Genomic DNA, 72,089 nt, shown 5'->3' with positions numbered 1-72,089 from the left:
ACTTCCCATGAGGTCGAGCTGTGTGGACCCCACCGTGATGCTTGTCGAACATCTACCCCATCAGTCAGATGCACCATTCCATGGTGGGCCTAGGTTTCAAAAATCAAGTCAACCCGTGACTTGTGTGGGCCACACCACATATAGAAGTTGAGAGGGGCTACCCTTCATTAAAAATTCATAATCATTTCTTGGGCCCACCGAGATGTAGTTTGCAAATACAGCCCATACATTATGTGTGTCCCACTTGGATGAGGGTTAAGACCAAGTTTCAGACCCATCCAAATTTCAGATAGGCCCCACCAAGTGATTTTATATGTTTTAGGCATGTCTTCACATGCTTTTAGATGATATAGCCCACTTGAGTTCTTTATACGGCTGATTTTTGGGATATCCCATAATTTAAAGGGGACCCATCAAATGCACGGTGTTGATGGTCAACAAGCATCACAATGGTGCCCACACAACTCGACCTCATGGAAAGTTCACATGAGCACGAACCGCATAGTACCTTTTCCATATATATATATATGGAAAAGGTACTATGCACTCGAGAGCTGACAAGACCGTCCCATGAGGTCGAGCTATGTGGGCCCCACTGTGATGCGTTTCGAACATCTACCCCATCTGTCAGATGCACCGTTCCATCATGGGCCTAGGTCTCAAAAATCAAGTCAATCCGTTACTTGTGTGGGCGACACCACATACAGAAGTGGGGAGGGTCCATGCACCATTAAAACATTCATAATCATTTTTTGGGCCCACTGAGATGTGGTTTGCAAATCCAGCCCATCCATTATGTGTGTCCCACTTGGATGAGGGTTCAAACCAAGTTTCAGCAGCATTCAAAACTCAGGTGGGCCCCACCAAGCGCTTTTATATGTTTTAACAGTGTTTTCACATGATTTTAGATGGTATGGCCCACTTGAGTTCTATATACGGCTGATTTTTAAGATATCCCATAATTTAGAGGGGACCCATCAAATGCACGATGTTGATGGTCGACACGCATCACGGTCGGGCCCACACAGCTCAACCTCACGGGAGCTTATCGTGAGGTCGAGCACATAGTACCTTTTCCATATATATATATGCTAGGACCAGGAGCCAGTGATGTGTGTGAGACCGACCTTATGAGTCCACCTCAATATATGTATTGCATATCTACCCCCATTTATCTATTTTTTCAGCTTATTTGAGGCCATGGTCCCACTTTGTTTATCTACTTTCCACCTTATTTTAGGTCATGGTCTCAAAATTAAAGTAGATACAAAATTCAGGTGAACCACACCAAAAGAATCAGTGGTTATTGACCACTAAAGGCTTTTTATCAGCAGGTTGGTTAGTCAATAAAAATTACCGTGGATGCTAGAAGTTTCCTGTGATGTGGTTCACCTAAAATTGATATCTTGTTCATTTTTTTGGGACACCAGTACATCAAGTTGGGCTCTACGGACTACGGTCAGGGTCTGTCGTATACTTGGTTACAGGATCAAAACCAAGTCACCTCTCAAAATACACACATCAAGGTAGGCCCCACGGTCAGTGCCGCACCAATCCGGCTCTTGGGACGGGCATGATTGACACGTGTATGGATGACAGATACGTGCTAGTATCTATCAAAGGGTGAATAAGAAGTCATGGAAAGGAATCCATCGACTGGCCAGAGATCTGCACTGGCCTGACTAGGCGCAATCGTAGGAAGGACGTGCCTACCACTAATCAAGCACTGTACGGGGGAAATTTGCATCAGATCCAAACCGTTCATTAGGTTAAGAATCGTATTTTCAACATATATTCTAAAAATAATTCTAATATAAGACTTAAATAAACCAAAACATATAAAATATTGTAAAATCATGCCTAAAAACTATATATTTACATGTTGTGGCTCATATGAGTCTTTAAATATCGTTATTTTGGGTAAATACATTCATCCTAGATTTAAACGTAATATTATCGCAGTGGATGGATATTAAAACTACGGTGGACCCCAAAACAAATATGGACGATTTTAATGGCGCAACTTCCTATCTCAACTGTTCCCATTGATGTAGGCCCACCAAAGCTTTTAGTCAGCCTGAATTTTTTATAAACCGTCCAATCACAGAGTGTCTCAGCCTATGGATGGGGTGGATCACTTGAATTTTTCTGTCCACATCATAAAATAGTGAGGCCCCCACATGACTCCGTAGTCACGCAATCTTTTTGGTGGACTAAACGGTCACAACGTTGTCACCAGATGCTAATCTTATGGAACTGGTCCCGCTTTTGTCCTTTCAGGTACACTTGAAATGACCAAAATGCCCTTTTAATTTTTATTTTAATTTTTCTAAAATAAGTATATGGTAATTGTTCTTGGCTCTAATCCAAAACGCAAAAATAAAAACAAGAGAAAAAAACAGAAAACAAAATATTTCAGATGAGCTGGGCTGGGCTAGATGGGCCACGGTACTTATAGCTTTGGGCTGAGTCTCAGCGTAGCTTAGTGGACCATGGGTTTCGACCTTTTTGGGTAGGAGCCGGGCTTCATGCTTCTAAAGACCCAACGAGTCAACCGGGCCTTGATATGCTGGATTCTTTGGCTTACAGACCGCAACTTTGATAGACTTCGATCCAGCAATGTCTGGCCCATTAATACATGCCGCGAGCATAGGTCACTCAGTTATCAGAGCAAAGATTTGGATCTCGTATATCAATTAATATATCGGGTTTTTTTTTAGTATACCCATTGTCATTTCACACCTCACTGCTAGCCACCCCCTCTGGGGAACCGATGCCAAGACCTCAGTGTTGAAATGAGGTATCTTTCACTTAGTCCACTACTTGAGCTATGGATCTGGGTGTCAATTAATATATCGGTTGGCATATGTTCATAATAGAAATCCCAGAGGTAACTAAGGTGACCGGTGGCAGGCGAAGCTGCAAGGAGATGGTGCGGTTTTCGTTTGTTCTCATGGTAGAGTGAGGGGCGCTATCCATGTACACCAGATCTCAAGTATTGATCAAGAAGGATCGATGTGGATAGGAACCAACCCAAAAACCGCAACAGGAGAATGGTTTAATTGTCCAATGGGAGAACTTATGGATGGCAGATGGATGGTTAAAATCATTTTAGCTAATTAATAAACCAAAATGAACTGCAAAAATGATCCTAGCCTTTTGACTTGTGCATGTTATTCTTTTGTATCTTTTCATTCTTAGAAATTGTCTGTCAGTTTCATTTTGGGCCGATATTCTTGCACCAATATAATTTTGACTAGTATCATTTGTATCCCGCTACTTGGCTCGGTGATAGATAGACTTTCTTTCAACACTAAAAAGGATTTTTGTTTTAACCCACAACCACATTCCACACACTCACCAACACCACCTGCGCACTTTATCCCATGATCTCAATGTTAAAACCGAGGCTATCTACCATTGAGCTATGGAGCGGGACCTGAGATAAGGAGATGGAGTGTCCATATGGTGTGGTTGTGTGTTTTTTTATTTTTTTTATTTTTTAAAAGACCATCGATTCATTTAATTCTTCAGATGTCCTTGACTTCTTGGATTAATTTCAATTCACTGCCATGGGAATTCGATTTTCCAGTGAGAAGCAATGGCGGTCGCTTCAAAATGCCATGATCTCAGGAGATGCGGTCGCTTCAAAATGCAAACTTAAATTTGAGTCTACATCTAAACAAGGTCCAACCTTCATTTAACAAAGAAAATGTCAGGACGCGTGATCGACGGTCAGAAGAACCACAGAAGCGAACGGAAAGTAGGCTATTTTGAAATGTCAAGCAAGCAAATTTTGAATTAGAAACGGTCAAGAGCGGAAACGGACTGGCTACTCCCCCTGCCAGCAGCCCGTTGGCTGATTGTCGGTGCTCTGTGGGCCCCACCATGATGTATGTGTATCATCCATTACGTTCATCCACTTTTACAGATCATTTTATAACTTCAACCCAAAAACGAGAAGGATATACATCTCAGGTGGACCACACCACAGGAAAACAATAGCGATTGGATATCCACCATTAAAATCCTCATAAGGCCCACTGCACTGTTTATTTGACATCCAATCTGTTGATTAGGTCATACAGACCCAGATGAAGGTAAAAAAACAAATATCAGCTTGTAATGTGGTCCACTTGAGATTGGGATATACCTCATTTTTGTCTCATACTATAAAATTATCTAGAAAAAATAGATGGACGGCATGGATGAAACACATACATCATGGTGGGTCCCACAGAGCACCGACCATCAGCCCATTGGCTGATGACAGGGGAGTGGCCAATCCGTTTCCGTCAAAAGCATCTAAATAAAAGAGGCCTAAAGATATAATAAATAACAAAATATGCCATCATTATCCATTGCTGGACTCTAATTACATTGACTAAAGCCCATGGTTTATCCTGTCTTTTCTCAAAAAAGAGTAATGATGATAACAAGTCGCTTGTGGCGGTCGTTCTAAAAAGAGGGGCTGTCCTGGCAATGTACGAGAGCAAAACTAACTAATCCAAACCATTCAAAAGTTGGGTCATCCCTAGATGAGGTGTGGGCCCCAAAATCAGGTTGATTTGATCATAACGACGTAGTTGACCGATTTTCATTTTAACGGTCCATTAGATGTGAACTAATCAGCTAGTTAGGTTCATTTCTGTCTCAACTGGGTTATGATCATGATTTGGAAGGTCTAATTTGAGGTAGATTAATATGTGCATGTGTAGGGATTATCAAACTCAGTCAAAGTACCGAATTCTCTCTCTTCCTAATAAGGAGCGGACGCGGATTGCTGTGGCCCTGGAAAGTGGAACTTCCTGTGGTCGGAATCTGTGTGGGGCTCAAAGAGATTTCCTCTAAAAATCCACTCCGTCCATTAGTTTTTAAAGACCACGATAGACAGGAATTTAAAAATCAGGTAGATACAAAACTCTTGTGGGCCACACCAAACGAAACAGTGGGAATGGAAACATTCACTGTTGAAACCTTCCTGGAGCTGACCATGATGTGGATGTGACATCCAAACCGTTCACAAAGTTATTACTAATCAGATAAACTGTATGCACAAATATCATCCTGATATAAAACTTCCATCGCCCCAGAAAGTTTTCAATGGTGGGCGTTCTGTTATGGCCCACGTAAGTTTTAATCAGCCTGAGTTTTAGGCTCCTGTTCTATTGTGGTCTTTTCAAACTGATGGACGGTGTAGATTTGTCACGGAAATTTATGTGGGCCCTACACAGCTTCTGACCAGAGGAACTTCTTGTGGCTGGGGCAGAGGTAATCCGCGTCTGCAAGGAGCAGACTCGAATTGCGTACTGTAGTAACACGCATCACCACCGTTTTTCCTGTGCTACAGGAAAAGCTTTTTGGGCGCCGCCATGATGTATGTGTTTTATCCACGTCAATCTATTTTTTCAGCTCCTCCAAGGCTGAGGTAGATCCAAATCTCAGCTACACCACACCATCGGAAACAGTGGTCATTGAACGCATACCACTGAGAACTTATCAGTTACTATAATAGTTTTGGATGAAGCTGACATGTGTTTTTACCTCATTTAGGTATGTGTGATATAATTAACAGGTTGGATGGCAAATAATTATTACTGGGGCATAAGAATTTTTTAATAGTAAGTGTTTAATGACCACTGTTTTATATGATATTGTCCACCTGAGATTTGGATCTGCCTCATTTTTTAGGATTATGCCTTAAAAATGAACTGCTGTGTGAATAAAATACATGTGGGTCCACATAGCTTTTCCAATAGCAGACGATACCGACCTCAGTGCCGTGTGCTTCACCACTCAATCCAAATTCATTAAGAAGATAATGTAAACATCCGAATGATTTGACTATCCTTCTAGCGCCTAGAAATCATGTTTTCTGGAATGTATCTTTTTGCTCTCCAAAGCTAGCCTTTTCCTCATCCAGAAGAAAGGACTGTTAGACAATACCATGAAGATGGAGGAAATTTTAAAACAACCCTCACATCAGGTGGGCCACACACTCATCAGCTGTCCATTGATTTCCACATTGTAGCGGCCTGAAGAATGGACCATCCTGGCTTTATTTCCAAGCAATCTTAAGCATACAACCAGTCTTTTAAATTGCTCACACAACTATATAGAAACGATGTCTAAGGGGAAAATAATAATATTGTACATTTGAGATCACCCCATTATCGATGCACCATAAATTGCACATGGGAGAATATATTAAGGAGGCATATTTGTTGTTATTAAAATTCAAACAACTATTGTCTTTGAAAGCTTGAGCGGTTAGAGGATGGTAAATCAATATATACATCAATGGGCTTTAGTATAAAAAAATGGACAATATTTGATGGTTAGAATCTTCCGCCCTAGGATATTTTATTATTATTATTATTGTCAAATGACTTTGGATAAACTAATTATGAGCCCCATATGTGAGAGGGATTAGGCGTTGCTTACCGTGGGACCCACCTTAATGACATGTTGTATATCCATGCCATCCATTCGTTTTTCCAACTCATTTAGGATGTGTACCCAAAAATTAATTAGATCCAAATCTCAAGTGGACCACACCATGGGAAAATAATTGTGGTTGAACACCAACCATTATAAACTTCCTACGGCCCACAATAATACCCACCTTAATATTTCTTTTCCATCAAATGAGTTGATAAGGTCAACCTAACCGGATGAAGGAAACATATAAAGATCATCTTGATCTGTTGGGGACTTATGCTGCGGAATCACACAGATCTAGATCTAGGATAGCAATCCAATGGCACCAAGCACACACAAGAGAACACAAAGATTTAATGTGAAAAACCCTTGTGGAAAAAAACCACAGCATAAAGCGACAGAAATTCACTATGAAAGCATAAATTACAAAGAGAGAGGACTTACCCGATTCAAACAACTTCGAATCTTATCATTGCTACACCCTTTGATAACTGTAGAACCTTTTAGAATACCTTTAGGAAGCTTTAAAATATCTTAGAATAGTCCTAGGGACCCCTATTTATAGTTTAGGGAACTTTACTTACGCATCTCCTTTAAAAAAGTTTGGAAACCGCCTCAAATTTACGCAGCCCGCACACCGGCTGCGTAACCCTCGATTAGTCGAGCCGAGGCCTCGACCGGTCGAAGGACCCCCTTGACCGATCTAGTCATCCCCTCGACTGGTCGAGCAGTCCGGACACCAAAAAACATAGGTCGCTGGACTTTGAGTTGAGCAGGCCTCGACTAGTCGAGTAGCCCACTCGACCGGTCGAGCCAAGCCCTTAACCAGTCAAGCAGCCTAAAATCTTGTTAGATTTAAGGCATCTAACAACATGATCAAAAACTTTTGTAGCCCATAAAAGTTTTCAATGACCATTTACCACTGTTTCCAGTGGTATGGTTCACTTGAGATTTGGATCTGCTTAAGTTTTGGGATCATGTCCTAAAATGGCATAGGAAAATAGATGAATGTGAGTGTACAAAAAACTTATCGCGGTGGGTCCCACATGATAAAGATAAACCCAAAATAAACTGTTTGAATTGTGGTTCCAATTTAAATGAAACTTAATACATAAATTATATCTAGGGTTCGATCACCCATAGGTGGTGAAATTCCACTAAGCGTGAGTGTATGTGCATGTGTAAAAAAAAAAAGAAAAAGTGAGCAATTAATGGACAATAAAAAGTATTTCTTTTTTTTTTTAAGCCAACAATTTAAATTTGACAAACAAATGTCTACTAACCAGATATTAGGAAAGCTAAATCAATCTAAATTGTAAGTGAAGACCTATGTAAAACAGGCTCCATGACTTAACAATCTCTTGAGTTGATATATGCTCTGTGTACAATTCCAAAGTGCTTGAGCATCGATCACCATACTTCGGGGAAGTGTAAAATAACTCCACTTTTTCCACCACTTCTTTTCTCCTCTCAACACTTCTCGCAGGCCACTTTGTTTTTGGAGTGCGCTAGAAGTATCATGTACTGTATTTTTAAATGTTTTGCTTTTATTTTGTTTGATTCAAAATTTTCCATCATCATTTTCCTTTAAAAAATTTACTAAATCATCTAGTCCCCTTGTTGTTTTGTTGTCATTTTAGTCCCATGTTGGAAATCTTAAAATTTCCAAATTGTTTAAAAGTGGAGATTGGAGTAGAGGCTTGGGCCTCCAAGGAGGAAATGGGAATTTGGAGTTGAACGTTGGGCGCATGTGTGTGCGCCTGTATGTATACGCACCGAAGGGTTATATCCCTTCTTTTATTTTACCTTGTCCGGACCCAATGGTTTGGATTTAAACATAAGGGATCATTTAGCATCATGGATTGGGGGGATTGGAGGGGATTTCAAATCCCCTAGTTGTTTGGGAGGATAAAGTAATTGGGGGTTTCAAATTCCCGTAAAGAGAGGTTTGAAAGAACTTGGATTACACCTAAAATCCTTTCAATAGTTGTATGTGTAACATGTGTGTCACCAAATTATTATTTTATTGGGCACATGGCCCAGTAATGATATCTAAAAACAATTAGATTATCAATTGCATCACTATAATTACTTTAATATGATGATCAACGCCGTCCAAACATTGTCCATGTAAATCAACGACTAAAAATCATTAGTTAGTCACTCGGACATGATCTTATGTTGTAGCCCATCCGAGACATGGAATTTCATCATTTTCAAGCCAAAGCGTATATTTCAACAGACTTATTACAACCATTGTGTCAAACATTACATGCATCTCTAATTAAAGATATTAAAGTTGACTTAGTAATTAAATTCAAACACTCATAAACATACCATGCATAGCTACTTTTAGATTAAAGTTGGTTCCCAATCTAGGGTGCCAAACACAATAGAAGGATTTCAAATCCAGGAGGTTTGAATCCAACAATAGCCGTTTTATTTTAGATGTTGATTATCAAAGAATCTTTTACACTAAGAGCCTGCTTGGATACCATCAAATAAATTACTTTTTTCTACTCACAACGGTAGAATATTGGGCCACACTATGGTAGAGATGGACCATCTTGGAGGCCCATCTAATTGATAGTCTGCCAGCTCAAGCTTAGTTCCTGGCCCACTGTATCCTATGGTTGTATCTCCCTGCAAAAACTATTCTATAATAAACGAGAAGGCTGGAAGCGTACACCTTGGGAGCACCCAAAATTGAATACCTCTCAAGAAGCATCTTCAATCATACGGTCGTACCCATCGAGAAGTGGGGGCCCTAGTGGGTAGGGATGGCTGTGGGCATCACGCCTCAATCAGAAAGCATGAAAATTGACAGGCCTGCCCGACCGAGTACTACTACCACTACGGCATGAGATCCTGACCGTTCATGTGCCCCCCATCACGCCTGACCGTTCATCACGCCTCAATCAGAAAGCAAGAAAAAAAGCGCACTAGGTCTTTGATTCTAGCCGCTGATTGGAGGATTATGGGGATTATAATTGGGCTGTTGGAAAAAATTAAAAAAATCACATCAGTGGTCAGCAGTCGATGGATACGAGTCTTCCAAATCACATGGTCCTTCCACCGTAGGAGCCAAAAGATGAATGGTTGAAATTCTTACACATCCACAATCTATCAAGATTTGAGTTCTAGACCACTAACTTTAATATGATGTGAAAATGTCATGGATACGCTGCCAGAGTGTGATGAATGATACGCAGCACTTAGAAATTTCTTAGAAACTGCACACGTGAGATACAAAACCATCCAAATCATGGGTCCCAGCTTAGGTGTATGATGAACTAAATTACGCTAATTTGATGATCTGACCATCTGATTGGTGGAAATATATTGGACGTTTAAAAATGAGAAAATATCCAATGGTTCTAAAAACATGTCAAAGAATCATGGTCTAGGAATGTTCAACCAATCCGATTTTGCCACGCTTACCGTTTCGAAGTTCCTGAGTATCAAGCGTCACGATCTACCAGCTTATCAAATAACTCTTCTTGGATATACCGTTGAGCGGTGGATATTCGCCGCTGCAATATACCAAAATAGCGTAAGCGAGACGCACGCGGTTGGACTTAGAAATTCCGTACATGGGGCTTCATGCGAAATGACCTGGTGTGGACTGTGGACCACACACAATACAACGCCGTTGAATCAATCAATATCGGATGATGACCTCGATCGGACGGTGACAAGAGCCACGCAATGTTCACTGGATGGAAGGGAATGATTACGTGTGTTGGCACAGAAGCTAATTACAATATGTTGGAGCTGTGTGGAGCCCACCGTTACCCAGCTGTGAAAGTGCCATCTAACCCGTTCGTTACATGTGGCCCCACATGTTACACCAGATGCACGGTTTGTGTTACACATGATGACCATTCCTCCTGGATATATGTGTTTTGGCACCAGTGCATGGATCCACAGTTATGGCTGCAGGTGAGACATGAATCATGCCAATCGCTTCAACACTAGGGAAGCGGATTGGCTGGTGTACCACACACCAGCGATATAGCTGGTGTGTTGACGTCAGCAAATTCTGTGGGTCCCATCATGAGTATGTGTTATATCCAAACCGTGTATCCATTTTTTGAGCTCATTTCAAGGCTTGAGACTAAAAATAAGGCAGATCTAAATATTAAATGGACTACAATGCAAAAGGCAGCGGGGGTTGAATGTATACCATTGAAACCCTTTTGGGTCACAGAAGTTTTGGATCTCTTTATGACCTTATGAACAGATTAAATGGAAAATAAATGCTATGGCGGGCCCTACGAATATTTTAACGGTGAAAATCATTATCCCGCTGCTATTTGTCCTGTGGTCAAGTTGAGATTTCAAAATGTTTCATTTTTTAGCTCATGTCCTGGAATGTAGGCGTGGATATAAATACATCATTTTGAGGCCACGTAACTTAGACCTCCTTTGAACCGTTTGTACAACTTGGAGCTCCCGGTGCTCCTCTTTCCACGACACGTGCCCACACCAGCTATATTGCTGTGTCTTACAACAGCCAATCCGCTTCCCAAAACTAGAGGATGTGGGTCCCATATCACATCACCCTGCGGTCAATTAGCTATAATCACCCTTCGATTGAAAGACAATTAGTACCATTTCATTTGCCTGTCCCATCAAATTGGCTATAATCACCCTTCAATTGCAGCAATGATCGTTTTAGCATTTGAAGTTGGGTCCTTACTCTTGCTAGGGTGGTAGACTCTCAGGAGTTTCAACTCCTGATCAAGGGTTTGAGTACCCATAGGTGGTGAAATTCCACTAGCGTTAAAAAAAGAAAAAAAAAGAAGAAGAAAAAAAAAAGATCATTTGAAGCTATAAAATGTTAAATAAGCCTAATTACATCCATAGATGTAATCTCAGTTGGTTTATGATGAGGATCTAGGTGGGGCCTACTTGGGTTCGAGTCCTTACCTTAGTGGTAGATTCCGCGGAGTTTCAACATGAGGTCTTAGATTCGGTACCCATAGGTGGTGAAATCCCACCATGGCGTGTATGCGTGTGTCAAAAAAAGAAAAAGAAAAAGCAAGGCTTATCATGCTGTTTGTGAAAAATTGGTCCCTTTTTTTTTCCTGTTATTTTTGCTTTGGTTAAGAGTTAAGACATGAGCCAAAAAATAAGGTATATATACATACAAAAATTTACTGCCCACAAGTCGAAAGCTTTTCATTGAAATATTTAGAGTTTATGGACTATTGAAACATTCATAAGGTCTAGTAGGATGTTTATTTTGCCATCTATTCAAAATTTTTATAGACCCTCTAATGTTCCAATGGTAGATGATCAATCCCTACTATCGCACAACCTACATGAGTTTTGGGCTCTTGTTCTAACATGTGCCAGCAAATAGATTTACCACAAACATCATGGTAGCCCACTTACATCAAGGTCCCTATTATACCTAGAAAATGATACGAGTTACGGAGATAGATTTGAAAACATTTCATCATTACCATATAAGAATATAACATATAATATCTCTTTCACCTAGTGTCCAACCACGTGTCAAAAGTAATAACTGTAGCGCTATGATTTTAGACAGTAGTGATAATCACTGGGGCCCGCATTCGCATTTTGGAGTCGGTATAGCCGTGCATGAGTACTCCATAATTTTGTTTATTGACTAGCATGGAGAGCCTCTGGTTGCTTGACAATCCCATCACACGTGTATAAGCAGCCCATTTACATGCCACCACACGTGCCTTGGTGGCATAAGATTGCATGATATCTAATCTGTCTATCAGGTGGGTCCAATAGTATAGCTGCTATGGGCAAAAAATTATGTTGGTCCATTCATCAAATGGATAACAATGTTAGAAAATGATTGTTAGTTCAGAAGAACTTGACTCCATTCGTTTCATGTAGTGTAGCCCACCCAATCATCAGACTACTAAGTTAGCTAAATGACACGACCGTAAGGACCGGATTTCGTAGAGCAGACTTAGATTCGGTAGTGACCCCTCTTCTATCGAGATCGGTACTGGTCAGTGTTCTACCATGATGTATGTGTTTTATCCACACTGACCATCCATTTTGGCACCTAATTTAAGGGTTTGAGCCCAAAGGATGAGTCTAATCCAAATCTCAAGAAAGATTACACCGTGATTGAATGCCTTATGTTAAAAACCTCCCCAGGGTCATGGAAGTCTTGGATCAAGTTGATGTTTGTGTTTTCCATTCATTGATTAGGTTCAAATAAAGAAGTTTTTAACTTTGGTTGTCATTATGTAATAATTCCTTCTTATGGTGTGGCCTATCTATGATTTCTGCATGCCTCATTTTTTAGCTCATGCCTTAAAATAAGTGGACGAAACGTAGGATGTAGATTGCAATATTATATTAAAGGTTAAAAAAATAGACAAATTCAAAACTAAAGAGCCCCCACGAAAAGAAAAAGTGGGTACAGAAATCCTTGCTGTTGAAACCTCCATAGTCCACATTTATATTTATATGTCATCCATTTCATTCATGAGGTGGCAGTTGGAAGATGATGACACAAATATTAGCTTATCCAAAACTTTCGTAGCCCTACGAATATTTTAAAGGTAGAGTTTCAATTTCACTTTTTTCAATCCACTTGAGTTTTGGATCAGCTTAAAAAATGATCTGAGAAAAATGGACGGATAAGATAAATTTCTCACAAACAATGGGCCCACGTAGCTTCTCGTAGCAGTAGCGCAAGTCTTTTGAAGGTAAAGGCAATCCTCATCCTAAAATACATAACCGGCGTCGATCCAATTCGGAACAGGAGGGGTAGGACCCAATTCGCGTCCTGTCTCCACAGGACAGGTTGCGGTGCGATTTATACGCCTACTGTCAGTAGTATTATTAATGGGTGGCTTATGTTTTAAAAATAAAACCCTATGAGACCATCCTATCCATTACTTTGCAACACTTTATCTCTCTATATTTTCCGCCGTTTGTTTTGTTTCCCACCGAAATATTACTGGTAATGGATTAAATGGATCAGATCATTTTCTGATTTTTCAAAAATAAGCCATCCATTCTAGGGCCCTGCAAATGAACGGACTCGATTTCCACGTTACCAGCCACGTGTATTGTAGAGAGATAAGTATACCATATTCCGGTTCTTATTGATCCAATGTATAATCTCCGTGGCTTTTTTTCACTTTGGGCAACCGATATCCCCCTTGTGCTTGGACACGCTCAAAATGAAAATTATATTGGGACTTTAAATCCCTGGGACTCCGGCAGACTGAAAAGGAAACGGATTGGCTACTCCCCCTGCCACCACCCCGTGGCTGGTGGTCAGTGCTCCGTGGGCCCCTCCATTATGTATGTGTTTCATCTATTCCTTTCATCCATTTTTACAGATCATTTTAGGGCTTGATCCCAAAAATAAGAGGGATATAAATCTTATGTGGACCACACCACAGGAAAACAATAGCGATTGAATATCCACCATTAAAATCCTCCTAAGGCCCACTGTACTGTTTATTTGACATCCAATCTGTTGATTAGGTCATACAGACCCAGATGAAGGGAAAAAACAAAGATCAGATTGATCCAAAACTTTTATGGCCCCCAAAAGGTTTTTAATGGTCAACGCTCATTCAACACTTTTTCCTATAATGTGGTTCACTTGAGATTGGGATATAACTCATTTTTGGTATTATATCATAAAATTACCTATAAAAATAGATGGACAGAATGGATGAAACTCATACATCATGGTGGGGCCCACAGAGCAACAACCATCAGCCATTGGCCGGTGGCAGGGGGAGTAGCCAATCCGTTCCCGACTGAAAATTCCATACACGTGCGAAGTGTATCCACATGTGGAATATATGAACTTCAATCCAAACCATCTAAATCATGATCCATAGGTGAAAGTTTCGGAATATAATCTCAAAATCCAGATTTGTTGGAAAATAATCTCTGTTTAACAGACGCATGTTTATCGAATCTGGTCCATGGATGATCTTAATCCAACTTTTTCAACGGTCAAAAATCATAATTTTAGGATTATCCTGATCTTATGGTAGTCTATAATATACTTTTGGACCATTTTATTACAGTATGCACTGATGGATTCTATGCATACATACGGATTTTCGTACTCTACCAGCGTATCAAATAACTCCTTTCTAGAGTAAGAAAATAAAAGATCGGGCATTAACGAGGAAGGCAAAGACCATTTCGGTCTTTCAGCTAACTTTTAAAAAGAGAAATTTACGACTGTGGACCCCACCTATTATCCATTGGATATTCTTAAAGCCATACAAACTTAACATACGCACTTAGACCTCCTCATCCGGACGATGAATTCCAAGACGAAAATACCCCTCCTTTTCATGGAAACGGATTGGGTACTCCTGCCACCCGCTAATGGCGTATCGTCGGTGGTCTGTGGGACCTACAATGATGTATTCTTTTCATCCATGCCATCCATATATTTTTCCAGATCATTTTACGGTATGAGACCAAAAATGAGGTATATCCAAATCTCAAGTGTACCACATTACATGAAACAGTGTTGAATGAGCGTCAACCATTAGAAACTCAGGTAGAGCCCACTCTGATATTTGTGAGAAATCCTCCCCGTCTAAGTTCATTCATAGGGTTACAAAGACCTAGATGAAGAGGAAAAACAAATTTCATAATGATCCAAAACTGTAACCCGTAAAAGGGTTTCAATGGTAGACGTTCAATTCCCCACTGCCTTTTACAGTGTGATCCACTTAATAGTTAGAACTATCTTATTTTTCGTCTCAAGCCTTAATATGAGCTCACCAAATAGATGGACAGTTTGGATATAACAAAAACCTCATGATGGGACCCATAAAAGCAATATAGTATAAAAAAAAAAAAAAAATTTACGGACTGCCGCGGCACTACCACCGGTTCAGCGGCAGTGCCGCGGCTGTCTGTACAATTTATTTTTTTATTTTTTTATTATTATTTTTTTTTACAGGAGAACTTTTTCTCCCTTACATTTTTCTCTAATACATAATTATGTAAATATGTATATATAAGTATATAAAAATAATTTCCTATCTTTTAATTCATTTTTTTGTCTATATATTTAACAAGCACATCTCATAAACTAGAATGATTATTTTTTTTTTACACAAGCACACACACCCCCACACACTCACACTAGTGAAATTTCACCACCTATGGATACTCGAACGCTTGACCGAGTGTTGAAACTCCTAATAGTCTACCACCCGAGCAAGGCAAACATGAAAATGAGCGGGGCAAATTGAAATATGAGCGAGGCAAACTAGAAAAATAACAGAGCAAACTAAAATATGAGCAAGGCAGACAAGAAAAACAGCGGGGCAAACTGAAATATAAGCGGAGCAAACAAGGAAAACAGCGAGGCAAACTAGAAAAATAGCGAGGCAAACAAGAAAAACAGCGGGGCAAATTGAAATATGAGTAGGGCAAACAAGAAAAACAACGGGACAAACTGAAATATGAGCGAGCCAAATTAGAAATACAGCAGGACAAACTGAAATATGAGCGGGGCAAACTAGAAAAATAGCGGGATAAACAAAGAAAACAACGGGGCAAACTGAAATATGAGCGGGGCAAACAAGAAAACAGCGGGGCAAACTGAAATATGAGAGGGGCAAACTATCTGATTTTGCTGATGAATTTGGAACTTTGAACATCTTTTCTTTGAGAGTAATGATCTCCTACAACCGGTTGTTGGATAGCTTACAATACAGTCCATCTAACCTGTAAACCTATCATCTGCCTGGGACATGAGGGTCATGCTAAAGGATGGACTCACCTTAAAGAATCATTTGGTGAAAAAATTAGGCCATTGTGCATGAAAAAACAGAGAGTTTAAATCAGAGATGCTGATAGTGTGCTTCCATGTACTCATAAATATTTTCCTCAGTTGTAGGTCATCTGGTATAAAGAGTTTATCCTTCTCTACTAACCAAATTTCATCGCCAGAGGCAGTCTAGGAGGGCAGCCTGGTTATTTTCAAGTACATGAGTCCAAAAGGAGCAACACTTCGCCAAACTCACTTCATAAGACAAAGCAGCAAGAAAGAACCACAGAATTTAACAAATGGTAACTACGGGATCAATCATATACTGAAGTATTGGTATTCAGCTCTTTGAGAATCTCTTCAGTTTTGGGGTTCCAATTTTCATGTTTGCCCCGCTGAATTTCATGCTTGCCCCGCTCATTTTCATGTTTGCCCTGCTAAATTTCATGCTTGCCCCGTTCATTTTCATGCTTGCCCCGCTGATTTTCATGCTTGCCCCGCTCTTTTCATGCTTGCCCCACTTTTTTTCATGTTTGCCCTGCTCTTTTGTAACTGAAGTGATTATGTAACTTTAAGTAAAAAAGTTACTTGTAATTGATCTTAAACCAAGCTTACCGAGCTTACTTATCTCAAATAAGCTACTTATCTACTACTGTAGGTATACAAAGTAACAATTTCATTAAAAGTGAAAGAAGGGAAACGCCAAGCCAAATGAAAAGAATTTACAATACATAAAAATTGTTTCGTAGGTACCTTAGTGAGCATTCATGCTTTTATGATGCAGGATCTATTGCGTTAGAGAGGATCAAATACTATCAATATTATCTAAGTAGCCTGAAATTAAGCGAGGGAAAATGAAAATTGAGCAAGCCTAACATGAGAGAGAGCAAGGAAAACTGAAATTAAAGCGAGCTTAGCATAAGAGGGAGAGAGGAAAACTGAATAGCATACTTTGGAATTTTTTTGTATAACGCCGGAATTGTAAGTTATGATGTATAGCATATTTTATAATTTTGGTGGATGATGAAATGAACTTTATACTTTGTCCTACTGTATTTTCAGTTTGTCTCGTTATGCTCGTCGATCAAGTTCAATGTACATAGAACTCAATGCTTGACAATTGCTTTAGATCTTGAATTTCATGTTTGCTTGTTGAATTTCATGCTTGCCTCGCTCTTTTTCATGCTTGCCCCGCTCTTTTTTATGCTTGGCCAGGTCATTTTCATGATTACCCTGCTCATTTTCATGTTTGCCCCGCTGAATTTCATGTTTGCCCCGCTCATTTTCATGCTTGCCCCGCTGAATTTCATGCTTGCCCTGCTCTTTTTCATGCTTGCCCCGCTCTTTTTTAAAGAGCTTGAAACTGGTATAGATTCCTTCGTTGTAGCTCGAATGCCACAAATCGTTCATGTCATTAGCTAGCGTTTGAACTACACAAACCTAACTTGAAAAGGCTAGTTATGTGCAAACCTTAGCATTTGGTTGAATATGTAATTGTAGTCACTTTCCAAATTCACCTGATGTTTGGAAGGACCTTGAGAAAGAAACCCAACTGAGAAGCTTTTTGTTACCTGATTTTACACCTCAAATATCTTATTGTTCTAATTCTTTTAACCAATTGTAGAATCCATTAGAATATCAATTTCTGAAAATTTAACTCAAGGGCCAAATGCAGGGTTGAGAATACATGAATAAAGCTTCCATGGAACTTTCATTCTATAAACATGTCTGAGGATACATTTGAGACTATGTCATATAAGCCTTTTTAACATGTATGGTAATTTATTTAGCCTTTTAAACATGATAGGCTATCCTTAGGTAACTGTTGCATTAGCTGATTTTTATGTTTGCCCCGCTGAATTTCATGTTTGCCTCGCTAATTTCCTAGTTTGCCCTGCTGATTTTCTAGTTTGCCCCGTTGATTTCCTAGTTTGCCCCGCTCAATTTCATGCTTGCCCCGCTGATTTTCTAATTTTTCCCGCTGATTTTCTAGTTTGTGTAACGCCCTGAAATTAGGGGATCGAGCATAACTCGGCTCCCGAGTTCCAAAACATCACTTATGCAACATATTTAATGATAGATGTATGTTGACTGAATTAGTGTATAAAACATAGAATAGATTAAGCCAAAATACAGATATAATTCAGGGATAAGTGAAGAAAGCAAGCGAAAGACTTATAGAAATACATGTGAACAAGTGTAAATTCCTGAAGTATACATATACCAACCAAGTCGTATGAAAGTGTTTCTATCAAAATTACAAGTATCAAGTTACATCATTTAAATCCCAAAAATAATCCCAGCATCCCGCGCATCAGACCAAGGCCCGCTAGAACCCGTCTGAAAACTGCATATAAGAGAAAGCAGCCTCATCATCATCCATCTCCCGCTCTGCCTCAGAAGTAGCATCCACATCTGCAATATCAGAACCTAAGACAGAGTCTGGTGGGTGTTTAACACCGTCTCAAAACGTGGGAGTGAGTGATCAACTCAGTGGAACAATAAGGCACTGGTTAACATGTTATCAGTTCAATCAAACAGTAATGATAAAGCAGAATAAATAAACAAGTCCTAAGTACTCTTGTTAATGCAAGGATGCATGCAGAATGATGCGTGCCCTCACGCGTACACCCTCAGCGTCTTCATCTTACGTTACGCATGACACTATCTCAAAGTGCGCCACATCTACAAAGCACATGCAAATGCGGTGCATGGATATGATTACCAAGTTGTTATTAGTCCTTTTCATACAGCAGGATTGAGAAGCTAAGATACCTTCCTCATATCACCATCCAAACAGTGATCCATTCTAGGGTCGTCAATCCTAGACATCTCATACAATCATATGGTTTCAGGTCGTAGCAAAGGGCTCGTCACCAATCAATGCACGCCTTTCATACCTTCGTTACTACACCAAGGCTCGTCACCTCAATGCGGTATCCAGGTATGCTCGAGGTCACTACAAAGGGCTCGTCACCAATCAATTTGGGCCGACAGCACGAATATAGTGTCCCATACTACCATAATCAACTCACGAGTTTAGTTGCTCACTGGTCACTACGGGGAGGCTCGTCACCCCAGCGTAGGCCGACAGCTCGACCACGGTGTCCCATACCACCATGTCCGGCTCATGAGTCTTAGCGGATCAAGTACCATGGTTAATAGGATTTTACTGGTAAGTTCGGTACCCTAGATTCAAGCAGTAGTGTCCATACATGGTGAACATACATCGGACAATCGGGTTACTTGACGAACTCGACTAGCACGGGCGCACGTTGGGTTGAACGACATAGAGTGCGCAAACACTCCGCGTGGCCAAACCACTGCCGCCAACTCTAATACGGCTCGGATTCGTCTAATACGTCCTACGTGGCGAAAGCAACCTCAACCACGATCGTAAGGTCGATTACCAATTTCCTAGACTAATGCATAGTCCCACATACATTACACTACAACAGATAATCATATTGAATGTAGAACAGTAAAGGAACTACAACTCAAATCATGTGGTACTTAAGCATTTAAAGAATATCAACTTAACATAAATGTAAGCATAAGTAATGCTTGAAATTAAATAACAAGGAATGTAACTTGCAAGAAGGAAATCATACACACTAGTGGGAGAGTTGAGAATCACTTCTCAACGCCCATACTAGGTTGGAATATCACACTTTAAATCATTCAGACATTTCTACAAACACTTAGAATACATGATACAACATACATGACGTATGTTGAAAAGCACACATTTGGACAATTCCTTTTACCAAGGAGTTGTCGCACATATATCTAGTATACATACATGACAAATAATCATGGCAAACACATGTGCATACTTTATACGTATACGGTACCTTATAAATACACATAGAATACATAAATCTCAATATAACACATGCATATCAAGAACGCAAAGCAAACATAATATTTGGCATGTGAAATCTCATCCATAACAAGAATAAATCATTAACTGGCATTGAAAGCCTTGAAAACCATAACCTATACACTTAAAGTCCGCAATTTAGACGAGTTGTCTTCGTCAACGGCGACAGAATACCCTAAAGCAAGAATAGAAATGAGATACAACAACACCAAGACTAATCTAAGCTCTAACACAGATTAGGGTTAGGTTAACTTACCCCAAGATGAACTCAGAATCATCAGAATAACGATTCAAAGTGAAGGTTCGAGGATGAAGAAGAACAGGAAAGAATCCAAGATGATTCACCAACTTCTCTCTCACTTTCTCTCTCTTTTCCACTCTCTCTCCAAGCTAGGGTTAGAGAAAATTCGTATGGAAAAGAGAGCAGGGGTTTAAGGACTATAAATAGGCCTAATTTTGATGGAAATAATCCCAGTGACAAGGTATACTTAGGGTATAACCAAAACCTGACTCTCGCGATCCAACGAAGCACTTCTGGTGGGCCTATAACCACGAAAGGTCGGACTTAAGCTCACTGACCATGGATCTAGGTCAGGCTGAGTTTTCGTACCGACCGGCTCTTTAGATCAGCCGTGGCGGACCACACTCAATTCAACGGTCACAGAATCTCGATCAGGTCCACAAGCACAAGGATATGCTGGGGCCACCTTCCCTGATCAGAGGGTGAAATTGGATTAGAATCCAACGGTCAGATAGCTTAAAATCATCGCGCAAGCGATATGACTCAGATTTCATAAAAACTTATTAAATTCCAACCGTTCTCACACTCTTCACTCCGAACTCAATCAAATCGACCCAGAACATCACATGGACTTGATTTTCGAGGTGATGGTCAAGCCCAACATAATGACCGTAACAGCCTAAGATCATCGCTATCGGACTTTCGACGCGCGGTCTAGGCCCGATCCAAAACTTCTAAAAATTTTCCAGAACAACTGGATTTAGCGATGGATCCTAGATTTCAGAGTAACATAGCGCTAACTAATCTACAAGTTTTGAGCCATGCAGATACAATTTAAAGTGATTGATGCGAATTTCACAAGCAATCGAGTATAGCGCTAATTACCCCAAAAGCAACTACTTAGGAAAGATTAGCACAAAATTTTCAAGGTCGTTACAGTTTGCCCCGCTGATTTTCTAGTTTTCCCCGCTGATTTTCTAGTTTCCCCCGCTCAATTTCATGTTTGCCCCACTGATTTTCATGTTTCCCCCGCTGATTTCCTAGTTTGCCCCGCTCAATTTCATGTGTTGCCCCGTTGAATTTTTAGTTTGCCCCGCTCAATTTCATGTACGGCTGAAAGTTGGGCGTGTTCAACTCGACCGACCCGTGACTGACCCGACATTGGGTTGGGCTCAGGCAGGATATATTAGGTTCGATCTCAAGCTTGGGCTATAGAAACACCAACCCGATAAAACTTAGGTTGGGCTTGAGTTAAGGTCTCAGGTTGCCTGACCCAACCCGAACCCGATCAATATATTAGTTACTTATAAATTATAATTGAGTGTGGATTGTTTGTCTAGAAGGTACACTAGTGATGTCGGGTCTCATTTGTCCACGTCATTTCCAAGAACTCAAGCTAACAAGATATGCCGAATTTCTTTGTCCCAAATAGATTGCGTGCCATGCTATATGACTTTTTAAAGGAGTAGTCATATGTTTTAGCTTAGTTTTTTAAAGAAAAAAATGAAGTTCTTTATGATGAATAATCACGTATATAATTAATAAAATCATAAATACAAAAAATAAATCCTATATTGAAATATAATAAACTAATTAATAACGAAAATATTAGCACGTATACACCCGACTAACCCAATCAACCCGTCGAGCCCTCTTAGGTTGGGCTTGGGTTAAGAATTCCCAACCAAAGATTGAGTTAGGTTGGGTCAAGGTTTAGGTATAGGAACCTTGGGTTGGGATAGGGTTGAGCACCAACCCGAACTAACCCGCTCGACTTTCAGCCCTAATTTCACGTTTGCCCTGCTCAATTTCATATTTTCCCTACTGAATTTCTAGTTATTCCCGCTCAATTTCATGTTTGTCTCGCTGAATTTTCAGTTTAACCGTGAAGTGATTGAAATTGACCACGAACTGAATGAAATGGATTTTCGACCATCGACCCGATGGAATCTTGAAAAATAACTAGGTTGGTTGGCTAAATTAGCTTCTCCTACCCTAAAATCATATGTGGTACGTTAAGTAAATCATTTTAGTTCAGGAGATACGCTTCTTAAATAAATAGGTAAAGCAATGAATTAAAAGATAGAAAAATATTTTTATATACTTATATATACATATTTACATAATTATGTATTAGAGAAAAATGTAAGGGGAAAAAAGTTTTCCTTGGTAAAAAAATAATAAATAATAAAAATAAAATTGCCAGACTGCCGCGGCGCTACCACCGGTTCGCGGCGTGTGCCACAGCAGTCTATAGATTTTTTATTTTTGCTATATTACTTTTGTGGGTCCCATCCCATCATGAGGTCTGTGTTATATCTAAACCGTCCATCTATTTAGAGAGCTCATATTAAGGCTTGAGACGAAAAATAAGATAGATCTAACCATCAAGTGGACCACACTGTAAAAGGCAGTGGGGAATTGAACATCTACCATTGAAACCCTTTTAGGGGTTACAGAAGTTTTGGATCATTATGAAATTCGTTTTTCCTCTTCGTCCGGGTCTTTGTGACCCTATGAATGAACTTAGACGGAGAGTATTTCTCACAAACATCACAGTGGGCCCCACCTGAGTTCCCATCGCCGGACCGTCCGTCAGCGCTCGTCTCTGCACGCCAGCCAGAGGAAGGTAGGGGTATTTTCGTCCTCAAATTCGGTGTCCGTACGAAGAGGTCCAAGTGCGCATGTTAAGTCTGTATTGTTTCGTAAAAACCACTGGATAAAAGGTGGGGTGCACAGTCGTAAATTTCTCTTTAAAAAAAATTGAGGAATTGTGCGTTACACGATCCGGGTTTATACGCGGGCTTTTAGTTTTGACTAGTGGACCATATATTTACGTAATCCAAACCATTGATATGTTGTGGCCCACCGTATATTGATTATATCCCAAAAATAAAAGAGAAAAGATAACTAAAACATAAGATTTTTGGCGTACAGATAAATGATTAAGGATAGGCATATACAACAAGGGCCTACGTTCCACTTGGAAAAAGTTCCCAATATTGGCCTCTGGGATCTTTCAAATGGCCCATCCACGGTTGGAAACATCTGATCAATGGTTGTGGGCCCCACCTGTCAGAAAAGAGAAAAATCGAGGATATTTCCGGGGAAGGCCAACATGTATGCGTTTCTCCTTTTGTTTTTAGTCTCTTGACTTTTATAATTCCCTTTTCCTCCTCTTTTAATTCTCTCACCTGCTTTTAATTCTCTCACCTGCCGTCTTCTTTGGCCCGTCTCCAATAACAGAATCTATTCTTCTTCGTTCCAGAAACAGGATTCTTCTCTCTTTTCATCTTCTTTGAATTCAATCTCCAAAACCCATATTAGAAACTCGATTTCTTCACCATTTCAGCAACTGGGTCTCTTTCAATTCCTGCATTTGAGCTCCAAAACAGCCTTCTTGGAGTGCTTTTAGCTGAAATGGAGTCGGTTTCTGTGAGAGATTGAAAGATTTCATAAGATTGGTCGGGAATGGCTAGAAAGAGATTGAGAGATTTGTATTCTAATGAGGCTGTTAAATTCTTCAAGAATGTGGTGGAAGATAAACCTCTTTTGCCTTTCTTGGTTCCTTTGGTTTTAGGCGCTTGGGCCGTTGAACGATGGCTCGTGCCGTTCTCGAACTGGGTCCCGCTTGCTGTTGTTTTGTGGGCGATGATTCAGGTGCAGTTTCTCTCTCTCTCTCTCTCTCTCTCTCTTTTAGAAATTTAAAATCTTTTTAATTGGTTTTTTATTTGTGAATTTAGTGCCTTTTCTTGCTCTTTTATTGATTTTTGTAAATTGGCTGTCCAAAAAAAATCTATGTTGTGTACTGAGGTTTTTGGGTTGAATTGTTATTATTTTGGGTGGATCTTAGCTGATGGTTAGTGAGAATTTTGCTTTGTCTGGATTGAAATTCAGTTGGGATTTGGTATTCTATTCAGTTCATGGTGTCTGTCACTTGGATTCTGTAGTGTGGCTTACAATTCAAGTTCTTTTGCACCGAGTCTTGGAAACTTAGTACTGAATTTTGCCATTGAGACTGATTTTCATTAGAATATTCAACTTTTCAGTTGGTAATGTATACCGTATTTTTCTTCTCTTTCTTGTTTTCAGAAATTCATGAAATGGGTAGTTTTAGAATTTTTGCCGTTTGGATCCAAGTTGGTATTTTGGCTTTTATCTTATATTAATGATAATTTTTACGAGTATAGTTGACGGAATGATACGTTGATTTCTTTTCCTATTTTTGGGCTGATTTTTCACAAATGGGTGCTACGATATTTCACCGTGTTGTTCAAATTTCAGGTTGTATTTGTTTACCAGTTACTATCTCTTCTGGCGCTGAAATTCATGAAATGGGTATTATGGATTTGCACTTCTAGTTGATATTCAGGAGGTTGTTTATATTCTCATAGCTCTTAATCGGAAGCAATGCCAGTGATGGTTGCTCACATCTCTAGCATCTTCACCACACATGGTAGCCATCCAGGATGATAGAAACTGCTGCTCTGGTGGTCCATCGTTTGGACGGGCCATAGCAGAAAATCATGGTGATCTACCATCCTTGTCATCCAATCGTGTGAATTTTGCTTACCGAGTGTAGACAGCTCCTCACTTTTTGCTCAAATCTTTTCAGACTATCCGTCTGCACACCATTGACATGAGTGCTAAAGTAGTTTGATTGTCCGATTTCGTAGGTAGCACTTGGGGCTTATGTATGGTATCTTTTGCTAATTAGAATGACTGATCACAATGGCACTGTAACTTGTCATGCTGGCCATTCTTTCCTGTCAAAATGTCACTTGTGTAGAACATCTCTACAAGCAAGCCGGTAGTCCCCAGCATGAAGATCACTCATCTCGAAAATGATATTCTTGTACTCATTAGATGGCCCGCGCCTACATGTTTAGTCAGACCATCACTTGTCCATTGATTCCAACAGTGTGGCCCACCTGTTAAGTTGATTGGTCTGATTTTTGTTGGAGGTAATCATCATGGTGGGTCTTACTGTTTGAATGCTATGGGTGTCATGGGTGGGGGGTTGGTGAAGTGTTTGATCAGTTTTCTATTTTTGAACCTTTCGAGGGATAGGCTAGTGGGATGTAAGAAATTTTAGACAAATGCCAAAAGATGACCAGGCTTATCCTTCTGCTTACAGCATGGGAGGTTTCAACGTCAGCAACTTGTAGAAGACTTGAACAAGAAATGGACACGACTCATATTGAACACATTGGTACATCCTTTTTTTTTTTCTTAATGAATTTTATGATTTTGGTTGTCCTTTACCTTCCATTAATCCAAAATGCAGGTGATTTATTTTTTCTTCTTTCTTTCTTTTTTTTTTTTTCAAAAACAGCCCATAACGCCATTAGAGCCTTGTCAGTGGCTGAACAAGCTTTTGATGGAATTTTGGCCCAATTTCCTTGACCCCAAACTCTCAAAAAGGTTTCAGACGATTGTGGAGGTGAGATTCCTGTACTTTACTTTCAATAGATGCTAGTGTTACAGTTAATTTTGCACTCTATTAAAGATTCCTCATCTTCTAGAGCCCCCCTTTTATTTACGGAGGCAAATATTCTGTATATGTGGGTCCATGGTTCAATGATCCCCACCGTTGATGTTATGCTCATACTATGGATGGATTGCCGCAACAATCTCATAGACTAGAACATCCTAGTCGTTCTATCTTTCCATATTTTGAATTGGAAGTCGAGCATTTCTTGCGGTTTTTTAATCTTGTATTTGTAGCCCAAATATTTAAGGATTAGAACTTCCTAATCTAGGAAATCTTTTTGGGCTTCCCTCATCCAAGGTGGGGCTCATTAGATCACTAGTCTGGATCATCAAACCATGGTCCCACTACCCAATGTACAGAGTCTCATGCCTCATCAATGAGAGAGAGAGAGAGAGAGAGAGAGAGAGAGAGAGAGAGAGAGACTTGGGGATTTTATTTTATTTATTTATTTATTTTTGTAAATTACAGAATTGCCTTTGCAAACCCTAATGGACTAGACTGGGCTGACAGGCTGTTGGACACGGTCCAAACCTAGCCCAATTGAAAATCAGGCTTGAGGCCTGATACTCCAGTCCAAGTATCGCCTAAAAGCCTGACTGGCCAGCCTGACCCACTGACAACCCTATTAATATGTTATAACCGGTATATAATCAAATGCAGGACTTGAAATTGTGCAGTTTTGAATGTTTAGTACAAATGCACACAAGAAGCAATGTTGTGGAGTCTGATGGCCTAGCAGCAAAAACCTCTATTCTAGGCCCAGCTTTTGCTCTAGAATTCTACTCCTACTGTGGAACCTCAGCACATGTTCCTCTTGGATACACAACCCATGTTCATCTTTTTTTTTTTTTTTTAAAAAACAATATCATTTGGTCGAAATCAGGCCATATCAGCAACAAAGTAGTGTTACTGTGATAATGCTCTAATAATACATATGTATGTATGTATGTATATTTCTTGTGAGTGCATATGTATGTATGTATATTTCACCACAATGGGTACTCGAACCCATGACCTCTTGTTGAAACTCTTGTGAGTCTACCACAATGGTAAGAACACACACGTGCAATAAAGCTCATGTACATGCCACACATGTTTCAGCATGACACGATAGGTCCAAGATCCAATCCATCCATCAGAATGGCACCACTAATTGATGCCCTAGCCGAAGAATGATATTGATCCACTGGGGCACATGCTAACTAGACCAGGTATTATTTTTTGGGAGTATGTACAAGGTCGAACAACCTGATGGATGGATTAGATCTCACACGTATGTGCCATGCTGGCACATGTGGCACATACATGAGCTTTATCGCACATGTGTGTGCGCTTAGCAAAGCTCTGTGATTTTCAATCACTTCAACTGAACAAACCTTTATTCTTGCAGAAACGATTAAAGCACCGGAAACCAATGCTTATTGTAAGTGTTTTAGTTCCTTGTTTTCCAAAATTTCAGAGCTAATATTCATTTTGGAGTAGGAATCCAAGACATTTTGACTTAGATGGAATTTCTATCTTTATCCAGGAAAGAATACAATTGCTGGATTTCTCACTTGGTTCGTGCCCACCCAGCCTGGGAATGAATGGTGCCCGCTGGTTGACTTCAGGTGACCAGGTCTGGTTTATGGTTTTATGTTGTTTTGCAGTAACATATTTCTGCTTCTGAAATTACATACTATGTCAACCTCCTTTCTATAGTGGAAATTGATTTAATTAAAGAGATAAAAAATGGATAGGTTGGAAATTTGATTGGGTTGATGGATTTTTTATTGCCCATGTCTTCATAATTGCATGTCTCTCTTGTTTTCCTTATAAAAATATAGAAAAAAGGGGAAATTATTAAAAGATGAATGTTTTAGAATCATATGCTAAACACACACACACACACACACACACACACACGCACACACACACATATTTATTTATTTATCTAAAATATTATTTTTGGATAATAAGAAGTGTTATTAAAACCACTGAGTTTAAAAACCTGAAAACTCAACTTCGCTCGATGTTCATTCAGGTCAGGTGGACTCGAAGACTCGACGCCCGAATTGACTTGTTAGTTAATAACTCTAAATTTAAAATAGTAGGGGTAGCAAAAGAATATTAAAATATCTATATTGAGTATACATATTAAAAAATAGGAAAGAAGTAAATAACTACTGCATAGCTTGCTGGTGGAGAAAGCCTGCCCCACACACAAGGGTAGCAGGTTTGGTTCTCACCTCTGCTCTTTTTAATTTTAATAATTAAATGCACCTCAACAATGCGAGTGACTTGGGTTGAGTCACTGCAAGTTGCGTCAAGTTGACCTAGTTAGCAAGTTGACTCAACGAGTCTGCCCCAGTCATCGTTGAGTCATTTGAAAAACTGAGTTTCCTAATGAAACAGCTTGAGATCTCCCCAATGCAAGTTGACTCGGCTGAGTTTCGAGTCCAGTCAGCTAGAACTATGATTAACACGAGCATGAGTGCATGACACATTTTAAAAAAGTGTAGTTGTCAAAAACTGCCATATGGCCATAATCAACCATTGAAATCACCTTCAAATTGATTACATGGTTTTCTCCTATTCTTCCTTCAGATGCTTAAGTAGTGACGGAAATTAGTGGAGTTAAAGAGGTTATTTTTGTTGCTTGCTTAATTTGAGGTGGGTGTTTTGTTGGAAAAGGAGACATGGGAGAGAGGATTTTTTTTTTTTCTTCTGTCTATTTCTGTAAGCATGTAGTAAGTAAAATATGTAAAGATGGTGTGAAATGAACTAAAATGGCTTTTGGTGTTATATTAACAAAGAAAATTAATATTATGATTTTCAATATCTCAAAGCAATAAGGTTGAAACAAATATCAGGGAGTCTTTGAAACCAATGAGGATAGCATTAGTCTGGATTGGCCTAATGTTTACTTTTCTTTTCAATAAATACTAACTTTTTATTAAAGTCACCATTGTCTTGATTTCTTGACGAGCATGTATCAGTTTCTGTTAACAGCGAGTCTTGCGTATGGGATTTGAGTGGGACACGGACGACATGAGTATCATGCTGCATGCGAAGTTGGCAAAGCCTCTACTCGGGACTGCCCGGATTGTCATCAACAGCATCCACATCAAGGGAGATGTATGTGAAGTTTTACTTTCCACTTATATAAACCTCTAGTTAACCCCCTCCCCCCGCCCCCCACCCCCCCTCCCCCGCGCAATCTGAGGTTTTCTAAGCCTACATGCTGCTGTCGACAATGCCATGTCTATAAGCAGTCAGCAGGATAAATGAACCATGCCTCAGGTAGGTACCACCATGTAGAGACATGGCAAATAAGTCAAGCTAGTCAAGTCATCAGCTGGGCACATATACACTGGATGTAGACTGTTGGCAATATTTTTTGGACTGTCTAGTATTCCGTATGTGTGCAGTCTGCGTGATAAAGCACCAGCCTGCCTTTTGGGCCAGGACATCTACATATTGTGCCTCACCACATGCATGGTTACTATGTCCCCGACATGCATCAGGTTGGCGCATACGGCTGTGTTCAATAGACTACATTTTTCATATGATTATGGTCTAACACCCCACCCCTCCATTGTCCACATTGGAGTCTTGAAACTAATCGCAGCAATGTTGGGCATGTCATACTTTCAGTTGGGATTCTTTCATAGTGACTCACATGAATGGGACTATTATCTGTAAAATATTCATACAGTTAAGACTTTGTTGCACTGTATAAACATGTAAAGATATGCCTGTGAACCAAGATGGAGTATTTGGAATGAGAGGGAAGATCTAAATGTACTTGGATTGGGGTGGTGAGAAGAGATATGAAGGCTTGTTCTCTTACCAAGGTGGGAGTTTGGAGGATTGATTGATAGCTGGGAAGAGACTATAATGATGATGATGCTGATGATTTTATTTTCTTTTTTAATGAAAGATGATGCTCTTTATTAGGGCCAAAGGCCAAAAAATAGAAACAACGACACAAAAACAAACAAAGCAAAATAAACAAAAACAATGCAACAAAGAAAAAATGAAAATATTCAACCCTAACAAACCAAACCCCCAAAAGCAGAAACAAGGGGCCCACTCCCGAATATACAAGAACACCGTTTACAAATCCCCACTGCAGAGCTACTCTGATTACAGAAACAGTGGTTATTTCTTTTGAACCAAATAGCCCAAAGGATGGCCAGCAGTGCCAATCTCCATCTAGAGATTCCAAGAGAACCCCCACCTCCATAATGCCATAACCGGAATAAGCTCTGTATTGAACCAGGCATAACCCAACACATCTTTGAAGATCCAAGGATCCTGGACCACACCACTCTAGAAAAGGAGCAGAGAATGAAGCTGATGATATATATATATATATATATATATATATATATATATATATATATATATATATATATATATATATATATATATATATATATTATGACACACACATACACGTGTGTGTGTGTCTGCATTTTCATTTTTATGATATATGTTAGCTTTTGTGCTCTTGAAGGTCAATCAGACTTTGCTCTTAGCATGTTCACACTGCAATGGTTACTAGTTTATTGTGTCATAATTGTTCTTATTCCAGTTATTTATGCATCTATGGGTCTTGCTTAATTGCACGGTTTATTCAATTAAAAGGAGTCCACTGATGATATTGGAGCAATCCCTAGTACATTGGTTCAGCCAATGACATGGAGGGATTTGGCTTAGCAATTCCCAATCATCAGAAAAGGGTTTGTAACTGATGATTTTCTTGGTGAGCACATTTGTAAGATTGTCATTGCATTTGGATGACTGCATACATGTTGTTGGCTAGATGTTGGTTCATTGAGTAGGGTCTCACATCAGTATGAAGGAATGCTCTTTGGTCTCAATGAGAAGCATGCACTTTCACTGCACTGTGTTTCTCCATTGACCTAGGGATTTGTCACAGAGACTTGAGATCTCTTAGTGAGGCTTTGAGGCATATAAAGTGAGTTTCAATAAATGACAGTGCCTACATGTACTTGGTCTTCCAAAAATGAAAGTGTATGCCCAAGATAGCCCGAAAGGAATCCACATGATAGTCTCTATTTTAAGTTTGATCACTAAGAAGGATCATCGTTTACAATCCACTCAATGAGTCATATTGGTATGCCATCTTTGGTGTCAAAAGATGCTTTAACGACGGTATTTTTAAAGGGAAAAAATGTTGTTTGTTTTCTTTATAAATGGTTCTTAGTTTGGGAAGTGGCCTATTGCTTATCCAATGGTAGATATCTTCAAGATCCACCAAGGGTCCCGAGGCCTGGGCCCACTAGATGGTGATGTGGATGGATGGAAACATCGTGGGATGCATTAGGAGAGTTCCATATGCATGAAGGTTCTTGCTTATTACTAGAATATTGATGGCATTCTTGCACTGGAGTAACGGCTCTTGGGTTTTAACTCAAAAGGAACTACATAAATTGGCCCAACGTGATCCCACTCCCAGCCTACCGGGGACTCTCTTGAACCTAAAAATCTAGGGTTTGTGGAGAGAAAAGAGGAGACCATCATCCTTTCCAAGGGATCTCTCTCTCTCTCTCTCTCTCTCTCTCTCTCTCTCTCTCCCCAAGGGATCTCTGTGGCAGTTGGGGTGGTAGATTGGAGAACATACTTCCTCTAGGGTTTGAGGCCATTGTCTGCTTCTTCCTAGTGGATTCCTTCTCCAAAGGTAAATATGATTAGCAAGTTTTTATTTCTCCTTTTACCCTTGAATCTTATTTCTGATTTTTCCTTATTGATCATGCGAATAACACAACGATATCAGTATGTCATGGGGTCCTGCAGTTTGGGATTGTGATGATTATAATACATGCATGTTTCTTATGAACAGCGTGTTGTTGTGATGATATTACATGATACCTTCCTAATATTTGTTTTCCTCTCTGATTTACATCACACAGCTTCTTTTCATGCCGATTATTGATGGACAAGCGATTCTATATTCATTTGTATCAACTCCCGAAGTTAGAATAGGTGTGGTCTTTGGAAGTGGTGGGAGCCAAACGCTTCCTGCAACAGAATTGCCTGGTGTTTCATCTTGGCTGGTGCGTTTCTCCTCTAATTAGGCACTTACAATTAGTCAAAGGTTCCTGTTATGGCTACTCTTGATCTCCTTGTGTGTGTGAGATCCAGGCCGTTCATAAGGTGGGTCCCACCATGTAGTTGTGTACATTCGATGGCCTGAAAATCAGGCTGGTTCATGGGTCAGGTGAGCCTCACATGCACAGTGGAACACATGAACAATCAGTCCATTCTCTTTAGTTGCCCATTTCATCATATACTTACAGCGAACCTGATCACTGGATTGACCTATTTTTGGGCCTTGACATGCTAGCGTGTGAGTAAGATCCGGAATCGTGCTCTCGGTGTAGTAGCGCATTTTTTTTGTTGTTGTTGTTGTTGTTGTTGTTGTTGTCGTCGTCGTCAAAATGGCTTCTAACGTATGGAGTTCGAATCACATTCTTTATATTCTCATAAATTTAAGTGGAAGAATGAAAATACTCTATAGGTATTTTTATGCATGCTTTAATTCTTAATAGAGAATGGTTCTTTTTCTTCTTTCACACAGGACAAGCTTTTCACCGATACCTTAGTTAAGACAATGGTTGAGCCCCGCCGCAGATGTTATCCATTGCCACCAGTCGATCTAAGGAAAAAAGCTGTTGGAGGTGTACTATCCGTCACAGTTGTTTCAGCGAGTAAAGTGGTTAGGAATTCCAAAGGGAGCAGTTCGGAAAGAAGACAGAATTCTACAGGAAGCAGCCCAGAAGGAAGTTCTGGCGGTAGAGTTTTGCAAACATTAGTTGAAGTAGAACTTGGAGAACTGACAAGGAGAACGGATGTGCGTCAGGGTTCGAGCCCCAGATGGGATGCTACATTTAATATGGTTTTGCATGAAAATATGGGAACTCTCAAGTTCTATCTTTATGAGTGGGCCGCGAGCAATGTGAAGTACGATCTCCTAACCAGCTGCGAAGTAAAGGTAGTATTAGTGTTTTATTTATTTTTATGCTGCTATGATTTGCAAGGAAAATGTACAGTTCACTGATGGACAGGATTTGTACGTGTTTTGTCTATACTATACTTATGGTGATCCAAATCATTGATCTGATGTTCCCCACCATGGATGGAGGATACAAGGAGTCTCCTAGATTGGAAGATCTTAATCCTTGGATCAGAAGTCCACCTATAGATGGTTTAGAAAAAAATAAATAAATACAGGAATGGTCCACATTGAACATCAAACAGGCCAGTCCATGATTGGTCCATTGAATCAATTGTCTGGATTGCTAATACTAGGCCCAACGTGTGCACAATTTCGCGATCAGAAACTGTACATTTGTTGAGGTTCTGAACCCAAAATTCCTCAAGAAGATGCACTGTTCTTACCATGTCTCATCTGGACATATTACAAATTTGAAAGTTTCCATCTCTTGAAACAGATGACATACGTAGCAGACGATTCTACAATATTCTGGGCAATTGGACCTGGGTCTAGTGCATTGGCCAAACAAGTCGAGCATTGTGGGAAGGAAGTCGAACTGGTTCTTCCATTTGAGGGAATTAATTCAGGAGAGGTGCGATCTTTGAATTAGTTGCCTAGAGAATATTTTTGTTGCATAGTTTAATTAAAAGATCTTAGCTCATTGCATTTCCACATATCCTCATAAAAGTGAGAACTAAACGTCCATCAGGTGGGTCACACCGTGCTTCTGCCTTGACCAATGATTCGGGCCACTCCCATCAAGGTGGCCAATTTATGGAACAAACAGATGGCCATATAAACTTGGTTTTCTTAGCCATACATTTGTTTCATACGCTGGGCCACCTGATGAGGAGCTAGCCTGATTTTTGGTCCACCTGATGAGTGAATCGGCCTGATATTTGGCCTGCCTGATAAGCTTCTTCGGTCTAACTTTATTTGTGTTTGTTGATTTTACAGTTAACTGTCAGACTTGTGTTGAGAGAATGGCAATTTTCTGATGGATCAAATAGCTTTAACAACTCTGCGCATCTTAGCCCTCAACAATCTGTATATGGTTCACCAAGCTTTCAGTCAAGAACAGGCCGGAAACTCAAGATAACTGTACTGGAAGGAAGGGATTTACTGGCGAAAGATAGATCTGGGAAGAACGATCCTTACGTAAAACTACAGTATGGGAAGGTTGGTGTGTTTCCGTCAATACTTTTTAACTTCCTTCTCTAATCTCAATCAACCCCCCCTTTTTCTTTTCAATTAGCTTGTGATTGAGAATGCTGAAAAGAGCCTATATGGAAATCTGAGAAATGCTTACATGAACAGGCACACGCACAAAAGATGGGTCTAGTTCTTTTTTATGAATTATGAGTAGGGAACCCCATACTGCATAGATTCCATATTAATGAGGCCCGTGGTTCCTTCTTGACCGTTGATGTGATGGACCCCTTTGTGGATGGAGTTGGTTTGGATGGATTCAGGGAGAGAATGGGAGGAGAAACGAAGAAACAAAAAAGAAGTAGGAAGAAGAACGTGAGAGAAGAAAGCTTATGGTTGTGTGTTATCTCACTAACAGCACAACCCTCATATTATATATAAATACGTACATATGGTGCTCCAGCAGAGCATACAAAACCATATACACAGACAAACAAATAAAGACACACACACACATGCACACTCCCTCTCATGTTGGAGCATAGATATCAATCATGCCCAACTTGTCGACTAGATGACGCAAGGGATTTAGTGAATAGATTTGTGAGCCATTTCCTGAAACGAATGAATGGAGCTGCAATTTCTTTAGTGGCCACCTTTTCACGAATGAAGTGACAATCAATCTCAATATGTTTGGTGTGCTCATGAAACATGGGATTGGTGGCAATATGAATGGAAACTTTGTTGTCATAGTACAAAGGAATTGGACTAGAAGGAGGGTAACCAAGCTCTTGTAATAAGGTGCGAAGCCACATAAGTTCACACATCAAATGGACCATTGCTCTATATTCAGCCTTGATAGTGGATCGAGCAACCATGGATTGCTTTTTTACTCTTCGAAGTGACCAAATTACCATCCACAAATGTGCAATAACCAGATGTAGATCGATGATCATGAAAAGTACCGGCATAGTCAGCATCGGAGTAACTAGAGAGATGAAGGTGACCACATCGCTGGAATCGTAAGCCTCAACTAGGGGCAAAATTAAAATAATGGAGGATTTGATATATAGCAGAAAGATGGCTTGTACGAGGTGTGATGGGGACATCAAGCGCACATGCGCACTCACGCCGCCCCCCCTACGCACGTACGCCAGTAGGAGGGCCCTACCGTCGATCTGGATCGATGATGACGTCCAGAGAAGGCATCCTACCTAGAAGACGAAGTTTTGATTTAAAAGAGTGGGTCCGTTAGTCAAGAAAAGCCTATCATGGGATCTCATGATCATGGCCCACTAGTCAGATTGATTTTATATTTTAGATTTTGCTTATTAATGTTATTTAGAACATCATGGACGCTTTAGATTTCTTTGATTAGTTTTTATTTTGGTTTACTTCATCGCCAAGTAATAGGTTGCGCACATGGCGCGAGTTTTGGGGTATAGGGTTTTCTTATAAATAGGCACCCCTTGTAGCTTTTTTTTTTAAAGAATTCATTAAAGATTAATAAAAATTCTGTGTTTTCCTAGTCTCTGAGTTGTGAAGCCTAATTGGGTACGAATCTCTCCCTTCATCGAAGGGTTAAATACCGTGGTGCGAAGCCACATCTATCTCGATTCGCCCCCATCCATCGCCATCTCTACTACCCATCTTCTACCATCCCTTCTTCTCATCTCACCCCTATCATCTACACTTCGAATCAATCATCTATTGCAGCAATTCTCTTCCTCACAGCAGAATTTTAGAATCTGGCCCTACGGGAGGGCTGAAACTTCGGCGGAGCACCACGCACAAACCGTACATCGGATTGAGCTGAGATTTGGGATTTTGGAGTCCATCCCTGGCCGACCAGGGCCAAGGTGGCCTTTTTCTGAATAGTGGGCCCCACACACGTGCGGCCAAGATCACATGCTTGTGCGTCTGGGCCATTGTTGTTGTCCACGCGTGCGGTACTTCTCTGGTTCATCTCTCTCCTCTCTTTCACTTCGCTTTCACCCAAAATCCCTAAACCTAACCCTAAATTACTCAAATCTCCAATTTTATGCCCCTTTTCTTACCCTAGGGTTCCTTGATTTGAAATTGGTGAATCCCTTGGATTAGGGACTGATTACTATGCATGTGTGGATGATTATTTCTTATCTTTAAGTATCGTTTGGTTCATAATTTTTATTGATCCAGCCCTATCATGTGTAGGCCTGGACCCGCATAGATTCCCCTTAATTGAATGTTTGGACTTTCATGTGGGATACGGAATTTGTGTAATTGTTTTTGAACTAACGTGATCTTAAGCCTGAAATCTCGCATATCATATTTAATTTTCATGTCCTGCATCAAGGTGTGTGCATAAATTGATTGATGACGCCTATCACAAATGAAAGGTCCGACCGTGTAATAGTCAAATAAATGAGTCATCCAACTAAGCGAGGATATATGCCGGGATTAGATAAGAGTTTGCCATCATCAAGACTAAGTTTCTGAGCAACATCCATATGAGAGGCAGTAGGTTGACACCCAAGCATGACAGTCTCAGACAAGAGATCAAGGGCATATTTCCGATACGATAGAACAATTCCAGACTTGGATCTAGCCACTTCAAAACCAAGAAAGTAGCGAAGTGTACCCAAATCTTTAATAGAAAATCGCGTTTGAAGAAAGGTTTTGAGAGTAGTAATGCCCTCGGCATCATCACCGGCTAAGACGATATCATCTACATAAACCAGTAAAACCATAATCCCCGCAGTACGGCGACAAATGAAGAGAGAGTGATCTGAATGGTTGCAAATAAAGCCGAAGGACAATAGTTGTCAAACCATGTTCGAGTAGATTGTTTAAGACCACAGATAGCTTTCTTGAGACGACAAACCCGATATGAGCCGCTAGTTAGGGAGAATCCTAGTGGTTGATCCATGTACACTTCCTTAGCAAGGTTACTATGAAGAAATGCGTTCTTCACATCTAGCTAGAATAATGGCTAAGATAGATTTGCCGTTACCGAGATGATCATACGAACTGAATTAAGCTTGGCCACAAGAGAAAAGGTCTCAAAGTAGTCCACACCATAAATTTGAGTATAGCCTTTGGCAACTAATCGAGCTTTATACCGGTCAATCAATCCGTCTGGAAGGTACTTAATAGTATAAACCCACCGACACCCAACTGTCTGCTTACCCTTAGGCAAGGAAACTAGCTCCCATGTATCATTTTGTTTAAGAGCTTGCATTTCTTCCATCATGGCCTTAGTCTAGTCAGGGTTGCCCATTGCTTCCTTCACATTTCGTGGGATAATAGAGGTGGATATGGAAATTGCATAAGACTGGAAGGAAGGTGAAAGACTAATAAGAAACAAAATTGCTAATGTGATGCTTTGCACATGACGAGGAAGCCTTGCACAAGGCAATAGGAAGGTCGTCAGGAAATGGAGAGCTTATACCTGAACCACCGGGCGAAGCGAATGAGATGATGGGTGGCCGATCAATAGAGGATTTAATTTGTCGATGATACATGATGATAAGCTTTGAGATAGACGGAGTAGGTGCGTCATCAAGAAAAGGGATAGGGAGAGTTATGGAGCTAGATTGCTCCCCTCAACCAGTAAGAGGGTGATGTAGAGATTTCCCTTTATCAGAAAAATATGGAACATCTTTGAAGAATGTTACATCGTCTTATACATGTCTCTTACAGGTTAGAGGGTCACTACATTTATACCATTTTTTAGATCGAGAGTACCATAAAAAGTCACACTTTATAGCCCGTGGACTCAACTTATCATTGTCGCCATCAAGAATTTGAAGAAAACATATACATCCAAAAATCTTAGGGGATAAAGGACATGGTTTATCATGAGGATGCAAAATTTTAAATGACGACTTATATAATAGCATCTGTGATGGAACACGATCAACAAAAAAATACAGTAGTAAGCAAGGCATCATCCCAATAACGTTTTGAAAGATTCATACCAAGGGAATGCGGGTGACATTAAGAAGATGATAGTTCTTTCGCTCAGCAATGCCGTTTTGTTAAGGTGTTCGAGGACATAAGGTATTGGATAAAATACCATGGTTATGTAAAAAAGGTTAGAAAGGCATGCGACATATACTGAAATTGGGTAACAACTTCATTATAAAATACCTTAAACATATCAAACACCTCATGCTTAGATTTTAGAAGGAAACTCACATCATCTGAATACAATCATCAATGAAAATAACAAAGTATTTGTATCTAAAAAGAGAGATAACCGGAGCAGGGCCCCAAACATTGGAGTGGACTAACTTAAAAAGTTTGGGTTTCCTCTCAGATAAATTAGAAGGAAATATAGTTCGATGATGTTTGGAGAGTTCGCAAATTTCGCAACGCAAGGGAGTAGATGTAGAAATTGAAGGAAATAAGAGTTTTGAATGAGGTAAGGATGGGTGCACTAGGTGGCAATGCCATTTAAACACTAACTCTTTTCCTAAGGACAAGGCACTGGACGCCAACTTAGGTGCATCATTCAGGATATAAATACCATCACGTTCACGACCCCCACCAATCGTCTACTTCGTCTGAAGATCCTGAAATATAGAATACAAAGGGAAGAAGGTTATTGAACAATTCAAGGATTTCGTGAGTGAACTAACAGATAATAGATTAAGAGGAAGGCTTGGAACAAGTAGAATTGACGACAACTGCATAGAGGAAGAGAGGTTGATGGAACTTGTTCTTGATACAAGATTTGGCTTCCACCAGCAATGGTGACAAATTGTGATTAGCTAATAGGAAGGTAAGAAATTAACAGATGAGACTTACCGGTCATGTGAGAGGTGGCACCAGAGTCAATGACCCAGGGAGAAGAAGAAGAGTACACACTGAAAGTAGTATCTGACCGGGTTATCGTGGCTCTGGAATTGTCAGGAACATCACGGACTTGAAGTTGAGGAAGGTTTCTTTACTACAGGCTGCAATGAAGTCTTCACAGATCTAGTGAAGGCACTACTGGCGACAGATACCCCAAATACATAAGGCGTTTTGTCCTCCATTGGGTTCTAGCAAAAAGAAAAGAAAAAAAAAGAAGGACCACAAGACGTTGAGGCACTCTTAGATTTATACTAATATAGCAACCATACTCATAATGAAGTCTGAATCAGACATGAAAGCCACCCACTACACTAGATTGAGATCCATAAACATACACCAAGAGTTTTGGTGCATAGTCATAGTCCGCAAGCCCCAAGACGGTCCAATCGGAACTCTTTTCGTCTCACTGCTCTCTCAAATCTTCTCATCCAATTATAAAAGCCTCATGGATCATCAAGGACAAGAATCCAACCCAAGGTACGGAGGAAAAATAAAGGAAACATCCCCCGATTTGAGATGAATCACTGAAACTCAAAGATTTGAGGATTTTCTGTTGAATGTGAAAAACAATCCAAACATACCTCAAATGTAGAGATGGACATTGAGACGAAGCGAGTCAAGCTTGGCACAGCCTGGCTTGGTTCTGCTAACAGCCTACCTTAGCTCGAGTTCGACTTGGCTTGGTCCTCGAGCCTGACTAGCTAAGCTCGTCTTGGTTAGCAGCTTGGGCCAGCTCGAGTCAAGTTCGAGTGCCCAAATAGAGAGAGGGAGAGAGAATCGAGAGAGAGAGAGGGTTATCGACTTAAGTGCTTGGACAGGGACGAACGACTAGAAAGGGAAGCTTGAATGCTCGATTGAGTGCTCGAACAGGGACGGACGGGTGGACAGGGACGCTCAAGTGCATAGACATGGAAGGACGACCGGACAGGGAAGGATGGCCAGAGAGAGAGAGAGAGAGAGAGAGATTGATTTGAGATTGAGAGGGAGAGATGGCCGATCGGGTTGGCTAAGGCGAAAAAAAGAAGAAGAAGAAAGGGAATTTGAGAGGGAGGGAGAGCTGGTTGGCTCAACTAGGATGAAAAAAAGAAAAGGTAATTTACGGTAATATTCTATATATATATATATATATATATATATATATATAGAGAGAGAGAGAGAGAGAGAGAGAGAGAGAGAGAGAGAGAGAGATGAATGCTCACTTGTGCACCTTCTTACGTGAGCACCCGTGAGCACTTTTGCATACGTGTCATAGGCATAGAATCCGAACGGTCCACGTGATGCAGCACCCCTTGAAACCTTACAAGCCCAATTTCCAACCCGATACAAAACTCTTGTGGGCCATAACAAAGAGAAATGCAAATCAAGGTAGGAAACTATTTCCTTTTGCCATGGCCCACCAGAGTTTTGTATTGGATTGAAAGTTGGGTTGGTGAGGTTTTAAGGGGTGCCGCATCACGTGGACCGTTCAGATTCTGTGCCTAAGACACGTATGCAAAGGTGCTCTTGGTGCTCACGTAAGAAGGTGTGCAGGTGAGCATCTCCCTCATATAAAATTTTAAATGTGTATAGGTCGAGTCGAACCAAACCAAGTCGATTTCGAGTCGAGCTCGAGCTCAGCTCATAATTTTTTTGAACTAAAAAACAGGCACAACTCGGCCTGAACCCACCTTTCGATTCGAATCGAGTTGAGCTGGCTCGAGCCAAGTTAAGCGAGTTAACCGGGCTAGCTCAATTCGTGTCCAACTCTACTCAAATGGCCTAAAAAAATTCTGTAAAAATCACCATAAATCTTCTAAAATCAAGTTGCTTTAAACCATGTTCATCTCATTGGAAGACGAGTCGTACGAAATGTACGGTGTTGGCATTAGCCGTATGATGGCTGGCATCAGCAAGTTCTAGCGGTGCCGATCAACTCGCACACACCTTTCTCTGATACTAAGTTAGTTTGGATGGATTCAGGGAGAGAACGGGAGGAGAAACGAAGAAAAGAATGTAGGAAGAAGAAAGTGAGAGAAGAAAGCTTATGGTTGTGTGTTATCTCACCAACAACACAACCCTCATATTATATATAAATATGTACATATGGTGCTCTAGTAGAGATACAAAACCATACACACACACACAAACAAACAGATAAAGACACAATCAGATACATATATCTCTCAATGGATGGGACATCCCAAAGCCTCCAAGATGGAGCAAGACTATCCTAACCCTCCAGAGCTTAGCTGTAAGTATATGTCTGGGGGGGGGGGGGACAAAGTAATGGTCCACTTTTGAGGGGGAAAGGCCAGAGATAGGGTGGATATGATTGTCCAGTCTGGGAGACCTTTGGTGCATGTTCTATACAGTTGGGAACAATCAGGTCAATGGTCCGGGTCACTAAACCGTGGGTAAAACCCATTCGAAAAAGACTGGCTGCCATATTGGAAACTTCCTTATTAACCATGAAAAAAGATCCTTGCTTGCAGGACATGAAATTTAAATATGATATGCAAGATTTCAGGCTTAGATCATACTAATTCAAAAACAATAACATAAAAATTCCACATCCCACACAAAAGTTCAAACATTCAAGCAAGGGGAATCTGTGTGGGTCCAGGCCTACACAGGCTAGGACTGGATCAGTAAAATTATGGACCAAACGATGCTCAAAGGGAAATACAAATCATCCACACATACACAGTAACCAGTCCTTAATCCAAGGGATTCACTAATTTTAACTTAAGGAACCTTAGGGTGAAAAAAATGGCAAATACATTAAGGGTAATGCAATCTAGGGTTAGGGTTTATGAAAATAGGTATGAAAAGGGGAAAATAAGAGAAAACCTGAATCGGAAGACAATTCCCGCGAGCGGACAGCGAGCCAGGGCCTGGCGCACGTGTGAGATATATGGATGAAAGAGAGTAGGGGCGGATGTGGATAGATGTGGTTTCGCACCACGGTAGTTAGCCCTTCGAAAAGAGAGGGCTTCGCACCCACTTGAATTTTTCCACAATTCAGAAACTCAGAGTAGAAAAAAAACATGAAGGAATTTTTATTAAACTTCAATCAATCAAAAGAACTATAAGGGGTTCCTATTTATAGGAAAACCCTATACCCTAAGACTCGCGCCATGTGCACAACTTATTACTTGACGATTAAGTAAACCAAAATAAAAACTAATCAAAGAAATTTAAAGCGTTCATGATATTCTAAATAACATAAATAATCAAAACCTAAAATATGAAATCAATTCAACTAGTGGGCCCCGATCATAAGATCCCATGATGGGCTTTACTTGATTATCGGGCCCCATTTTAGTGAACTAAAACTCTATCTTCTAACTAGGAGGCTCTCCTTGGACGTCGTCGTCGAGCTAGATCGATGGTGGGGCCCTCCCTCTTCTTCTGTACATGCGAGAGGGGGGGGGGGGGGGCGTGCATGCATGTGTACGCGTGATGTCCCCATCAATTCTCCCTGGCTGCGAAGATTTCGCCACTGGCGAAATAAAACTCTTGAACCACTCCAGAATGTCAGGATCACGTCTCTGAAGCTCTTCCTCAGTGAGCCACATGTTGTTTGAAGCTGGGCGTGACTTCCATTTAACCAGGTACTAATGGTCGAGAGGGGATATCCTCTATTTCCTCTCTGGGTGTGTGAAAGCTATGTATGGGAGGTAGAGGTTGGGAAGAAAGGTCGGGAAGAGTAGGTATGAGAGGTAGAGGCTGAGAAAATGGGCCGGGACGAGTAGGTATGGGATATAAAGGCTGAAAAAATGGGTTGAAAAAGGTAGGTATGGGAGGTAGAGGCTGGGAAGATGGGTCGAAAGGGGGCCATGGATCAAACGAAAGGTCTGGGGAATTAGGATGGTTAGACGAAAGACTGAACAATGCATTAATGGCCCCTTGAAATGCAACTAGATCCTCCACATTGAATGTGGAACTAATTCCTATGGAGGGTGGAAGATTTGTCACATATGCATTAAGACCATTTCGTTTTATAATTTTGAAGTGTCCAACGCTACGCGCGTGTAACTTACGAATGGCTCCTGGAGGATACCGCTCGGGCCTGATGCGGACCATCACAAAGTCCCTTACATTGAATTCTTTGAAAATTTATGCTGGTATGCAGAAAATTTGTAATGTTCATTACTAGTAGTGATCTTTTGCTTAATTTCTTAATGCCATGAATGAATGTGATGCACAAAAGACTCTGCAGGCTCTGACGGCCTATGAGACAGTGACATAGGGACCAGATCAATAAGTTTCTTAGGTTTATAACCAGTAATGACTTCATAAGGACTGAGACATGTGGACCTATCAACAAAACTATTAAACGCAAACTCGGCTGTAGGTATTATGGTGTCCCATGTTCTGGTGTGCTCTATATCCCTCCTAGGGGGAGACTCATCCGGTAGATCATCAGAACAGACATCACGAAACTCATCCACTACCGGAATGACCTCAGTGGATAACTATACAATAGCCTCTGGTGCACTCTCTCCAGCCACAAGGCCACACATGTTGTACCCCTCAAAATAGTGGTCTTGATGTCCCTCATGGGGTGAGTGCACGGGTGCACGGCTATAACTGATTCCTTGGCCAACCCCATTCATTGGTCTATCCTCCTGGCCACCTGCCTGAGATTGGACAACCACCCCAATGGTGGGGTTTGTCCCGGCGGAGGCCTTTAGTTGGGTAATGTGCACGACAAATTGATTAAAGCGTTGGTCTATATGTTGTTCCCAACGCTTACCCAAAAACTTGATCTGCTAGGACAATTTGTTTAATGACTCTAGCAGTTGCTCCATGCTTAGTATAGGGTGCAAGCCAAAACCATGACCCCTACGTGTGGGCATACACTTGCTAACTCCACCTAAGGATTTTCTATGACGACTATATGCAACTAAATAGGACTACATGATCCTACGAGATTCTATATGAGGGAAAGTACGCAGTTCTACTAAAATCTAGCAACATAGTTGTTGAAATAAGGGAATAACAGAAAGTTATAGCAATGTGAATTGCTAACTTCCTGTTAACAGAAATTTCAGTAACTAATATCAGGGACTACAGACTTCTAACAGCTACATGTGATGAGCTGGATGCATGAAGGACTCAAACAAACTAACCCTAACATGTAATGTATTCCTCTATAAGAACCTTAAGCTCTGATACCAAATTTGATGCAAGACATGAAATTTAAATATGATATGCAAGATTTCAGGCTTAGATCATACTAATTTAGAAACAATAACATAAAAATTCCACATCCCACACAAAAGTTCAAACATTCAAGCAAGGGGAATCTGTGTGGGTCCAGGCCTACACAGGCTAGGACTGGATTAGTAAAATTATGAATCAAACAATGCTCAAAGGGAAATAGAAATCATCCACATATGCATAGTAACCAGTTCCTAATCCAAGGGATTCACTAATTTCAACTCATGGAACCCTAGGGTGAAAAAAATGGCAAATAAATTAAGGGTAATGCAATCTAGGGTTAGAGTTTATGAAAATAAGTATGAAAATGGAAAAATAAGAGAAAACCTGAATCGGAAGACAATTCCCGCGACCGGACAGCGGGCCAGGGCCTGGCGCACGTGCGCACTAGCTTGGCTGCACGTACGAGCGGGTCCCACACCCGGAAACCGATTCCTTGGCCCTGGTCGGCCAGGGGTGGGCTCCAAACCCCCAAAGTTTCAGGGCGATCCGAGATGCGGGTTGTGCGCGGTACTCCGCCGAAGTTTCGGCCCTCCTGCAGGGCTAGATTCTGGAAACTGGTTGTGCGGAGAAGATCCGTTGCAAAACTGATGGATTTGAGGTGAGGATGGTTGTAGAAGGTGAGATATATGGATGGAAGATGGTAGGGACGGATGTGGATAGATGTGGCTTCGCACCATGGTAGTTAGCCATTCGAAAAGGGAGGGCTTCGCACCCACTTGAATTTTTCCACAACTCAAAAACTCAAAAAGTAGAAAAAAACTTGCAGGAATTTTTATTAAACTTCAATTAATAAAAAGAACTACAAGGGGTGCCTATTTATAGGAAAACCGTATACCCCAAAACTCGCGCCATGTGCGCAACCTATTACTTGGCGATTAAGTAAACTAAAATAAAAATTAATTATAGAAATCTAAAGCGTTCATGATAGTCTAAATAACATAAATAATTAAAATCTAAAATATGAAATCAATTCGACTAGTGGGCCCCGATCATGAGATCACATGATGAGCTTTACTTAATTATCGGGCCCACTCTAATGAACTAAAACTCCGCCTTCTAACTAGGAGGCCCTCCCTGGATATCGTCATCGAGCCAGATCGACGGTGGGGCCCTCCCTCTCCTTCCGTACATGCGTAGGGGAGGCGGCGTGCATGCGCGTGATGTCCCCATCACATATATTGCCACATAGGAAACTTCCCTATTAACCATGAATAGAGAACCTGGCCTAATATACATATAGGTTCACATAAACATGTTTCAAAAACCCGAAAACTTGAGTTGATGTTCAGCTGGGTCGGGTTGACTTGAAGACTTGACTCAATATTTAATGATTGTAAATTGAAAATATTAGGAATGTAAATAGATGTTTAAAATAGTTAAACTTTGTATATAAGTAATTTAAAACAAAAAATTAGCAACTGCATAGATACCTTGCTAGTTAAGTGTGTGGAGTTTGAATCTTGCTCCCAACAATCTTTATTTATTTTTATTAAATCCCACCATTCAAGTTGCACCAAGTTGTGTCTAGTTGACCGAGCCGTTGAGTCGAATCAATGAGTCTCTCCAACTCCAGGCCGAGTGAGGCCCGGTACTGAGTTTCCTAGTGACTTGGCTCGAAATCTTGCCGAGTCGAGTTGACTCAAGGAAGTTTCGAGTCAAGTTAGAAAGTTTTGGAGCTATGCATACAACAGCATGTACAATTTAATTCTAATTGGCTGTGTCATATGTTTAATATTTTCATGAACTTTTTTTTTTTTTTTTTTCTTTGGGGTATTTCAGTCTCTTCACAGAACAAGGACAATCTCTCATGCTTTGAATCTAGTGTGGAATGAGAAGTTTGAATTTGATGAGATAGGAGGTGGCGAGTACCTTAAGATCAAGTGCTATAGTGTGGACTATTTTGGAGATGACAACATCGGATGTGCACGAGTAAATTTGGAAGGACTGGTGGAAGCTTCACCACGTGATGTTTGGGTCCCCCTTGAACGAGTGAATTCGGGAGAGCTGAGGCTTCTAATAGAAGTTGTGAAAAGTGATGATGGTGAAGGAACAAAGGTATGCTTTGAAAATTCCACAAATTCAATTGTGCATTTGTCTAATGACCCCTGCTGAGGCTACTCTAGAGAGTAGGATGTTTTCCACCCCTATTGGCACGCGTGTAAAATAGGGGCAGTTCTACAGGTGGGCCCCATTCTGTGTTCCATGGCCTGAAAATATAATCAGTCCATTTATCAACTGAGCTGCATGTGTACTTTTAAAGTGTGGTTGTTGGTCTTCTTCTTTTTTCTAACCTTACATTTTCTTCATATATGCGTGGCCCACTGATAGCTAGACCAGCCTGATTTTGGTCCATGGCACATGCATGATGGGGCGCGTTTGACGAATAACCCCAATCTTGCACACTTGCCACATGGGTCATATGCAAGAGTACAATTCAAAATCCAACTCTCTTGGGTTGCCTTCATGTTTCTCATTTTCAAATGGAATAAGATCTCACAAAAGAGATTCCTGGACAATGAATCCGTTGAAGTTATCTAATATGCAAGGGGATTTGCTGAGGTTTTTAACAGTTTCCATGCATAGAATCCTTACTCGGGCTGTCTTGTTTCATTTCAATGTGTCATTCTAGTTACAGATGTATGCTGATATTGTTTCTCGACTTACGAGTTATGCAGAATGGGATGATGGTATCAGGGAATGGTTGGATCGAACTAGTTCTAATCGAAGCAAAGGACCTTGTTGCTGCTGATTTGAGGGGAACAAGTGATCCTTACGTGAGGGTACAATATGGAAACATCAAGAAAAGAACTAAGGTTGGCTACCTTTCCACAGATATCTGTAATTATTCCATTCCTACTTGTTTGCATTCGCTGAATTTGTTGCATGGTTCCTTGCTGTTCGGACGTATAATATTTCTAAGTGAGACATCTTCTTCGTAGCTGTCTCATGGTTGGATTTCCACACTGACATTATTGACATGCTCATGTATGAACGCAAATGCTCAGTTCATTTATCATTGCTAAGCCCACGGGCACCTGCCACATGTGTGGGATTTCCTATACATTCTTGAGATGGCCCACTGTGTAGACAACCTGTTTGACAAATCAGAGCGGTCGACTCATCTGTATCCAAAAGTTGATGGTTAAAAGATATCAAGTGCCTACACACACCAATACATAGGGATGCAGCTCAGGTGGGTTGAGGGTCAAACTGAGCCCAACCCACTACCCGACCCAACCCGAGGTGCCCAACCTGATTCATATATATTGGACCCAGCCTGACCTGACCCAAATACATGTAATTATTCCCATCCTAACCTAACCTAACCTGAATTTGCTCAACCCAAACCCAACCCGATTTCAAATTGTGTTTGGCCTTTTCCGAACTGAACAACCCAGCCCAAGGACCTTGACAACCTGACCTGGACTTGGGTTGGGTCAATCAGGTTTGGGTTGACCTGAACCCAAGTTGCAGCCCTACCAATACATGTCTACCCCGCCTGGCGCTCATGCCCTTATTTTGAGCTTGATTATCTGCATGTGGGGCCTACCTAATGTACTGCTTGGATGTCCTGCACACAGTTGGCAGATGCAGTTATGCATAGCATTGCATGTGGGCATCACATAACTTGGGTTTACATATTTTCCTCATCTTTCTTTTCAGTGGATCATTTCATGTCTGCTCCCATGCCATACAGGTTGTGCATAAAACATTGAATCCCCAGTGGAATCAAACTTTAGAATTTCCCGACAACGGCAGTCCGTTAATGTTGCACGTGAAGGATCACAATGCTGTGCTCCCTACATCGAGTATAGGTGATTGCGTGGTAGAATACGATAGACTGCCTCCGAACCAGATGGCCGACAAGTGGATACCACTACAAGGAGTGAAGAATGGTGAGATCCACATACAGATAACAAGAAAAGCTCCCAAACTAGAGAAGAAATCCAGTGTCGATTCTGGCATTTCTGCTTTCAGTAAAGCTCATCAAATTTCCAGCCAGGTGAGATGATTTTGCATTTGTCACAGGTTTGGGAAAGAGGAAGGATACATTGCTTAGACCGAATTGTGGAAATTTACATTCAGGCCAGCATTCCCTGCAAATGGGATCCATCTTTCAGCAGTCCATACTGCTAATCCAGTGGACCCTGCTGTGGATGGGTGATAGTAAAAAACAGTCAGCTGTCAATAGTCCTAACTCCTACCCATCCAAAATTTCACCTCCAAGTGGATGGTTTAGTCCATTCTCTTATTGATGACTGGGATTGTTTGATGGAGCACATTTTTCATCTATCAACATCCACAGTGGGGCCCAATAAAGTATCTGTCTCACTCGAAGATGAGCGCCATTCGTATGCAATGTTGGCCCCAATAAATAAAAAAAGCACTAACTTGGGCTGAGCATTGTATAATGCCTCTTTGGGAAAATTGTTTCTCCTTAATAGCATTATAACAATACTCATTACATGGCAATGGTGCATGAGTCATTTTTCGAAGTATCCCTGATATATTGATGATATCCCCGATATTATCCATATCTCCAGTTCGACGAAACGATAACACTGGTAGTATTAGGAATTCTAGGTATCGGCAATATATTGCTTAGTATCACCAATGTATTGATATCGCCAATGTATTGCCAATATTTTTGACTGTGTAAATTCCAGTTGTTGCTTGTATCGCCAATATTTTTCGTTGTGTAAATTCCTGGTGTCGCTTGTATCGCTAGTGTATCAGTGATATTTCAATAATATTGCCAAAAATCTGTTTGTTAAAAAATTTCCATTTTTTTTGGGTGCATGGTTGTATGATGAAATGCATGTTTGTATGTGTGTCTATATATGCATGCATGGATGGATGGATGTGTGCGTGCGTGCGTGTGTGTGTGTATCTATGTGTTTGTGTATATGGGTGTATGCACACATGCATAGATGGATTGATGGATCATGCATGTGTCTTATGTGCATGCATGGATGGATGGATTGACAATTTTCCCCATGCTTCCCCAATGTTTCCCTGAGCCAACGATACATGCTTTTAGGGCCCGTTAAGGGGAACCTTATTATTTGATTCCTAAATATGCAAATATGCGTCTTTTTTGCTATCATTTGATTCTTAAATATGCAAATATGTGTATTTTAGTATCTCCTGAAGTTTCGCTGAAAAATTTCACTGTTTTCCCCATGATTCCCCTGCATTTCTGGTTATCGGCGATATTATCGATGATAAAGATAATGTTTCTGTATCCCCGGCTAGCAAAACTTGTAGTGATACCGATAATTCAAACAATGGCATGAGTGGATGATTGCATTTTAGGGTGTTTTTGCAATTGCATACACAATGAAACTGAATTGCATTTTTTAGTCCGTTAAAACGGCAATAACCATAGTGTGATTTTTGTTCCAAATAAAATAAATAAACAATTTTTTATTTCGTTAGCAATCATCTTGATTAAATTGCAATTGCATCACTTCCTGGTCCTACTTGAAAGGCATGCAACTGCAATTAGAGTGCCACCTCCTCAATATGAATGACCAGAAACCATCACTGGTTTTTTGGCATTCCTCTTGATGAAGATGATTAGTCATAATTCAACTCACTTGTGCATCCAAACACACTGTTGGTGTTTGCTTCTGACTTGGATATAATATAGGCCTAAGTCTCTTCACTGTCCCAAGTATCCATTGTGGGGCGTGCTTCAGTGGTACTGGTACCACCGTTACCTTATGGTGGTACCTGCCAGATGTGGGGCCCAGTGATTAGTTCATGGAATCCAACCTGTCCATCAGATGCTTTACCTGAAAAAAACCCCATCCCCCCAAAATTGGCCCGATCCAAACTCAGGTAGGCCATACATAGCACATGGAACATGTTGAGAGGGAACGCCCACCCTTGATTAGAGTTGAGAGCCTGCTGTGTTGTATATATAGAATCCAGTCCGTTCGAACCCTTCATCCATGTTAGAGGAAGGGTCAAGAAAAAATAAATAAAATCAGCCTGTTTTAAGACTCAGGTATGTCCCTTGTTAAATTCAAGGGTGGGCATTCCCCTCCCAGCTTATTTCCTTTGCTGTGGCCCACTTCAGTTTTATATTGAGTTGGGTATACTGTCTTTTGGGTTTCTTCAGGTGATGTATCTCATGAATGTATTGCATGGTGTGAATACATCACGTGGTCCCCACATCTGGCGGGTACCATTGTAATTCGATGGTGGTACCGGTGCCACCGGAGCACACCCCATCCATCATGGGAACTCTGCCCCATCTTTGTAGCTAATTAATTTCTTTGAACTGCAGTTCAAAGAAATCATAATGAAGTTTCGTGGTTTAGTTGAAGAAGGCGACCTTGAAGGGCTGTCACTGGCCTTGAGTGAGATTGAAGGTGTAGAATACATGCATGGGGGTTACATGGTGCAGCTAGAAAGGGAGAAGTCACTGCTCATCGAGAAGATTAATGAGCTTGATCACGAAATCAATGTGTCAACGGCATCACCATGAAAGAGAATAGAAAGTTCTGGAGTACTTTCTTGTATTTGTATTCTTACCAATTTCAGTTATAATTGAATTAGGGTGTTGTAATATAGATTGGCTGATTGGAAGCCTTGTGATGAGTAAAAAAGGAAAATGAATACATGATAGAAACTATCAAGAGGTTATAAATGGGAATGAGATCTTTCCACTTAAAATGTCTTTGTTCTTTGCTCCTGCTCTATCAAGTGTACAAATGGGAAACCATAAAATGTTAGAATTCATATATTCTTTTGATAAAAAGAGAGTTTTGGCCCTCATTGAACTTTTTTCTAATTGCTATTTTGACGGATCCAGAAACATATGGGTGGATTTAGACCTGATACTGATGTTTAAATGCTACTCTTGAACACTACTCGTACCGTGTGATGTAGTTCTTGGGTTCTTGCCGTCGCTGTCTGCATTGAAACAATTTACTGATATGTTGGATGCGATTCTTGGGTGTGACTGCTTGGGATAAAAGAAAGAGAAATGATCAGATAAAGAGGCTGTATTTTGCATGTAACTGTTCTTTCTGTCCATTGTCGTGTATAGAATATCTGATCGGTGCAAAAGGTGGGATGTGTAATGGTGATCGCTTCGGATGAAAATTTGGCTGTTCCACTCGTTGGGTGGCTACAAGATCAAAATCTATGAAAAACAGGTGGAATGATGCCGTGCATTGGTGTGGCCCAGGCAATGAGTGAAGTTGCCTGATTTTCGTACCAGGTGATTTTCATGGCATGGTCTACCTTTTGCACAGAACAGAGATTCTACCAATGTGACACTGGTGAGGAAATGGATGGGAACCGGAAGGAAAACTTTTTTCCATTTCCAATGTTGTTTTGCAATGTGAGTGTCTTTGGAAATGTATTACCTTTTCAATTCTCATTGTTTGTTTTGTCATCTTGAAATGAGTATGTCTACTAAACCAAGGAAAAGAGCAGCAATGACAACTTTAAATGCCACATCAAAGGGTTAAAGTATTTTCCCACCGAAAAAATCCATTTAATAAAATAATTTTTAAGAAAAAAGTTTTAGTCACCTTTTAGGGGCTGTTTGGATGGGAGTAAATGGAGATAAAAGGCTTTAATTAAGATGTTTAGATATGAGTAAATGTAAGAAAATGAAATGAAATGGAAGTAAATAGGCCTGCAAATGAAATCCTCTCCTAGTCCAGAGAAAATAGGGTGAAATGCCATTTTGGGCTCCCTGGAGAGTCGCACAATTAAATAAAAGTGTCGCTACACATGTCCACTATACACGCGACCCACTAATGATACTCTAAAACAATACAACTATCAGCTACATCAATAAAATCACATCAATAGAATGATCCAAACCGTCCAAAGGTTGACCATCTAAATGGACGGTTAAAAAACATTCGCAAGTTGCTTGTTTATGATCCTTATGTTTATGGCTCACTTGAGGTTTGAAATTTCTTCATTTTTAGATAAAGTATGTATTTTAATGGGCTTATTTATGTTATTCAGTCAAATATCACACACATACTATTTTGGAATATTAAAGTTGATTTGGAATATTGTATAATATATCAATGAATCTATTGAAAAATTTAAATGCATTCCAAATCCTCTCATTTACTCCCATGCAAGTGGAATATTTGAGTTTCAAATGCATTTCATTTACTTCCATCCAAACACAACTGAGCGGGTCATGCACTCCCAATTCATCTACGTCCATTTATAAGCTCAACAAGCCCTAAGAAATACTCTTTCTTCTCCTTCCTCTTTTTTCCTCCCTCAAGCAAAGGAAACTGTTGCATTAATGGAATTCATTTTCTTTTCCATGGTTAACCACGTTCTCTCTGAATGATCATACGCCCTCCCCCTAATACATATCTATATATAATAATAATAAAATAAAATAAAGAAAATTGCAATGCAACTTGGCATTCATATCTTAGGTCCCCACGTGTGCAGCAGTCATTCACACGTGCATGGCCACACAAGCCATTCACTAATAAGCACTCAATGCTATAATTTCATCACATTTTATTCTCTTACTATAGCGGCCAGATTTTATCACACTCATGCAATTTAAAAGGCAATATAGGAAAAACCCACTTGCACTTCTACCGCATAAAGATAAAACAAAACACAATGATCATTTGTGCATTACATGTCCTTCAAAATGAGGTTGCGAGTGGAACCCATGGTTCGGCGATTCTTGAAAATGAGGTTGCAAGTGGAACCCATGGTTCGGTAACTCAGAGTTTCAGACAATCCCAAAAGGTTATCAATGAACCAATATTCTGATTTGTGTCCGATTGGTAAATAGTTAATAAGAGAAATAGGAAAGACAGATGTCCACGTTCAAATAAAAAAGATGTCTGCAGGTTGGTGGTTGGGTGGCAGACTCTTAGGAGTTTCAACACCCAGTCAAGGGTTCGAGTATCCATAGGTGATAAAATCCCACTACAGCGTGAGTGTGTGGGGGTGTCTGTGCGTGTGTTAAACAAAAAAAAAAAAAAGTTGGTGGTTGGGATCTTCCATAGCAATTGATGGGTAAGCCCAAGCCCAAACTATTCATTAAAACAAGCCATGCGCGAACTAGATCAGTGACCTTGTTGGGTCACTGTGGTTTGTTTATGAAATCCATCTCATCCAAAGGGGTTACCCGGCCAAGAAAGTTTTTATTTACCTTTTACACATAACCACACCCCAGGCACTCACACACTACATGGGCATTCTAACCCTTGATCTCAATGTTGAAACCAGGTATATCTACCATTCAGCCCCACCAAGAAAGGCAAATCCAACCATCACATGACAAATGAACTTTGGAAGTTTTTGGGTGGACGTAAATTGTTTTTTCTGCGCCCTACCCAATGATTAGACTGTGTACTATCTCACTGTGACCTAGCTAGAGACACAATGGGCTATGTGGGGTGCACTATGATGTATGTGTTTCATCTGTTGTCTATCCATTTTAAAAGAGTGTTTCAGGCTATGATTCTTAAAATGGGGTAGATCAAAGGCTCAAGTGGACCACACCATAGGGGGATTGAAAGCCTACAATTGAAAACCTCTTTTAGCTACAAAAGTTTTGTATCAACTGATATTTATATTTTCCATTCATCAATGTCTTTATGACCTTATGAACAGGTTGAATGGCTAATAAATATTAGCATGGCAACGGTGGGCATCAATGACACCACTTCTTGTGGTGTTGTTCTCTTGAAATTTTCAATCTGCCTCCATTTTTGTCTAATCATGCCAAAGTGGATAGATAGAATGGAATAAAAAAATAGCTTATGATGGGTGTTAGAAAGCGCTGCCAAGACCATTGCTCTGTAGCTAAGTACTGGTGAGGTAGTACTCAATTGGCAGTTATTTCGGGGTATTCATCTCTAGCTACTGGTGGGGTAGTACTCATTAGGTTGGCCACATCTGAACGGTGAGTCAGATTGCAGCTTTTCAGATGATTCCAATTGTGTGGCGCACCTGATGAGCGCACCAGCCTTATTTTTGCACCAGGTGATCTTCATGGTGGGGCCTACCGTCTGCATGGTATAGATGTCCTGCACAAGTGGCATGTTTGGTGGAAAAACGAAGCTGGATGACAATTTACCATACCATAGAGCTGGATGTATGTAGGTGATCAAGCTGGATTCATGGAACACGGATCTGCACGGAACAAGGGTGCAAGATCCAACCTTCTCCTTGGTGGGGCTCAATGCGAAACATCCACTCGCTCAAAATCCATCCAGTCCCTGGATCAGCTGCTCCACACGTGTACATCCAATATTTGAAATACAAACCGTCAGTCGTCCTTATCTGACCGTCTATTTTTATCACACGGGTGTGGCCAACCTAATGAGAGTGATGACTAATGACGGGATCGCTCGATAGAAGAGGTAGGACACGTTCTCAGCACATGATGTGCCACGTTGGCACTTGGCACGTGTGCCGCGAATATTCTCTTCACTTCACTTTCTGCCGGAGTCGCCCCCACGGAAGCTAGAAGCGGACTGTCGTGATGCATATGTTTTATCCACTCCGTTCATCTATTTTTACAGATCAGGGTATAAACTTCAGAAACAGGCAGATTGAAGGCTGAACTGGACCACACCACAGGAAGCAGTGGAGATTGAATATCTACCGTTGAAAACTTCCGATGGCCCACCGTGATGTTTATTGCCGTCCAACCTGTTCATAAGGTCACATAGACCTGTATGAAGGGAAAAAATAAATGAGCTTGAGCCAAAAAAACTTATGTGCCACAAAAAGATTTTCAATCTTAACTGCTTCCTGTGGTGTGGTCCACTTTAGCCTTTAATCTACCTCTTTTTTTAGCATTATAAACTAAAATGATCTTTCAAAATCGATGGACGGTGTGGATAAAACATAAACATCAAGCTGGGCCTCATAGAACCCGACACGACCGTCCGTCTCTAGTTAGGTCGTGGAATGGGGTAGCATCCAATCCCCGTCCCCAGGCGGAAGTACAAAACGCCTTTTCATCTTCCTCCTTCGCTTCCCCTGCTTCTAGTCGAGAGAGAGAGAGAGATGGCGGGAAAGCAGGTGGCAGGCAACGAAGGCTTCACATCTCAGCTTGCTGGAATGTCCAAGAACCAGCTCTACGACGTCATGTCGCAGATGAAAGTACCAAACTACCCCTCTCGTCTTTCCATTATCAGCTTCGATCTCCCTCTCTCTCTCTCTCTCTCTCTCTCAATCACTCACACACACTCTCTCTCTCTCAATCAAACAGACACTGATAGAGCAGAACCAGCAGCAAGCGAAACAGATCCTCGTAGAGAACCCGCTCCTCACAAAAGCCCTCTTCCAGGTAAGGTCATTTCCGTTCTCCGTTTCTTTTTATCACCGCATATCTATGCATTTTCCCACTGCTGTGGGTTGCGTTTGGATGCAAGAATTGGCAATGTAGCCCTCTAATTGCAGTTCTTCTCCTTTCAATTTCAACTTGTAAGTAGTACTACGATTTGGAGCTCAGCCCTTCAATACGAATGATAAGGAAATTGCAATTCGGTTCATCCTGATTTACTAGACCATCAATTGCAATGCAATTCCATAGCACATCCAAACGCACCTTTAGGGGTTGTTTAGCAACCTGGCACCCTTAAGAGATATTGGTCATGGTTATAGGCTACATTCTACCTTCGCAATGAACAATCTCATTAGTTAAGAGTGATAGGCCAGTTTCCAGAAATATTGGACAAGGGACCAAACATTCCACGCAATAACATAATAGTGATTGACATAGATATAGTAGTTAATAAATAAATCTGAGAAATGATTGAGCTCGTATTCTTAGATCTTGAATTATAGCTTGAGGCATTAGATTGCAAGCTTTTGACATTTGATTCTTCTTCTTTGAAAATAGACCTCATTAGAACTTGACTACCATTGAGCTAGCTCATGGACAAAAACTTCTCAACGTCAATGGACAAGAGGTTGCATATTATAATACATTGGCGCAACATTGCACAACCAATGTTTTAAGTTTTGGCATCTGTAGACACCCCAGTGAGCAGTGTTGAGCTAGTTGACTTATTTGTCATGAAAGAGGATCTTTTATTGTCAGAAAATGAAAGATTTGCAGAATTTTACTAAGAACCTACTTTAGAGCCTAAAGACCAAGCCTATCAGCAAATCCATGCTGAACCCAAACTTAAGCCCAAACCCATGTTCAAACATAAGTCCAAACCCATGTTCAAGCGTAAGCCCAAACACAACCCAAACCTGGCTACAACCTAAATACTCACCCAAATGCCAGGATTCAAAGGAATTGGGGCTCAAAATGGATCCAAAAATACAGGGAACCTGGTTTAACCCTAGATTGGCCCCACACCTTTTTATATATAGGATAGATTGAAGCAACCAAATCGCCACACAAGCCCATTGATCAAGATTTGAAGAAAATGCTCACATCTCACGCGTGCACGTCCACACGTGTACAAGAAAAAGGACCACCTTCCTTTTTTAGCCCATCACCACTTCGCATTTATTTCAAATCTTTAGATCAGGAAATCTGCTCTTTCTTTCATTTCTTTATTTTATGCAGGGAATACTTTTAAATATTTTCTTATCTAAGTATCTTCATATTTTAGGCATTTTCTTAATTAGAATGCTTTGTTATTTAGGTGTTTTCCTATTTTTGCAGATTTTTAGATTCCATATCATTTATTACATATTGTAAGGTTGATTATAAATAGGACCTATGGCCTATGGAATAAGACAAGCTGATTAATATTCTCTTTATGAAATTATCTTATTTTCTCTATGGTTGCTGTTGAAGGGAGGGAGAGTGGTCTCTAGTTCAAGACTAGAGGACTGTTGAGCTTGCTCACAATCTTCTATTTGTTATCTCTAGCATTCGGCTAGAGGATTGTTGGGTCTTTTCCCACAATCTCTTTCTTTTCATATTGATTTATTTGCTTTTCCTTTCGGGTTTGCATTAAATTGGTATAAGAGCAAGTTATGCTCTTGGGAAATTGAAAAAGAAGAAGAAGATGTCATGGATAGGAAGATGTTCTCATGTGTCATACACTTATCCATATTTGGACTCCCATGCCTTTCCATATCCATCACACTATTCTTATCCAAGTTACTTCGATGATCAAGATCGCTATTCATATCACCTTGAGTCATATCCATTTTCATATGTGTCTTATGGTGATTCCTTTCAACACCCTTCCCCACATGTCGATTATCCAAAAGCATCTTATCGCACGGAAATGCTAGTGACACCCAAGAATATTCAAAAGATGTGGAAGGAGAACTTGCAGGAGGTTGAGAAGGAGATTAAAGTGTTCAAGGAAGTTATTACAAATGAATTCAAGGAATTCAAGGAGTTAGTGAGAGCTTGCTTTGAGCACTTGATGGAACAAGAAAAGCTTTATGGGCTTCAATTTGTTTTATCTAGCATTCCAAGGAATGGCGTGGTTATAGATAGTGTGGCAACCCCAAAGGAATCCTCCTTTGGATTGGTTGATGGATTAGTGGTTATATCGGAGGAAATTTAAGTAAAACCAAAAATCAGTTGACGAATAATCCAATTGAAGAGACAAAAGGTTTAACAGATATGGTCGATCTGATGGTCAAAGAAATGGATAATGCTACAATCATAGTAGCAAACTCCATAGAGGTCAACACAATTGTACCATTTGAATATCAACCAAGGTATTCAAATCGGAAGACAATTGTGACCAAGGGGCCACAATCAACGTCTAGGACGTGGAGGGCCAACAAGAAGAAAAAGAAAAGATGGTGTGCGTTTCAACATCGTATTATGCAGAAGCTACCCGTTAAGCGTTTAGGTCTCTACCACTACCAACAAAGCCAAGGTAGACATACTGCAATCAAGGATCTTCGTAGGAGATTACGACTACCAATTTAAACTCGAGGATGGGTTTTTTTCCGAAGCCGGGTGGAATTGATGCAACCAAATGGTCACACAAGCCCATTGATCAAGATTTGAAGAAAATGACCACATATTACGCGTGCACTCTCCGCATGTGTACTAGAAAAGGGACCACCTTCCTTTTTTAGCCCATCATCACTTCCCATATCTTTCAAATCTCTAGATTAGGAAATCCGCTCTTTTCTTTCACATCTTTATTTTAAGCAGGGAATAATTTTAAATATTTTCTTATTTAAGTGTCTTCTTATTTTAGGCATTTTCTTAATTAGAATGCTTTGTTATTTAGGTGCTTTTTCTATTTTTGCAGATTTTTAGATTCCATATTCTTTATTACAGATTGTAAGGTTGATTATAAATAGGACTTATGGCCTATGGAATAAGACAAGCTGAATAATATTCTCTTTATGAAAATTTTTTATTTTCTTTACAATGGTTGTTGAAGGGAGGAGTGTTCTCTAGTTCAAGACTAGAGGACTGTTGAGCTTGCTCACAGTCTCGTATTTGTGATATCTAGCATTCGGTTAGATGATTGTTGGGTCCTTTCCCACATTCTCTTTCTTTTCTTATTGATTTATTTGTTTTTCCTTTTGGGTTTGCATTATAAATCCACAAGACATAGAGAGTATTTCTGCGTCCTAGGAAGGAGACCACAAAAAAGGTCCTTGGACAGTGGAAACCTTTTTCCGCGTCCAAGGACAGATTTGGAGCCAACTTTGAACCTTAATTTCTTAGGTTCTCGACATCCAAACCCTATGATCCATGGGTCCATTTTGTAGCCCATCAAATGGTCTTTCCATCTTGACATCAAGTTGATCCTACCTATGGGCACAGAGTTATGATCGAAATACCAGATTGTGCATGTGATTGATCAACAGTTGTAGAACATGAATTTGATCCAACTTGTGGGCCCCATATCTCCCCAACCACTACGAATTTGTCCCTCAAACCAAAACCATTATTTAGCTTATCACATATCCTTTCCAATGAGCCATTGATCACCCAAATCCAATACCCGAGCACTGAGATCTCGTTGAAAAAACTGGAAGGTCCGTGTGCTAGACTGTGTAAAAAACAATTTTGAAAGTGAAACCCATTTCCTTGTATGGAAATCCAAAACCCAAAATCCATTTTCCTTGGACCCATTATTCACTTTTTACCAAAATACCACTAGGAGCCTTAGTTTGAGCCAACCTATCATATGTTTACAAAACTATTTGTGCATGACAATTAACCACTTGCTCTAAAAGCTTGAACTGTTAGAGCATGGCGAATCAATCCGTTTATCTCATAGACCAGGCCCCACATCTCATGAGTTAGGACCTTGGCTGAACCCCCCATCGTGGGCCCCAAATCATATGAGTACCGCCTCACACGGGTTGCCCACCTCGAGTGTGCCCCTGCATCCCACAGGCAATCCCGCTCGAGCCCGGTGTGAAAATGCCCCTGCATTAATCACCCCCGGTGAAGAGTCTCGAACATGAGACCTCCCGCTTTGATACCAATTTGATACTAGATAATTAATCACTTGCTCTAAAAGCTCAAACTGTTAGAGCATGACGAATCAATCCCTTTATCTCATAGCTCAGGATCCACATCTTATGGGTTAGGACCTCGGCTGAACCCCTCTCGTGGGCCCCAAATCATATGAGTACCGCTTCACATGAGCCACCCGACTCACACGAGCCGCTCACCCCGAGTGTGCCCCTGCATCCCACAGGCAACCCCAATTGAGCCCAGTGTGAAAATGCCCCCGCATTACTATTCTTCTAAATAACTTAGAGAAATCCCAAAACTACCCCTTTTCCAAACCATGAGATTCTCCCAATTGTCTTAATCTTCCAACCATTCATTTTCTAGCCTCTAGAAGCCTCTTAAAACCTTACATAACAATTTAATTGCCTCTCAGTTCTATACAATTTATACCCAAACCACCCAATTAACCTCTAAGATCTTGCCATTTGTCAATCATCTATAACTAGACTACCCCTTAGAGCACCCAAACCTTCCTTCAATTAACATCGTAGCCACTCCTCTCCTTTATAAATAGAGGCCTCTTGTTAAGAGAGATGGGTATTTGCCTCAAAAATCCCAAGCCTCCATTGCCTATCTCTAGGAGCTTAATTGATGCAGGACAATTAAGCACTTGCTCTAAAAGCTCGAACTGATAGAGCATGGCGAATTAATCGCTTTATCTCATAGCCTAGGCCCCACATTGCATAGGTTAGGATCTCGGCCGAACCCCCCTTGTAGGCCTCACTTCACGTGGGTTCCGCTTCACACGAGCCACCTGCCTCACATAGGTGGGGCTTGCCTCACACGGGCCGCCCACCCTGAGTGTGCTCCTGTATCCCACAGGCTACCCCACTCGAGCCCGGTGTGAAAATGCCTCTGCATTATTAATCCTAAGCAGTGTTTTAAGTATTGACGATATTGGCCGATATATCCCACGATATATCTTGTATCCCACCCGTGCGATACGAAACACACAAAGTAGTGGGATATATCTCACATGTTCAATCCGGTGAGCATTTTTGATTTTTGATCCTTTTTTTTTTTCCTTCTGTAAATCATGTTAAATCAATTTCAAATTGTTACAAATCAATGATATTTCATGTGTTGCATGAAAAATCATAGATTGAGAGCTTCGAGATGGGCCGAGTTGCAAAAAATTGAAAAAAAAAGTTCTCAATTTCTCGCAAATCGGTTGCAATCTATGTCTAAACATAAAATCAAACATGCATGTAACCTAATTTAGTAATTCTTCTTTTTTGCTTTTGAATGTATTGCTTGTGTTTCCACACGTCTTCTTACATTTATAAATTATATGAATAGACTTTGAATATACATACATCAATTCAGTTAGACAACGAATAGATTAGGACCCCATATAAAAAAAACCTATTATGTGCAAATTTTTTTTTTCTGAATGTTTTGATTTGTAAGTGTGTATTGATGTCTTTTTTAACAATTACCGAAGTTTCATTGAAAAATTCGGCCAATTTCCCGATGTTTCCCCATGTTTCCAACAACAATGATACATTATGCGATGCAACCGATATATCCCATGCGATAACCGATATGTATCCATATCCCAAGGGCGTGATACGTAATGCGATACTAATATTTTGAACACCGGTCCCAAGATTCCCAACGCTTAGAAAAATACTGCAAATTCCATGGAGAAACAAGAGAACATGAGCAAGGGGTTCAGAACTTGGGAATTACATCTTCCCTTAGGTCATGGAGTATAGCTCTACTCTTAGAAGTGGTGAGCCAAGACTTCGACAATGTTGAGGGGTAAAGGAAGTCACTTGTTTTTATCCCTCCGCACTTCTCTTAGAAGGCATTATAAGGCAAGACCCTCTAACAAATAGTGCAATTTCAATCCAAGGAGCTCAAGTTCAAGCCTCCCTTAAGCATAAGAATTTTGAAGACCAAAGCTTCTTCCAAGCCACAAGAAGACCAGCAAGCAACCAACTTGCCACATTCCCAGCTTCCCCTCTTTTTCCTTCTCTTTCAAATTATTTCTTCTTTCTTTTTATCTTTTCTTTTATCCTTGGAATGCAAGTTGACTGTTGTCGAAATTTCATTCTCTGCAGGTAGAGACCGTATCTTTTTGGATGGAGCAGGGTGCTTTACCCCTTCCTACTACATAATCGTGGTCCTTACCCGAAGAGTGGTGTGGAGATCAAGTTTAATTCAATTCCTCGTAATTAAGGAGATTACTCTCTTGGATTTTTAGGAACCAACAAGGATATTTCTAGTCATCCTTGAACCATACGAGAAAGTGGTAGCGACGACTCCAAAATTGACCTCATAGGCTCTATCACACCCAATCAGCCTTTGTCAATATGTTGACAGTATTAGACATGGTATACCTTCAAGAATGCAAAATATTTTGGGAAACATCACGTTTATCATGTAAATTATTGTAGATTGAGGGAAACAATGGGGAAACTTTCAAAAGATGTTGGAATTTTCAGTGAAATTTCAAGATCTGTTGAAAGATATGATTACACATTTAGAACTCAAAACATTACAAAGAAGTATGTAGAGTGGTTTTTCCATTGTTCAGGGGACAAGTATGTGCTTTTGCCCCCCTCAAAAGAGAGAAAACTAACTTGTTGCCTGTTGGCCATAAATGACTCAATTATATCCAAAATGAGTTCATGTCATTCAAATGTCATATAATACAAGTAATAGAACACAACCAACATGATCAAATACTAAAAAGAACAAAAAATTACCTTGGCCTTAGATCCATATGGAGTTACACAACGACTTGAAGTTGGTGTCCCAATCCCTACTAGGGGGTCATATTATTATGCTCCACGAAGCTATAATACAATGCCTAGCTCATAGGCTGATGATACTAGGCCACATGAGGTGGATGCTTGATGGTGTACCTTCTCTCATCAATGATATTACGCACCCATTTATAGAATACAGTGGGCCAGTGGCTACAATCTTGATGCCCTTTTTGATCTGCTTAGACTCATAGGCGATACCATCATTGACTATGTCCTATTGTCCACCATCCTCAGGGCTATAAATGGGCTCTTGGATAGCAATGAAGTTACGAACTTTATTCAAAAATGTGCTGATGCTGGTGCATCTCCACACTGGGGTGGGGTGGCCCACGAGGTGGGGCCTATGAGATGTAGGATGGCCATGGGGTGGGTCCCGCTGTGGGACCTGTGAGATGTGGCGTAGCCCACGGGGAGGTCTCAGTTGGGTTGCCTAGGAGGGCCATGGTAAAGGGATATTCGCTCATGAGGTGGGGCTTATGAGATGCAGGATGGCCACAGGGTGGGTCCCACTGTGGGACTTTTGAGATGTGGCGTAGCCCACAGGGTGGTCTCAGTTGGGTTGCCTGGGAGGGCCATGATACAGGGATATTCCAGTGCTTTTTCTGGAGATTTTGGTGTGTTGGCTTGTAATCCATGCATCACGTGCTGCTTGGAACTATCTCCTCAACACCTCTTCCCATATAACTAGGGCCCTTATATTAATCTTCTCACTCGGCGGAGGTGAATAGTTCTCTCAACCCGCCCTTATGCCTATTCAGGCTCTTCAATGCAATGAAGTTCGTGAAAAACCACGTTGGCTGTGGTTGCACTATGTTCCAATCATATTTTTACATCTTTGTCAGCAACCAAGTGTGGTTGGGGATGAGGCTTGTCACTGTCCTTTCATCTTTAGTCACACTCACAATTGCCAAACATGTGATTAAGTGGAGTGTACTCTACTTGCTCTTGATCTTTTGTGGGCCACACGATTGGTTGCATTAGGATGAAGTCGGGACAAGATTTTGGGTGACACCTCGCATGGATAGACATACCCCTTTCTAAGGATTTTGCTAATGTTGTAAAGGGTAGTGAGGGTGATGCAGGACATGAAAATTAAATATAATATGTGAGATTTCAGGCTTAAGATCACGTTAGTTCAGAAACAATTACACAAATTCCATATCCCACATGAAAGTCCAAACATTCAATTCAGGAGAGTCTATGCGGGTCCAGGCCTACACATGATAAGGCTGGATCAATAAAAATTATGAACCAAACGATACTCAAAGATAAGAAATAATCATTCACGCATGCATAGTAATCAGTCCCTAATCCAAGGGATTCACCAATTTCAAATCAAGGAACCCTAGGGTAAGAAAAAGGGCATAAAATTGGAGATTTGAGTAATTTAGGGTTAGGTTTAGGGATTTTGGGTGAAAGCGGAGTGAAAGAGACGAGAGAGGCGAACCAGAGAAGTACCGCACGCGTGGACAACAACAATGGCCCAGATGCACATGCGTGTGATCTCGGCCGCACGTGTGTGGGGCCCACTATTCAGAAAAAGGTCACCTTGGCCCCGGTCGGTCAGGGATGGACTCCAAAACCCTCAAATCTCAGCTCGATCCGATGTACGGTTTGTGCGTGGTGCTTCGCTGAAGTTTTAGCCATCCTGTAGGGTCAAATTTTGAAATTCTGCTGTGGGGAGGAGAATTGCTGCAATAGATGATTGATTCGAAGTGTAGATGATGGGGTGAGATGAGAAGAAGAGATGGTAGAAGATGGGTAGTAGAGATGGCAATGGATGGGGGTGAATCGGGATAGATGTGGCTTCGCACCACGGTAGTTAACTCTTCGATAAAGGGAGGGCTTCGCACCCAATTAGGCTTCACAACTCAGAGAGTAGGAAAACGCAGAATTTTTATTAATCTTCAATCAAATGAAAAAAGCTACAAGGGGTGACTATTTATAAGAAAACCCTATACCCCAAAACTTGCGCCATGTGTGCAACCTATTACTTGGTGATGAGGTAAACGAAAATAAAAATCAAACAAAAAAATCTAAAGCATTTACGATGTTCTAAATAATAACAATAAGCAAAACCTAAAATATGAAATCAATCCGACGAGTGGGCCACGATCATGAGATCCCATGATGGGCTTTTCTTGATTAATGAGCCCACTCTTTTGAATCAAAACTTCGTCTTCTAGGTAGGAGGCCCTCCCTGGACGTCGTCATCGATTTAGATCGACAGTGGGGCCCTTTTTCTGGCGTACATGTGTAGGGGGGGCGGCGTGAGTGCGCGTGTGCGCGTGATGTCCCCATCAGAGGGTGAAAGTATTGATTGTCAAGTGGTATCAATATAGCAGAGGGATTTCAGGGATGAGGAAATCATTGATCTCATTTGTCTCCTTGAATGGTTGGATAGTGTGGTTCCTATTCTAGGTGAGAGGGAAGAAGTGGAGTTGGATAATGAATTTGATAGGATGCTACTTTTGTCATTCTATACATCACATGGGGAGAGGAGGGGGAAGGATAGTGAGACCTCAGCCTTAGTTTGGTCTTACTAGGAGTTTAGGACCCTAGAGTGGGATTGCATGGATGAGGTGTTAGCTGTTAATCACATAGTTTGCTATATTGGCCGATGCAACCATATTGTATCTGTACTGACTTGATTTGACATGTGATAGGGGACTAAAGTAGCCTACCCTTTAAAAAAGGGCCATATCAGCCACCATCAGGAGTCAGATTTGATAAATCGAAGTGAAATGGACCATTATGGGAAAAATCGGAATGAAGGGTAAACCTTCATTTTCTTTGTGATGTTTTTATCTTCTTTTTGTTGTATTTCAATGTAATGGGCCCTAATTTGCCAAATCATGCTTCAATTGATTTCAATTAGGGCCCATTTGGTTGACTTTCAAAAAGTCAAATATGCACCCCCTCCCTCCCTTTATTTTTCATTAATTCTTAAAAAAATTGATCGATACAGGCTGATACAGTCCGATGCAAATAGGCAATGCCCATATCATATCGTTTTTCTAGCCGGGCTGTTATGGCCCCGAATTTTGATATTTAGAATCATGGTTAATATCTAAGGAGTAAATAAATGATCATCATGAATGGATGCATCCGATACTTGAGATGCAGAAATAGTGGATCATTTGTTTTTGTGTGGTTTGGTGATAATCTTCTAGTTTTGTGGGATGGTTTGGGTGAGGCCTCAGCGTGTTCTGCTCTCTCAGCAGGCTCTCTCCTCTCTTTTGTTTTTCTTCTCCCTTTAATCTAAATATATATCGTTGCCTTTCAAAAAAAAAAGAGGCCTCAGCTTGGCTGCATAATCCTTCTAATCCATGCTGCTGCTCTTCTTTTGAATTGCACTCTTGCCTGCTCAAAATCTATTGCTGCTTCACTTCGAGCTTCGTGCAACTATATGCCTAAGTCAATAGAGCTTTTTCGAATGTTTTTGTGGTGGCTCTCCGTGCGATGGATATTCATCTAATGCCATTGCTTGGTTTTCTGGTTCGTGTCTGCCTCCCTGGAAATGTAGTATGGGGTCAATGAGATTAGGAACTTACTATCCTTGCTTATTGTCTCTTTTGACGTATTCCTTATGAGGCCAATTATTTAGTGGACACTCTTGCGAAAAAGGGAGTAAATAAATGGGTTGTTATGCATAGCCATCATTTTAATGGATATTTTAGTTTTTCATGTTTGTTTTGCCGTTGTTGGTTATATGAATTAGTATCAAGCTGCTGTTTTGGTGGCCCATGGATGTGGCATGCTGTTTCTGTTTTTGATGAATTTCTATGTGAAATTTGTTCGGGCCGTTCTGTTTTGCATCTTGCATACCATCGAAAAGGGATTAGCTGATGCATTCAGTTCCTTATATGTGGGGCATCATCAAGGTTTAAAGTATTGTCAGAGACCGGTATTGTCGATCAACATATTGGCCTGAAACAGCCTGATACAGGGTGATACGACCTCGTATCAGTGGTGTTGTTGCGCCAAAACTGATTTTTAAATCGGGCACCATAATTCAGTGATCTAGACTGTTGATTTTCAGATTGGAAAATCATAATCCTTTGCTTGGTGGGCTACAATGGATGTTTAAGAAAACAATCTGCATCTGACTAAAAATGCTAAAGATTGAAGCAAATGCGTCCTCCAATCTAGGTTGCAGAATGGAAAACATCAGCAAACCAAGCGGTTGCTGCTCAGGACCCTTTAATTTTTCATTATTGAATTATTGAAGGAAGCAATTGAGTTCTCTATTTGTTTATATTTTATGCGTTCTTTAAATTGGCATGCCATTGATTACTGTTCTATGTTTCTATCAGGCTCAAATTATGCTTGGCATGGTGCAACCTCCTCAAGTGGTATGCTTTTCCCTTTCTCCCTGTAAGCCACATCTTCAAATTTATATCTGCATCTTCGTATAAAATCTGTATGTCTGTTCGACTGTTCAGATGCCAAACATTCAGCAAACATTATCTCAGCAACCTCAGCAACCTGCACAACCAGGACAACAGCTAAATGTTCAAGCAGCCCAGTCATTACCTGTTCAAGCAAGTTCATCTCAGCCCCAGATCTCAGCCAGACAGCAACACCCTAACCAGCCCTTCATTCCGATCCCACCTGCTTCTGTTCCACCAGCAACCCTTCCTTTGCAGACTGCTCAATCTCATTCCCTGCAGTCAGCTCAGCAGGTTAAGGTCCATTTGAATTCACAAGCGACCTCAATATCTGTTCCACAATCCTCCCAGATTCATAATCCTCCCCCACTCCCACACCATTCGACTCTGCAGCCCTCAATTCTTCAATCCCAAACGCCTACCCCTTCCAGCCAGGCACAACAATCTTTACCGCCTGCTGGAAATATTCATCAGCCACTACAACCACCTTTGCCACCACTACCAAGGCCCCCTTCCATGCAGCCATTTCCACCCCAAATTCATTCACAGATGGGCCCCAATCTTGGTTTCCAACCTCCTCAGCAGCTTATGTCACAGCCTATGTTTCATGTAAGCTAGGCACTAGATTCTTGATCGTGTACAAAATGATTACTGGTTTTACAATGTATAATCTGTATGGAATAACTGAGTTTTGCAAATTATTCAGCCAGGTACCAACCCCCAGGTTAGCATTGGTTCTTCATTTCCACAAGGACAGCCACCACTACCAAGTCAGCCTCCACCTCAGCAGCTTTATCAGGTATGATAATCTATGTGCTTGGACTCCCAAGTGGGTGCTTGATCTTGTATTCTTTGTTACCTCATTCCTCTATTTTGCTAGAACCTCACCTATAGGTGCTTGGCTGCACATTTTGACATTTGGTTGTATGTATATGACCTTTTTTAATTTTTTGTGTGCTGGGATTCCAAAATGGGTGCATGATCTTGTATCCTTTGTCACCTCATGCCTTCGTTTTGCTGGAATCTCACGTATAGGTCCTTGGCTGCATGTTTTGATATTTGGTTATATTTATGTGACATTCTTCTTTATTTTTTATTTGGGTGTAACAGACTATAGGCAACATTCAATGTTTCATACTATTGCCAAGATTAGAATTGGAACTGAATCTTCTAGGGCAATTTTGAATTGGTGAGTTGATCGATGGATGATGGATTTCGTTAGTAGAATAGAAAAGTAGGAAATAAGAAAACATAGAAAACTGTTGCATTTAATGCAGAAGGGAACTTACCTTATATAAGCCCTATATAATGCCTATATAAGGTGCCTAGAATGTACTGAATGATGTGAAGAATAACAGTGTAGTAACTGTGAGAGGAGCTGAAACAAATTTCTGGCAATATGCATGACATGCATTGTGTTGGGAAGATCCATAGTTAAAAAAAGAAGAATCTGGTATCATCTCTCCATCAGTTGGCTGATGTTTATATCATTAAGCTCTATCGGCATATTAAGTACATTTATTAGACAATTGAGTACTTTAAAAATTCAACAATGAGTGACCAGGAACCACTTTAAAAATTCAAAAGATTCTGTCTAGCTGTACATGCATCTTGCATACGATTGTAGTTATTTCACCTGGAACTCCAAAACTGGCATAGGTGAGGAAATTAGGTAGTTATGAAATCATGTAATCCTTTTTTTTTTTTTTTTTTTCAAGATAGAAATCATGTAAAGCAATTTGGTATTATACTATTTTTTTTTTTCTTTCTTTCCATAAAAATGAAGGTATAGTCCATCTAGTATTGCATCATCATCATCATCATCATCACACTCTTTCTCCCAGCAATTCAGGGTTGTCTTTTTAAATGGTAGATTCCCTCCCCCCCCCTCCCCCCGAACCAGCCATGGCAGAGGCTGTCACAAGGAATATCATATAAGGGCCAGGGCCATCTTCTATATTTTATGCTCTATAACATTTACCATGTGCCTCAAGTTATTTATATAGTGTCAAACATGATTCTCAAGCATTCCTAATATGGAAGCGTTCAGATACTGCAGCTGCATCATAAGTTCCAATACAGTTTTGTTTTTCCCGCCAACATGTCATGTTTAGAATATCCAATCTGTACAAAAGATGGGCCACACCATGATGATCACCTGATATGAAAATTAGGCTAATCCACCTATTTAGTGGAACGCAACAGCAGAATCAATGAACAATTGATGGTATGATTTAGTTTATTTGTGTGGCCCACCCAATAATTAGATCGGCTTTTATATCAGGCAATTGTTATGGTGTGATCCACCTTGATGATATTATTATTGTTATTATTATTATTTAATGGATTGGATATTCCACACGTGACATTTTGGAGGGAAATAATGGCTGCATCTGAACTTCCCATAAAGCTGCTTTATTTCCCTTGAATTTATTGCTTCTATGTCTCAGTAACTAAAGCATTGAATTATTGTCCGTCCTTCTATGTTGAGCCTGACCCAAGTTGCAGCCCTAGTTATCCCTGTATTGAGAGTTTCAGTCATCTTAACCTTAGAAAGGGCTGTACAATTTCAGGTAGGTTCTCATGTAGGAACCGACTTCAGCAATCAAACGGGAAGTTCTATGCAAGTTGACAGAGGAGCTCCATGGCTGCCTGGCCTGCCAGAGAATACATCAGGTGGAACCCAGCTGCCGGGCCCACCACCCTTGCCTCCTAGCCAGATGGGCTCCACCATCCAGCCGCCACGCCCTCCTCAGGTGACTTTTACTGGCTTCATGATAGCAATAGGCAATACATTGTTCTCAAAGGTTGTGATATCACTGATTTCAAGTGGTTTTTATCTCCAATGATGCTGCAGCTGACACCTGAGATGGAGAAGGCGTTGCTTCAGCAGGTCATGAGCCTTACACCTGAACAGATCAATCTACTCCCGCCTGAGCAGAGGAACCAAGTGCTTCAACTACAGCAGATGCTTCGCTAGAGACGTAAAAGTGGCCCACTTTCAAGTCATCAGGCCATTGTTTTGGGGCCCACCTGATAATACGGAGAAATTCAGGTCTGGATGATGCCATGCAAGACCAGGGCCCACTCATGTGACATCGTCAGAACTCGGTGGGGTGGCGGGTCAGTACATCAGAGGGTGTCGGTGCAGAGATCATTGTTTGTTTCGTTGGTTTTGGTGAATCTCTCCCTCTTTTCCCATCTCCTGTTGTTTCTACCCCTGGGGTTATGAAATATAGTTTCATTCTAGTGGACTGTCAGGTAATAAAATATTACCAGTACATTCAAAAAAAATAAAATCTTCATGGCCAACGGCTTGGATCGCTGTGGGAATGGGCATGTTCTGCACGAGCTCTCAGACCCAGCACCTGCATTATACAGTAGTACATCCCCTTTGGGCCCTGTTGGGCTTTTAGCATGTCGAGGTCCATTCGTACCCAGTTGGTCATTGGAATTTGGGCCCTTGAAAAACGTTTGGGCCTAGTCTCTGGGACTTTAAAACCACACCCAAATCCCTTTTTGAGCCAATTCCGGTCTGGCCGCTATAGAGCCTATTTGGGCACCTGTCCTCAAAAGCGGAGTTTGATGCCTCTACATGCATTTGGATTGGGGCTGTCAATGGGCTGGACTCAGGCCTGACAAAAATAAGAAATTAGACCATACATTTGTACTGAGTTTTTAATGCGAGAACATGTTCCCCCTCGACCTGCTTGATGAACGATCCACATCCATCCCACATTTTTTTTTTCTTTTTGTTAACACACGCACTCACACGCTCCCCACGCACTCACGCTAGTATAATTTCACCATCTATCCCACATGCCAACACATGGGGTGCCTGCGTTTGGTGCATCAGCCATTCCATGCCAAGGCTTGTCGTAGCTGACGGTCAAGATGAAGAGAATTTGATTGCTTGATGCAAAAGATTATTCACAGCCGATCCAGATATCACTTGGACGACTGCAAAATGGCACGTGAAGGTTGTATCGGGCCGGAGATATGCAAGGGGAGCTTTTAGAATCCTGCTTAAAGCAGACATGCCAGCGCGTTGCTCATCCGAAGAGGGGCCCACCTACTCCATGGTTGGATCGAGGTGCATCAATGCAACGTTTACAATGTTGATTTGCTAGAGTAATGATCCAGCGTAGTCTCTGCCAAAGTATCATGTTGTTCCTCGGAAGGGGTTATTTGATACTCTGGCAGCATAGGACTATTGATACTCGGGCACTCAGAAATTGTACGGGACTAGTACATTAACTCAAATGAGAACTGACTAAATTGTGGAACTTACGGGCGCGCTTTCGGTTGATCCCCGGATCCACCAAGGTGGGTGGGACCCCTGACTGTGGAGCCCACCGTGATGTTTTTGACTAAATCCACGCCATCTATCCATATTGAAAGCTCATTTTAGGGCATGATCCAAAAAAATTGAAGCAGATCTAACTCAGATGGTACAGGAAACAGTAGTAATTGAGCATTAAAGCTTCTTGTGGGCCACAAAAGCTTTGGAGCAAGATGATATTTGTGTGGTCTCTTCATATAGGTCTTTGTGACCTTATCAACAGGTTGGATGGCAAAATAAACATTCCGGTGGAATCCATAAAGTTTTTAATGGTGGGGATTCAATTATGACTTTTTCCTGTGGTGTGGTCCACCTAAGATTTGGGTCAGGTTCATCTTTGGGATCATTCCCTAAAATAAGCAGTCAAAACGGTTGCACGGTGGATTTAAGGCACATACATCCCTCTGAGCCCCACAGTCAGGTCTCCCACCCGGAACTTACTGCGCTAAGTGACAGTACGAAAATTATAGGTTTTTTTATTAAAAAAATTCCCTACCCTGTAATACGTGGATATATCGTCTAATAAATGTTCATCAATCCAAATTTAAATAATCTTAAATTTTGGTGATGCATGATTCGTCCACACTGGACTCATAACTTGGACAGCAAATTTGAATTACTTATATGCCACGTGTGCAGTTTCTAAGGGGTCGTTTGGCACCTTGGATTGGAGGGGTTTCCAATCCCCTGGTTGTTTGGCAGAATAAAGTAATAAAGTAACTGCAGGTTTTAAATCCTTGGGATTTTCAATCCCCTCTTTGAGAGGGTTTGCAATTCATCGTGAGAGCTTGGATTACACCTAAAATCATTTCAATCGCTGCAGGTGTAACATGTGTCACTATACACTATCATTCTATTGGACACATGACCCACTAATGATAATCAGCATTGTCCAAATATTGCCCATGTAAATCAAAACCGTCTAAACATTGTCCAGTACCGTCCAAACATTGTTCATACAAATCAACGATTAAAAATTGTTGGTTAGTCACTCAGACATAATCTTGTGCTTGTGGCCTATACGAGACTTGGAATTTCATCATTTTCAGGCAAAGCATATATTTCAGCGGGCTTATCACAATCATTGTATCAAAAATTACA

The 72,089-nt window shown here is 40.7% G+C and overlaps 2 protein-coding genes across 5 annotated transcripts; both read left to right on the top strand.

Annotated features, from left to right (window-relative positions):
• The first annotated feature begins 23,537 nt into the window (after positions 1–23,537).
• Positions 23,538–50,816, top strand: LOC131235526 (synaptotagmin-5). 4 transcript variants are annotated; one of them, XM_058232719.1, is made up of 14 exons: positions 23,540–23,994; positions 25,472–25,546; positions 25,670–25,777; positions 27,219–27,251; positions 27,357–27,446; positions 28,820–28,945; positions 31,750–31,893; positions 32,418–32,831; positions 33,292–33,426; positions 33,792–34,013; positions 45,810–46,085; positions 46,706–46,843; positions 47,728–48,033; positions 50,326–50,816. In XM_058232719.1, the coding sequence occupies exons 1-14, from the start codon at positions 23,806–23,808 to the stop codon at positions 50,524–50,526; spliced, it is 2,457 nt and encodes an 818-aa protein (XP_058088702.1). In that variant the 5' UTR covers positions 23,540–23,805; the 3' UTR covers positions 50,527–50,816. The 4 variants fall into 4 exon arrangements, with proteins under 4 accessions (XP_058088705.1, XP_058088704.1, XP_058088702.1 ...); XM_058232722.1 differs by lacking the exon at positions 50,326–50,816 and having other exon boundaries at positions 23,538–23,994; positions 47,694–47,871; XM_058232721.1 differs by lacking the exon at positions 33,292–33,426 and having other exon boundaries at positions 23,539–23,994.
• Positions 50,817–54,988: 4,172 nt separating this feature from the next.
• On the top strand, positions 54,989–69,945 carry LOC131234832 (cleavage stimulating factor 64). The gene is made up of 7 exons (XM_058231813.1): positions 54,989–55,163; positions 55,273–55,350; positions 66,572–66,610; positions 66,701–67,255; positions 67,353–67,445; positions 69,220–69,402; positions 69,504–69,945. The coding sequence occupies exons 1-7, from the start codon at positions 55,068–55,070 to the stop codon at positions 69,624–69,626; spliced, it is 1,167 nt and encodes a 388-aa protein (XP_058087796.1). The 5' UTR covers positions 54,989–55,067; the 3' UTR covers positions 69,627–69,945.
• The last annotated feature ends 2,144 nt before the right edge of the window (positions 69,946–72,089 follow it).

Source organism: Magnolia sinica, chromosome 19 (genome assembly GCF_029962835.1).
Source record: "Magnolia sinica isolate HGM2019 chromosome 19, MsV1, whole genome shotgun sequence".
NCBI lineage: Eukaryota > Viridiplantae > Streptophyta > Magnoliopsida > Magnoliales > Magnoliaceae > Magnolia > Magnolia sinica.
Note: the sequence above shows the minus strand (reverse complement) of the source record. Positions and strands in the feature narration are given on the sequence as shown.

Excerpts from the sequence above, each read along its gene's own strand:
- LOC131235526 (XM_058232719.1), top strand. The coding sequence starts at position 23,806 with ATGGCTAGAAAGAGATTGAGAGATTTGTATTCTAATGAGGCTGTTAAA. Across the intron at positions 31,894-32,417 it reads CTGGTGTTTCATCTTGGCTG|GACAAGCTTTTCACCGATAC; the intron begins GTGCGTTTCTCC and ends TCTTTCACACAG. Across the intron at positions 46,086-46,705 it reads ATGATGGTGAAGGAACAAAG|AATGGGATGATGGTATCAGG; the intron begins GTATGCTTTGAA and ends CGAGTTATGCAG.
- LOC131234832 (XM_058231813.1), top strand. The coding sequence starts at position 55,068 with ATGGCGGGAAAGCAGGTGGCAGGCAACGAAGGCTTCACATCTCAGCTT. Across the intron at positions 66,611-66,700 it reads TGGTGCAACCTCCTCAAGTG|ATGCCAAACATTCAGCAAAC; the intron begins GTATGCTTTTCC and ends TCGACTGTTCAG. Across the intron at positions 69,403-69,503 it reads AGCCGCCACGCCCTCCTCAG|CTGACACCTGAGATGGAGAA; the intron begins GTGACTTTTACT and ends ATGATGCTGCAG.